This window comes from Taurulus bubalis, assembly GCF_910589615.1.
Source record: "Taurulus bubalis genome assembly, chromosome: 3".
Classification (NCBI taxonomy): Eukaryota; Metazoa; Chordata; class Actinopteri; order Perciformes; family Cottidae; genus Taurulus; species Taurulus bubalis.
The window spans coordinates 36,005,905-36,076,296 of NC_136591.1; the positions used below are offsets into that span (position 1 = coordinate 36,005,905).

The following is a 70,392-nucleotide window of genomic DNA, read 5'->3' on the forward strand; positions in this document are numbered from 1 at the left end:
AAGAGAATCACCGATGTAGGTGAGAAGGCGTTTCTGTTCATCATCAAGCAAGGTGTTGGATGGGGTTGAGGTTCCCAACTGGGAAAACCATGTCTATGAACCTTGCCGTGTGCACATATCATTGTGGCCGCAGAGAGATTTTTTTTAAGTGGCGCCTAAACCGTGAAATACAGTACCAAAACTACATAACAGGCAACTTTTTGTACATCTCTCAAAAGCTTTATCTGACTCTAAAAGGATGCACATCTCAATGTCACATCTGCTGCAAATTATGTATCAATGAAGTCTCTCAGAACTGCCGACGAAATGAAGGGTTGAACCTGTGTCTGAAAACAGTTTTCAGTAAAATAGAAGAGAATTGTCCAGCAGAAGACATCATCGTCCTTGATTCAAATCTAAAGACTCTTTACTTAATCTTTTTCATGTGGTATAACAGTCCGTGGTGTCTCCTCATCTCAATTCAGTAGCCCTCTTGTGCAACCAACACGTGAATGAGCCTGCACTAGCACGCTTTTAATGTGAAAGAGCAGCTGTGCCTTCATGCTGAAAGGAGGCTTTTATTTTGACAAGGCCAGCTGCCTCCATTGAAAGGAGAAGGGGGGCTTGAATGGACCACCGTGGATCGCCACAACACTGTCCAGTTGAAAAATGTGCTTCTAATCCCCTTCCCCTTCTTCTCTCTTCATCGGCATCTCCCTCCTTTCCCAAATGTTCCGCTCTGTCATTTTTCTCATTCATTTGGTTATCGTGTGTTCTCTCTTTTCTCCTTTTTCACACATCCTGCACCTTTTCATTTGGTCTCACCTGCTGTTCACTTGATCTTACTGCCCATGCAACCTATGCCCTTTTCTCCTCGCCATCTCACCTCACTTTTTTTTTCTTCATAAGCACCCTCTTTACCCACTTTTCTTCTTTTCCTTACCTCCTGTCGTCTCCGTCTCCAACCCCCTGTAGCACCGGCCATGACCTCAGCCACTCCCCCCTCCTCTGAAGGCTCCTCTCCTCAGAAAGTATGCAACTCCCAGACGCAGACTGACATCACCAAGCCCCTGCTGGGCTCCACAGGTGGGACTGGAGATGCTGGTGCATATGGAGGAGGAACGGGAGCTGGAGGGCCCAACGCTCTGCGAAGGAGGCGCCGCGTCCTCTCGAAAGACGGACGAAGTAATGTACGCATCGAGCACGTGAGCGGGCGAGGGGCGCTGTACCTCCGCGACCTATGGACGACCTTCCTGGACATGCAGTGGCGCTACAAGTTCTTCCTCTTCTCCGCCACCTTCGCTGGGACCTGGTTCGTGTTCGGAGTGCTTTGGTACCTGGTGGCATTACTGCATGGAGATCTCCTGGGTAAGGAAGACGGAGGGAGGGTGATGGAGAGTTGCCCCTTTTCCATGTCCTCTGGCTGTTGGAAGCACAATACCTTTTTCTGAATGAGTTAACAAGAAAGACACAGTTTTACATTGCAGAAAGAGTGTGAGAAAGATCTGGCAGAACATTGAGAGGGAACAGAATGTTCCTTGATAATTTGTTTACAACCACCAAAACGGTAGACCCTCTATTCTTCCTCTCTTCCTCCAGAGTTTGACCCCCCCTCCAACCATACTCCGTGTGTAATGGAGGTGAAGACCCTGACGGGAGCCTTCCTCTTCTCTCTGGAGTCTCAGACCACAATTGGATACGGTTTCCGGTGCATCACCGAGGAGTGTCCTGGCGCCATCGTGCTGCTCATCTTTCAGCTGGTCATCACCATGGTGATGGAGATCTTCATCACCGGCACTTTCCTTGCGAAGGTAGTCACGTGTAGTTTTTAGTTTGAGGTCTGTTTCACCAAAAACAGGTGATATGTTCTTACTTTGAACTGCCTTTGTTGGATAGTGGACGTTGGGACGCTACGGTGCATTGGTTGGTTCCTCAAATCCCCTCAACTTAACATGTCCTTCCTTTACCCATCCGGTATCACTACAGCTGTCAGTGTTTTCAGCAATCGACCTCTAGGTTAACGGTTATGCTTACAGATTGTCACGATGCAGATTATAACTACTCTTGCCTGTCAAAAGCAAAGTTATCTCCTCACTTATCTTGAACAGAGAAAGAAGAGATCAGAGGCCCCCATGGATGATCACCAAAGTTTATATGTGGAGTGTTTACAGTTCGTAGTAACAGGAATCGTTATATATCCATTTCTACCAACTGCGACATGTTTCCCTCCTCTTGTAGGTCGCTCGTCCCAAGAAGAGAGGCGAGACAGTGAAGTTTAGTCAACACGCCGTTGTTTCAAATCACGAGGGTCGGCCCTGCCTCATGATCCGAGTGGCCAACATGCGCAAAAGCCTGCTGTTAGGATGCCAGGTATGCAGGTCGTTTTTGGGTATGATCCATTCATATTGAAGTGTTGTGCCTCTCATCAGAAGTAAATACAACCTGAGATGCCTAATGTGTTGATGCACCTGATGCCCTGTCTGTCTGTCTTGTATATTTGTAAATGCTTTATTATTGATTCCACCTGCTCTGCACAGCATTTGTTTGGATGCAATCCCATGATGCATGAACCCTCTGACATACAGTGAAGGAAATGACTAGAAAAGCTTTCATGATAACCACTAGCCCTTTTAAAGGGGTTTCTATAATGCCATGCTCAAAGGTGCAGGTATTAAACCTGGGGCCTTTTGGTTACAGGATGCCTTCTGCAACTTCTTGGCTACATATTTTGACTCCATCTTGGCTCCCAGGTGACGGGGAAGTTGCTTCAGACGTCGCTGACCAAGGAGGGCGAGACGGTGCGGCTGGACCAGCGCAATGTGCCTTTCCAGGTGGACACGTCCAGCGACAGCCCCTTCCTCATCATCCCCCTGACTTTCTACCACATCATCGACGACAACAGCCCCCTCAGGGCCTGGGCAGCAAAAGGTAGGCCATGGCTCTATGATGCCATGTTGTGTGGCAGGTCTAATATGGACGTAGTAGTCTCTGTCACGTCACCTATAGGTTTGTGCAGCCTCAAAGTGGGCGACTTCATCTCTGTCGCCAGCTGCTTAGGCTGACGACATAGCCTAAGCAGCCACGCCCTTAAATATATCTAACTTTAAGCCCTAACATAATTTAAATAATTTAAACATGCAAATTATATTTTAAAAAACGTCGTCCATATGGTTGTCATGAATGGGGATGTTAGCTATGGAGACCAAATCCATTATTTAAGTTGTTAACTTGGGCACCTTAACATGGGGGTTGATGAGGATTAACTCAATTTTGAAGTCAGCTTCCAGTGGCCATTTTAAGAACTGCATTTTTTGGCACAGTAAATTTGCTGCTTGGTTTGATACACAAATATCAATAAGAAAACTTCTATTTAACACAATTTGCAGTGTCAAGATTTCAGTAATTGAAAGTGAAAACAATGTGTTGTAGTAAGAAAATTGTATTCTCTATTTTACTACTAATTCATTGGCAAAAGATGTTATATGTTTTATGAAATGTCTTAGAATGAAACAAAACGTTCACATGTCTCTTGAGAATAACTGTATGTACATTCAATATGTACATGTCCGTAGGTGTATTGGTATTTACGGTCATGTGCTGCGTGCTTGGCTGCCTCTAACTGCCCAGAGTTGGGCTGGTTTGGCACCGGAGGAGAAGGTTTCTTTGGCTGGAATGCGTGTGAGAGAGACCGGCAGAGACACCCCTCATTAGAGCACAATGCTGTACAGTCCGGGGTGCTGACACGAAGCCTGCATGGATCCACTTACAGCAGCACAGACCTCTCAGCACTGGAAACCACAAAGGCATCAGTACTGACGGACTCTGATCGCGGCGTTATTTACACTCACACCGCTCATTCACTGTAGACTTCTTATCTCCTCGGCCTCACTTGACACACTTGATGTATGCTATTATCAGTTCCGTCCCATTTCCTTATGTCGTCTATACCTTAACTTAAACGTTTGTTCCCTTATGTTTTGTCTTAGTCATCATTACCTCCCCTTCAGAAGTAATTTCAACTGGAGCCATATTTAAAGGATTAAGTTGCACATAATACTGTGCGTGGTACTACAGTAATCCTTGTTCTAAATGCCTCCTGTAACAGTAGTCAGTGTTGTTCCATCTGGCTTGTTCGTGTTGCATAAATCCAGGCCTTAAAGGCACCCATAACATAAAAAGTGGCATAAAAGCTAACTCACACTAACACCTTATTATTTTGGGACCTTAAACTGCTACCCATGTTGACTTTGACCTGCAGATGTAAGAACACCTTATTGAAGCAAATGTGCTGTATGTGTTACGGACCATGCTGACCTCAATTCTTACTCTCAGTTACAAGCGCTTGAAAGACCTTTAAGATTGAAGATGTGTCAGAGTGTCAAAGTCAACAATTCTCTAGTTGGCCTTTACAACTAAAAACATAATTTATATGACATCTTGAGTAGTAAAACACATTCTATCTTATAAAAAGCATAGTAACATATTTTTGATTTCTTAGAAATGGTAACAAATGGTAACTTAAATGTGACGGAGGCAGTGAGACCTTTTTGTTTCCCTTCTTCAGTCATAACCGGGTAAAAAATGTGATTGCATTTTTTATATAACTCACATGTTTAACATGTTCGGGCTTAAAGTTTGATACATTTAAGGGTGTGGCTGCAGGTGAATATGAATGTAAAGGGCTGTCTGTTTCCATGTTCCCTGCGATTCAGCACACGATAACTACAAATAGATCATGGATGAATGGGTGGCAGTCTCTTACGGACATTTAAAAAAGACTTGGACATACCTATATGATAATAGTCACCACTGAGCACGATTTGTGCTCACTGGTTCTTTGAGCAGAGTATTAAAGTGTCCTGCAAAGCCTGGTTTATTCTTTCAACATGAACTACATTTCAGGGATCTTCTTCTCCGGATCTTCTTCTCCGATAAGAACATTGAAAACTTCCAGCGCAACAGAGTGTGAATCCTTTTGGCATTATGTGACTATGAGTCACTGAATCAGGAGGGAAGGACACTGTGGAGACACTCTATAGGAGAGGCGTCATGGCCGTCCGAACCACTGAGCTGGAATATCAGCACATTCCTCTTAACCATGTCTATACACTGTACCGCACAAGTCTGGTGGGTCAAATGTAAGTGTGTGTGCACACTAAAACACCATCACTGACTCATTCAAAGCATTTTTTTAGTCCTATGACTGAGAGGTGACGAAACTAATTTGTGGCTGAGGACAAAAAAATAAAAAGCTTGTCGGTTGAGAAAAGTGGATAGACTCAAATGCTAATTGCTCAAATCGGCATGCTAACATACTTACAGAGACAATGCTAACATGCTTACAAAGACAATGCTAACATGCTTAGAGAGACAATGCTAACATGCTTACAGAGACAATGCTAACATGCTTACAAAGACAATGCTAACATGCTTACAGAGACAATGCTAACATGCTTACAAAGACAATGCTAACATGCTTACAAAGACAACGCTAACATGCTTACAAAGACAATGCTAACATGCTTACAGAGACAATGCTAACATGCTTTCAGAGACAATGAAAACATGCTTACAGAGACAATGCTAACATGCTTACAGAGACAATGCTAACATGCTGATGTTTAGCAGGTATAATGTTGACTATGTTTACCATCTAAGCTTTTCATTTTAGCGTGCTTATTGTGTAAAAAACGCACAGCTGAGGCTCATACATCACAGTAGAGGATACATGTTGACCTAATATTGCTGTCACATGAATTACAATTCATCCTGAGGGGGACCATGAACGTCTGTGCCATATTTCCCGTTAAGCCATGCAGCAGCAGCATCCCCAGCCATGCAGCTGGTAAAGATCCCTCCATAAATGCAGTTAGAGCCCTTTGCGCCGCCCAATAAGGAGAATCCCTCGACCAAGTTTGGCGCAGGAAGTACGAGCGGTTGCGAAACTTGGTGTTTTTTTTCACTGGTGGGAGCGGTACTGGGTCTGGGTTAGGGTAAGGACTGTTTAGACAGATGACAGAGTCTGAGTCTGCAGAGTGCGGCCTGTTGATGCAGGTGTGTGTTTGTTTGAGTGCATGAGTCTTCTAGTGTGTCCTTTGTGTTATTGGGTTTATGTGTCAATGAATGAGAAGTATATTATTTTTTTATATATGAGACATTTATGATTGGGATGTGTACAACAGGCAGTTTTTACTTTGGGTGTGTGTGTGTTTGTGTGTTTAACTTGCAGGAATGATCTGTAAGTGTGTGTGTGTGTGTGTGTGTGTGTGTGTGTGTGTGTGTGTGTGTGTGTGTGTGTGTGTGTGTGTGTGTGTGTGTGTGTGTTTGTGTGTGAGATCCGGTCAAGTGTTTTTGGAATCAGTCAGTAAGTGGGGAGTTTTTTTGTTTTGGAAATTTCAGGATATGTGTGTGTGTGTGTGTGTGTGTGTGTGTGTGTGTGTCTTTCCTTTACCACATACATGCCTGTCTTTAACTTGAATGAACATGTGACCCAGGCTTGCATTCTTGAAAATCCACTGGGATTTGACCTAAAATCACATCATTGACAATGAGTTGAGACAACTAGAGGAGTTCCATTCAGGCCTAATCAGGTGTGTCGAGACGCTGCTACTTAATATTGCTGCTTTACACACATATATACAATAGATCATATAACTGCATTGAGTATAATGTTAAAGGCTAACCGTTTTTACCGTTTCCCTTTAGCTCTATGATGCTCTTTAGCTTCTTTTTAGCTCATTTTGTATTCTCATCAGTGGTGTTTATAGCTGTACCAGCCAACTGTTCTCAACGGAAAAGCTCTAATAACCCCCCTGTGCTCTATCGGTCCAGCGACAAAGGGCGTTAGCGGAGACCAAAACAAACTAAAAGAAGAATGAATATCGGACTTACTTTTGTCAGGTTGCCGGACACCCAACCCAAAATCAACGGTTTGCTAATATGCTCTCGACAACTCCTTCGTAAATTAATAATTCAGCGTCTTCAGTCTGGTATGCTGCCCCCAGGTGCCCGTCCCCCCAAAAAATGCAACTTTGAATTCCTCTTTCTGTAAAGGTATTAAATTGCAATTTCCAAAGCATATCTATGATTAATGGATTGCCTCCACTCGGCTCTCAATGTGGCGACAGCTTGCAGCTAACGGTGCTAACAGCGGTAACAATGCTGACAGAGCTAACAGCGTTTGCCTGAGGGGTGACAGAAGGTTGGGCGGTACGGCGTAGGTCGGGATGGTATTATCAGCGGTAACTACCGTATGAGCGCAGCGCACAGCGGTGGTGCAGCCCTTGTTTTTTAAGATTGTTGTTTAACCTTGAGTCTCCCCTGTCCTCCAGGTGGCGGCTGGACGGACCCGGACCTGGCTGACTTTGAGCTGCTAGTGATCATGAGCGCCACGGTCGAGCCGACCTCCGCTACCTGTCAGGTCCGAACATCCTACCTCCCGGACGAGATCCTCTGGGGCTACGAGTTCCCCCCCGTCGTCTCCCTGTCTCCCTCGGGGAAATATGTGGCCGATTTTGCCTTCTTTGACAAAGTGGCCAAAACCAAAACCCCACCCCACTTCAAGCAGGCCTTGCCACCGAGCCCGCCATCGCAGGCGTCCTGCCACCACAGAGGCAAGGAGGCTGGGGCGGACCCGGAGAAGATGCGACTGGAGGAGAACTACAGGGGGGAGGGGAAGGGGACAGAAAAGGGGCGCATCAGAGATAGCAGCCCACACAGTGTGCGTATTAGTAATGTCTGAGGGAAGAGAGAGAGAGAGTGACAGAAAGTGGGAACGGAAAGCTGAGGCGAAACTGAGATCAAATAAAAGCAAGGAAGAAATGAAACAAGCTGCTCACAAAAACACCTCCCCCACTTGTACACAAAACCCTCGGCCTACGCACATGAGAGAGAGAGAGACACCTGGAACCACAAGTCTGTGGATTATATAGGCCGACTGAACACATCGGTGTCTGCAGACACTTCCAAGGCAGCAAGTTACAAACCTGATATGTACAAATGTACAGCACAAGTTGTCCGTAGAGGTACTTATATTCTTTTTTCTTTTTTTTGTGGAAAGGACTTGATATACTGTAACTGGAGGATGCTCAAACACGGCAAAATCCTTCGTCGTATCGGGTCATTTCTGTAATTTAGCCCTATAGGGTTGTACTAATAACTAAATCTGATGCCAATAGAAATCAACCTATTTCAAGACTTTTCTAGAAGTGAGCGTCTCTTCCTTGAACCTAGAAGGAATACGAAAAGTGAACTGGTTTTCAGAAATTGAAAAAGTTGATTTCTGTTTCTGTTCTAAGAAAATAAGAACTCAACTGCAGACAAATTAACTTGATAAGATTTATTTTTATCAGTGTAGTTAAACGTCTGAACGTCATGTTAATCACTGAATCACTGTACTTTTTTCTTTCTCTTTTTTTTATTATTAACAAAATACCTGCAAAAGGTGGCGGAAATACTGGAACCTCATTATTTTTTTAATGATGGATTTTAAAGGATTGTATAATATTTTATGTACCCAATAGTCTTTAACAACATCATTACTTGATGCACATGGAAACACTCAGCTCTTTCATACGAATGTCTTTTCTTGTTTATTGGGGAAAATATATTTAGTAATACTACTAAAAGCACTTTAACTTGACATAAACGTGGCATTTCACACAAGGGGAATAACTGAACTAACTCTGATCCTTAATGCACTGTAATAAATGATAAAATATTTGCTTGTGAGCAGGTGTTGTTAAGCCTGCACATGAGTTAAATCGTGTTTGTATGAGCCTTTTTGTGAACCATCTTAAACGTCATGTACACTATGTGTGTGATCATGTACCTCTGTACTGTGTATAAAACATTGTTTTCCTACATTCTTCTTATCTATATGACCTGACATTTAACACATTTGTTCAGTACAGTGCGCCCGTTTTTTAACTGCGGACATTTTCACCCCAACATTCGGTTATGAAGGTGTCTCTGGATTCTGCCAATGTGTTTTCTAATCAACAGCCTTTATGTATTGGATCAGTACATACATTTGAATAAAAATTATATTTTTGTCTTCTTACTCGATATGAAAACGGCGACAGACGCATCAAAATTAAACCAAATTGTGGCGCTTGTTCACGAGGACTATTAAATTCCTTGAGACATCAATGAGACATCTGAAATGTTTTTACTGAAAGATTACTCAGAACTTGTTCTATTCGTACTTTTTTTTGTTTTGTTTGAATGGCCAACGACGCATGTTATTAAAAATCAGTAATATACATCATGGTCTGTTAAAAATGTGTGTTCTTCGTAGAAATGAAATCATTTGCTGCTCCAGACAACCCCAGTGAAAACTATTGAAAATAACTGTTTTAATATTTCAGAATCAATGTCTGCTGAGAGGTTGTGCTTGTTTATACTGTAAAGCCTACTGTCTACTGTATATGGATCACTCACATCGGTCTAACTTTATACGTATACGCACTTTCTAAGTGGCTTTTTTAATAAATGTAGCCTGTCATTTACAACATGTCTATATGTGTGTGCATGAAACACAATTATGCCTGTTTGAGTTGCCCCCATTATCATCTCACCCCACTTGACATGTTAATGATGATTTATGGAGTATTTAATTTGATGAAGCTTTACATTACATTAATTTCACTTGCTTTTAGATTAGGATTCACCAATATTAAGAGGACCAGTAACTAGGTCAATTAAATTATCTATCTATCTATCTATCTATCTATCTATCTATCTATCTATCTATCTATCTATCTATCTATCTATCTATCTATCTGTATTGCAACCTTTATAGTACACTTTTATGTATTGACGTACTGTTTTTGCATTAAAAACCTACAGTCACATTGATAGTTTTCACAATGCATAAAAACCCCAACCAAAACCGAAAGGTAACATGCTCATATCAACACGCACACACACACACACACACACACACACACACACACACACACACACACACACACACACACACACACACACACACACACACACACACACACACACGCACACGGGGAGAAAGGAAATAAAGACATTGTTTTAAACATATAGATATGCTCATACAGCTTCTTTATGTGAGTGGTGGGGGAACAGCAGGGGAAAGAGCAAAGGGAATCATTTAACCGTGACACCAAACATCTGATATCTGCCAGAAAAGCTGCTAGTGCCAGTGGCCCGGCAGCCAACTGTCTGTTTTTGACGTGACCCCTTTGCAGACCAGCGATGACCTTATTGTTTATGTGATGGAATTGCAGAATTGAGAATAAAAAAAAGCTATTACACAGATAGCATAGATTGCTTGTTAAAAATACATAACAAAACAATTTAGTCTCTTAAATAAGGCAGATAAGGCTCATCAATAAATGTTCACAAAATGTTTATTGCATTTGTGGGTTGAATTTAAATGAAACAACGTGTGTGTTACTGCCGTGCCACTTCCGGCCTTTGATGGATTGCACCTGCTAGGACAGCTTAACAGTCATGGTTAGCTGCACCGTAAACAGGAAACTACATTTTGCATGTTTAGTTTCTCAGGAATGTTGAGTAGATGTAAGATGCTTCTTCTTCTGAGCTGTTGGATGATTGCAGGTAAAATTAATAAAAAATGTAGTAATATTTGCATTTTAAATGTTAGAACCAGTTGATCTATTTGCTTGTAATTATTTAGTGGAACATATGCAGTCGGTGTTTTTAAGTTAATGTAGGAAATGTATACATTTTGGGAGTTTTGACAAAGTTGTAAAGTTCTTCTTTGGTCATTACATTAATTAACTTAGCCTTTGTGCTCCTGGTTGGTTTACTGAGATTTTACTGCTTAAAGTGGTCATCAGAATACTGTTGGTGCGTTGCCGCTGCTATGCTTTCACTGCTTAGCATACAAGTGTTTCCTTATAATCTTGATGGTTTAGGAGAACTACAGCTAACTAACAGCTTCTTTGCTAATTCTTTGTTTCTGCTGCAGTCAGCATTTTACATTAATACATTTTATGTCCTGCTAAAAAAACGTAAAAAAACTATTTTATCAGCCAATTTTATTTTCCATCCATGCTCATGACATGTACCGTAGGATGCTTTTTTTTGTCACATCATTGCTTCGTATCACGTTTTAAGGTAATATGCTGTAATGTATTTCTCGACCATTTATTGTTATGTATTGTTTCCTATCAGGGGTTACAGCAAAGGACCCTCCGACGACGCACTACCGGTTGAAAAACAGTTCAATCTGTATGCAGGTTGAAAAACCATCAACGTATAAACAAGTTACGTGGCTTTTTAATGAGAATGCTATTGTTTTAGATAAAAACATCACACCCAAGTACAAAGACAAAGTGATATATGATCCAAATAACCACTCCTTGTGCATCACCAAACTTGCTGAGACAGACAGCGGCATCTATACGTTTTCATTCTTCAATTCTGACTTCAAAACATCAAAGGATGACTACAGACTCATTGTTGAAGGTATGCTTGAAATAATTTCCATGTTCCACGGTGTTTGTGACTGAGAATACGACCAGAGATGCTGAAATACTAAACATTGGGTTAAACAACTGGATTCTACTGGCAAAATATCGTCTATTTCAAAAGAAGATTTCAAAAAGTATTAATATAAAATAATTGTATTTTAAGTAATCCCCTTGCACACACTTTCCCAACACAATTTGATCAGACAGCCATCCTTTTTTCCAATTTAATAATTAATTTAGATTTGTATACTTCCTGGTTTATATGGTTTGCTTTTATCAGTATTTGTGTCATGTTCCCAGATCTATTGTAATGTATCAAATGTGTTTGAGATTTTGCTTTCGATAAAGTTGGGAAAAAAGTTGATAAAATATATAAAAACATTTCACTCGTGTAAACAGGCGTTGTAGTACCAGACACACACACAAGCCAAAGTATGCATTGTGTTGTGAGTTACCTGCCGCCACCAGAGGGCGCCAACACATGGCTTCATGCCGTTTGAATGTATCTGCTTGGACGGGTATTGCAGAAACTGTTCCCAGACCTGTCATACGGATGTCTGGACTGCACTCCAACCTGTCTGCCGGGTCATGCAACGTCTCAGTCAACTGCTCCATCGGGGACGAGTGGGTGTGGTCCGTCTGCAATGGAGAGGGTTGCGGAACATCTCAGAGATCCCTCCGGAAGCTCAACATCAGCATATTCACTGACGACAGATCCATCGTCTGCAGAGGCAACAACAACGCCAGCACCAGTAATGTGTCTGAAAGCACCGAGGCCACGTGTGCGTATTATGTGCCGATTTATTTATTATTGAAATCCAGAAAATGAAGGTTCAGTTCTTTCTTTCTTTCTTGGGATGTGTTTGGGCCGCCACCTCATCGATTTAATAATTCAGCTGTGTTTCCATGTCTTTCCAGGTTTGAGAAATCCTAATCCTGAAAATGAAGAGACGCCGGACCGCCCTAATATTATAGTTATAATAATAGTAATTGTAGCAAGCATTACAGGGTGTGTGTCCCTCTGTGCCTTCACTGTCGTTGCAAAAGGGCTCTTTTCAACACAATATAATCTGCAGCAGGTAAACTGTGTTACATAAACAATATTTAGAATGTGTACAATTAGAGATGGTGCTTTTAAATAAACCTCTTTCAACCAAAACCTTTCTTCAAGATGTGAACTCGAGTTTTAGTTCAATGCTCGCAGCTGTCCTGTCATAGTGTGTGACATTGTTTAAAACTCATTTCACTGCATTATTTATAGGGAGAAACGCCTGCTGCTCAGATAACGCAAAGCCAGCCGGTGGAGGCAAAGCCACGATCTGTGCCCAGAGTCTCCGCCTCCTCCTCCAGTCAAGCTGAGGCCTTTTATGAAAACCTGGACGCTGCACAGCCCAGCCAGACCAGCAGCCCGGCCATCAGCCCAAGAGAGGAGTCGGGGTCCGAGCAAAGTCAGGAAGTGAATACTGTCTACAGCGTTTTATCAACCGTGACTTCCTCTCTGGGTAAGAGCGGCGGCGGCGTAGATACAGAACGACACAAGATGACACAAGAGACATCGACTTCACAGTATGTCACCCTGGAGGAGGAGGAGGACATCAGCACTCTGTACAGTGTGCTGCAAATGCCAAAAAAGTCACAGCACCACCAATAGTCGAAGAGATGGACACAACGATATGCAATTATTGTGTACTGTGTTTTGGTTTTGTGGTGTATGTTTTCTTTCAGTAGAGGAATGACCTCTGTGACCCCAGTCACTGTGCAGTTCCATGACAAATGTCCACAGAGGACCACTAGGGGGCGTCACACTACCCCAACTGAACCTGAACAAGACAAGTGCTCCTTTTTAAGTCTGGAGCTCAGGCTGCTGGAGTTATGTCCCAGGTTGTTATGTCAAGAAGACCCATGAGGCACATTCTCCAAAAGCTGTAGTACTCCCTGACTGATAATATTTTTTATTTTTAAACTCATCACAGTCTTTGACTTCTTTGCTAAAAATAATATCCTGCTTTGCTCAATTCCTGATAGCATTGTGATCCAAAAAATACAAATATCTGCTGAGGCTTCATATCCTTAGCACTCACTAATGCATGTATCCAATGTGTGACTGTTGGTTGATGACATTCATTGAAGTGATACAGATTTCCAATACCTTGACAAAGTATACAAAATAATAAACATTATATTGATACAAAAAACATTATGTTTCACAGGCCAATGAGCTGCAGGACTTTCTGTCAAATTAATGATTTGATCATTTTACAGCAGAACAAAGTCTGGAACTTTATGTCTGATTTTCACAGACTTTTTAATTCTATTATAAAGAAAATGCTTTACTTTCTACATTGTCTTTATTATCTTTTATCTATTGCACTTAATTCCATTTATACTTCTCAGAATATTATTTTTGATCGTATACCAAGGAAACAGATTAGCACTTAGTGTGACTGTGGTGATGAAACCCACAGCAACACACCTCTGATGTGTGGAGAGGAACAGGAAAGGGTTTTCACTCCTGCTGAGAAGTATGATGGCTTCTGACTCTCAAAGTAAACTCACTAGCACAATGTTACAAAACGGTTTAGTTCAGTGTGTCGCGGCAAAAATTAACCTTTCCTGCATTGAGTCTTTTTAAACTGAAATAAAGAATATATATATAAAAAAATGCTTCTCTTTAAAGTATTTATTGTTGCAAGAAGAGGCTCAGTTGCTCAGAGCCACAACGATTCTGTGGAAGTGCGTCATAAAGACAGTTCACAGGGCTGGAGGCTGTTATTGGAACATTCTTGGAAGTACTTATTAGCGAGGTCGCAATACATATAGATACATACATGTATCTTGCAAAGAGGGCGTTGTCAGCGTCCGTACAGCCTCACATGGAACACAACATGTAAACATAAGTCCTTTATTCATCACCAGGAGGAGAGGATGTGCTACTGAGGCAGCTGCTGCATAAACCACAAGTCTCACAATGCAGGCCTTGATAGTTTTCTCAAAAACAAACTTATTTACAAATGTTTAGTTTGTTGGATTTCCTTCATTTACCCTTTTTGTCTGTTTATCAAAGTCACGAGAACAGATTCTTTTGCAAAGCATACGAGCATGTGGGCTGTTTGTCTTTGTTGTTGGAGTTACTGTCACTGTGTGTGACAGAATACTTCAGGACCAAGTCCATGCTAATACTCTGAACATACTATACTACTACAACTATAGTACCACAGGAAATGTATCCACCAGAGGGGAGTTATTGACATATTCCTGATGTTGCACATTATGAATTGAATTATGTGGAAAATTCTCCCTCCATCTTCTCCACTTCGTCTCACACAATTGAGGTAACTACATTGCAGCTGTATTTAAAAATAGTCTGAGCCCTGACGAGACTATTTCCTCTTTTGATATGTGTTGTAAAAGTATTTCACATAGTGTTGTGTTTATTTGTATTGCACAAAATAACCAAAAAGCAAAAAGCAATCATTAGCTGATTTGCAAGTGTTGTTCTGACAATATTATTATTCTTAATTTAATTTGCTTGTCTGACTGTTCAGTTGTGATAAAACAGACATCCCTTAATGCCCGACGTCCTCCTGCAGTTGCTGTTGTGTAACATTTTGCTGTTGGAGTTAAATATAGGGCTCTGATGCTTACACAAATATGATGCTTATCATTCAGAAAATTAAATGGGTTACATATTACGATTAAATTGAACTAAAATATAATTCATATATTATGGTGTGCTGCAGCAAACTTAATGTTTCTGTAATTCACTTGTGTTTCTCATAGAGTCATTCTGAAAAGCTAGAACACCTTCCTGGTCTTAACGCATAGTAACATTTAAATAATTCATCATTACCAAGACAAAACAATTTATTTTTTAGCTACACTGGCACACTGCAAAGTTATTCCATACTAAAACTATGATGATATATAACTCAACTTACATTTTATTCATATGGAAAAACCCATAAAGTCACAACTAACACTATTAGCAGGTCTACAGCTGAGAGAAGGCTTTGGCTCTCTTCACGTCCACTTCCCTTAATCACACTATCTTTGCTTGAGCTCAGTCACTTCCTGTGGTTGAAGTCGTGACAACCTGAGAACAGAAGTTCGCCATAAAGTTGAATATACAAATTCTTTGATGCGATAAGGCCGACAATTTTGTAATTCAAGCTGAAGAACAAACATATTTTCATTTCTTATGTTGTCCCAGTTTGGTGAGAAAGACCAAGGATTACAAAGTGAGTATGCCACCTGAGTTTCATCTGCATCTTTAATATAATGTATAATGTATAATGTATGTAGTTAGTTTATTCATTTGAAAGGAAAACCTTCGACTTCATGCAGCTGCCTTTACAGAAACATCAATCATTATTGACTCTTTACTGATATCATATATGTAGAAAAGAGATTGAAATATGTTTCCGTTAGCAGACAATTTAAATTGAATGATCTTCTGCCTTATGAGCATTAAAATATGTTGTGTTCAGTCTGGTTGTTTGAGCTTTGTGTAAAAGGGAAAGAAGCAGACGCTGTGAACTCAGAAGCAGAAGTTAACACTTCAGATCCAATTTATTTATGATATGCGCCTTCTTTTTCTCTGCATTTCCTGATTTCTCACATTTGCTTCATACTTTTCTCCCTTTCTCTTCACACAAAGTAAAATCATTTCTCAGAAGCAGAGTGACAGACTGAGAGTGGAAGTGAGGATGGGACTCACTTTAGTTTGTGTGCTGGGGCTTTTCTGTGAGTACTTTATCTGTTTAAATCATATTTTTATAGAAAAAACCTGTTAAATACCTGAAGTTAATAGTTTCTGTCAGTTTGATGATGAATGATGAAGTTTCTAACTTTATTTCAGTGATGAATATACTCCTCTACTGTGGACACGCTCAAGGTTTTATACAACTTTCTTTATTTTTATATGTTCACTCAAGACAATTCTCCACCTGTTGTCACTCTTTAACAAGTTATAATTATGTGCCCTGTTTAGTTCATTTATGATGAATTAAAAAAAGAAAACACATTTCACTCTTTGTGTTTGTTTCTAGATGTTTTGTTGTCCATTGAGCCAAACTGGTCCACTTTCTTTACTGGAGAGTCTGTTACCTTCAAATGTGACGTACGGAAAGGAAGACATGCTGGCTGGTATTACTCACTCAGGAGGGATGGTCATACATTTCACTCCAACAGCCCAAATAAGAGATTTACACAACCTCTAACTCCAGAAAACAGTGGTGCATATCAGTGTGTTGCGGCTGACATGAACTCTCCAGATGTTATAATAGAAAGTAACAGAGTCTCTCTAACTGTATCAGGTAAGTGAACAGAGACAAACCATCCTGTATTGTACCTCTTTTAATAAATGAATATAGGACAACAAATTCTAGAAATGAGTCAGTGATTAATTAGTGATAACATGAATGCGTCAAACAGGGCATTCATGTGGCGCCTCCTTCAGGGGAAATGTACTCATTACTTGTGAACCTGTCATTTATTACAGGAAGAGTGACTTTGACATCTTCTTCTGTCTCCAACTTAATGTTAAATTATAATTATGTTAAAACATAAATCACTGATACCTTGTAACATTGTTCATTTAATTAAACTGATTTACTAAAACAAGGAACTAACTGTGTTACAGACAACGATGTGAAACTCCTGCTGCCTCCGTGTTAGAAGGAGAATCAGTGTTACGTTAATTTAACCAACAACTTCAGTGGTTAATAAGTGAAACATAAACCTGGGTTCTGTTGATTTCCTTCAGTTTACTTTACCTTAATAATATACACAGATTCACAAGTGAATAAATACTTTCTGTTTTGTTTTATCAATAAATTGTTAAATAACATTTATTTGAATTACTAGAATAAAATATCAAACTAGAATAATTCACAGGCACAATAATTACTAATGTGTTTTTGTTCTACATTTAAACAGAACGACCAAAGCCATATCTGGGAAAATACTCTCTAGGGGACTTGTGTTCCTGACCTGCTTTGTGACATCACCAATAATATTGTGTTATTTATTTTTATTACTCAACAAACTAGAATAATTCACAAGCACAATAACAACCACTGTTATGTTTTTGTTCTCCATTAAAATAGAACAACCAACGGCCCGACTCAGCAAAGACTCTCCAGTAGGGGGCAGTGTGACCCTGGCCTGCTTTGTGACATCATCATCATCATCATCATTATCATCTGGTTGGAAATACTTCTGGTACAGAGGCCAGAAAACCTCTGAACCCATTAACACTGAAGATGATGTTCTCCATCTAAATGGACAAATTGATGACTCACGAGGAGGAGGAGGGGGAAGAGGAGAAGGAGGAGGAGTCTACTGGTGCAGAGGAGGAAGAGGAGACCCAGTTTACTACTCAGAGTACAGCGATCCAGTCGGTAAAAAACTAACCTGGCTAGTTGATATGCAATACAAAATGCATAAATAATGCATAGAGTATCTGTGATTAAAGATTTAGACTAACACAAACATACTTTGTTTTTCTAACTTTTCTATTTGGGGCCTGATGATCATGAACAGTCACAAACAGAGCTGTTGTGACTCTGCAGCCCGACTGGCCTGAGATTTACTCTGGAGAAACGATCACTCTCACATGTGACATAAAGGATGGAGGAGACGCTGAGTGGGACTATCTATGGAGAACACCCAGCTCACACAGACCTCAAAACCCAAGTGGCTCCATGATTAGAACATCACACAGTGGAGACTACTGGTGTAGAGGCAGACTGAAATATGAACGCTTTTTAACAGAATGGAGTGATGCTTTCACAATCAAACCCAGTAAGTCATAAGTTGTCATTTACTAAATGTTACCAGAATAATTGTAATGTTAATATATTTAAAGACAGTGTAGCTTCACACCTGTATTACACATCTGGAGACAGAACACATGATGTAGGTTACAAGCGGTGCATGTAATCCACTGATGACTCATCATAACATGTCTTCCCAACAGATAAACCTCAGCCTGTCCTCACTGTGTCTCCATCATGGCTGAGTCCTGGAGACTCAGTAACTCTGACCTGCAGTGTTGAACATCCATCTGCAGGATGGAGGTTCTTCTGGTACAGAGGCAAGAAAAACTCTGAACCCATGAACAAAAGAGATTATGTTCTCCTCCAAAATGGACAAATCCGTGTCTCACGAGGAGGAGTCTACTGGTGCAGAGGAGGAAGAGGAGGAAGAGGAGACCCAGTTTACTACTCAGAGTACAGCGATCCAGTTGGTAAAGAACTAAATTGGCTTGTTGATATGAAATACAAAATGCATAAATAATACATAGAGTATTTGTGAATAAAGATTAAGACTAACACAAACAAACTTTGTTTTTCTAACTTTTCTCTTTGGGGCCTGATGATCATGAACAGTCACATACAGAGCTGTTGTGACTCTGCAGCCCGACTGGCCTGAGATTTACTCTGGAGAGACGATCACTCTCACATGTGACATAAAGGATGGAGGAGACGCTGAGTGGGAGTATCTATGGAGAACACCCAGCTCACACAGACCTCAAAACCAAAGTGGCTCCATGATTAGAACGTCACACAGAGGAGACTACTGGTGTAGAGGCAGACTGAAATATGAACGCTTTTCAACAGAATGGAGTGATGCTTTCACATTAACATTATCTCCCTGTAATTCATTCTTTTATTTTGCTGAATGTATACATAATAATTGTAATGTTAGTTTGATTCATATATTTAGAGACAGTGTACCTTCACACCTGTATTACACATCTGGAGACAGAACACATAATGTAGGTTACAAGCGGTGCATGTAATCCACTGATGACTCATCATAACATGTCTTCCCAACAGATAAACCTCAGCCTTATCTCACTGTGTCTCCATCATGGCTGAGTCCTGGAGACTCAGTAACTCTGACCTGCAGTGTTGAACATACATCTGCAGGATGGAGGTTCTTCTGGTACAGAGGCAAGAAAAACTCTGAACCCATGAACAAAAGAGATTATGTTCTCCTCCAAAATGGACAAATCCGTGTCTCACGAGGAGGAGTCTACTGGTGCAGAGGAGGAAGAGGAGGAAGAGGAGGAAGAGGAGACCCAGTTTACTACTCAGAGTACAGCAATCCAGTCGGTAAATAACTATGGCTTGTTGATATGCAATACAAAATTCATGAATAAAACATAGAGTATCTGTGATTAAAGATTTAGACTAACACAAACAAACTTTGTTTTTCTAACTTTTCTCTTTGGGGCCTGATGATCATGAACAGACCCATACAGAGCTGTTGTGACTCTGCAGCCCGACTGGCCTGAGATTTACTCTGGAGAGACGATCACTCTCACATGTGACATAAAGGATGGAGGAGACGCTGAGTGGGACTATCTATGGAGAACACCCAGCTCACACAGACCTCGATACCTAAGTGGCTCCATGATTAGACCATCATACAGTGGAGACTACTGGTGTAGAGGCAGACTGAAAGATGAAAGCTCTTCAACAGAATGGAGTGATGCTTTCACATTAAAAGTATCTCCCTGTGAGTAATTATTTTGCTAAATGTAAACAGAATATATTTAATGTTAGTTTGGTTAATATATTTAAAGACAGTGTAGCTTCACACCTGTATTACACATCTGGAGACAGAACACATGATGTAGGTTACAAGCGGTGCATGTAATCCACTGATGACTCTCATAACATGTCTTCCCAACAGATAAACCTCAGCCTGTCCTCACTGTGTCTCCATCATGGCTGAGTCCTGGAGACTCAGTAACTCTGACCTGCAGTGTTGAACCTCCATCTGCAGGATGGAGGTTCTTCTGGTATCAGGCTGTTCCCAAACTGTCAGCCTCCTACAGCTCTGCGCTGCTACCTGGTAGCACCAATGGGACTGAACAGGATTCCTACATTGTTCATGGACAGACACACACAGCAGGATATGTGTGCAGAGCTGCAAGAGGAGATCCAGTGTTTTACTCTCAGTATAGTGAACCTACGTTCATCTGGTCTGGAGGTAGGTTTGTTCAGACTTTTCCTTTCTTGCACAGTGGAATAAATGTAATTATTGTGTTGACATTTTCCCTCAAACAGCATCAAATGTTGTGTTTGTCTCCTCGTGTGTTCTTCAGATTCTCATTCAGCAGCGTCTCTCTCAGTGAGTCCTGACAGAATGCAGTACTTCAGCAAAGAGTCACTGTCACTGAGCTGTGAGGGAAACTCTACTGAGTGGAGAGTGAGCAGGTTTTCTGAATCTGACCGCCTGACATACTGTTCTGTCTGGGGAACAAAGACTGGATCTACATGCAACATGGACCGTTACTGGACTAGTGGAGTGTACTGGTGTGAGTCTGAAACAGGACAGTTCAGCAATGCAGCCAACATCACTATACAACGTGAGTTTATTACAAAAACATATTTCAACATTATATTATAAAGTGTTGACATTTATAGGTGACTTGTATTAACCAAACTTATTTCATAATGAGTTAAACTTAATATCTCTTTTAACAAACAATTCAACAATCTTAGTTTATGTCATCTTTGTGACTATAGACATCCACCATGCATATTAAACCAGGAGCAGCTGGAGAGTTATCTGGCTCCAGCTTGGCTCCAGTTTTTTAGACCATTCTGTAGCACACTGCCACTAAATTGACATTGGCTCAAAACATATTGAGCATTATTTATAGCTGTAAATGTAAATGTAAGTACATTTCCAAAGGGACATCATTTTCAAAATGCCAGATATTCACTCAGCTACTTCATGAGTCAGTATAAGAAATACAAAACTATGAAATGTTTTCTCATCATTGTACGTCAGCTTGTTCAACCAGATGATGTTTTTGAGTCAAACTTCCTGTTCTTTGATCTTTTTACAGGTGGTGATGTCATCCTGGTGAGCTCTGTCCATCCTGTGACTGAGGGACATTCTGTCTCTCTTAGCTGCAGGTTGAGGACAGAAAAGATTCTTTATAATGTGGACTTCTATAAAAATGGCAAACTCATCCCAAATCATACCAGCGGGGAGCTGTTTATCTCTGAAGTTACAAAGTCAGATGAAGGTTTTTATAAATGTGAAGGAAGTGATTCACCACAAGGTTTGAAGAGTTTGACGTCACCACAGAGTTGGTTGTCAGTAAAATGTGAGTATGATTAAAAACTGCATTAGAAGTTGGTTTAAACTATTTGTTTATGTAAGACAATATAGTTTATACATTTCCGTATTCATAAAAATACAAACTTCACATAACCAGCAGTGAAAGATAGACGGTTTGTGATCAAGGGTTTATGAGTCTATGTGTTCTGATACTTGTGAATCTATTGATGATTTATGTGTATTTGTGTGTATATTCTGAAGATGCTGCAGCAAGCTCTCCATTTCCCGTGCTGTTGGTTGTTGGTCTGGTTTGTGGAGTTTCACTGATTATTCTCCTGCTGCTGTTTCTGTGTTGCTACAGAAAGTCAAAAAGTGAGTTATTTTCCTTCTGAAATCAGATTGATTACCCTCTAAGAAGTCAGACTCACATATATAATCACATGTTCTGGAAATTGAACACTTTGCATTATAAAACCATGTAACAGCAAAAGCCTTTTTCTTGCAGAGTCCCGCCTCATGAGGTTGGTACAACACTCTCTTCTCTCATTCTGAACATAACAGCAGTACTTTACACGTTCCTCATTAAATACACTGTATTTACTTCATGTTCTGGGTCCACCAGGTCTCAGAGCACCAATCAGAGCCCAGCTACAGACCACATGACCAACCAGGTTGAAACTCAAAACAATGCATATGCCTTTCCTCACCATGGTCAGCTTTAATCCTGATTCATTTAATTATGTATTATTAACTTAAAACCTGTCATCTCTGCTTATCTCTGGTTGAAATGACTGATATGACCTCTTTTTGATTTTCACGGCTCTGTAGATGATTCTCGTCTCTATGAAACCATCAGAGGCGCTGAAGAACGTGCACATGGTACAGTATATACTGTGTTTATCACAGAGCTGTTAGAAACACTAGAATAAGATGATTGAGGTTAAATACACAATATCTTAAAAACAATAAAAAACAATCTTTATTTCAGATGAATCCATGCTCACATATTCTGTGATTGAGCTTAGGAACATTACTAAGAAGGGTGAGTGATTTATTTTGATGGTGAGAGTTACATGCAATAGTTGAGATGTTTTTATAGGTCTTAAAGTCCAGGATTGACTCGTCATGCACTCATCTTATCTTTGTGACAGGGAAGAAAAATGAACCAGACGAGAGCGCTGTTTACTCGGATGTGAAGATGCCTTCAGCTGCAGGTACAGGCAAGTACAACAGACCCTCCTAAAGTCTTTGTTTGGTATTTTCATACTCACCCAGTGTCAATGTTAACTATAGTAAAATCCTATAAGCGCTACATAACAGATTTTAGACTTGTAATGTTCTGTTTTTTTATTTTACTATCTGACACTACTATGCAGACATAAAATAATTATAACTGCATGCCACATTTCATTTATCTGTATTCATCCATCCATCGATATATAACTGAAAATGTGTCTTTCGTTTTAGACGGCAATGTGCTGTACGCCAAGGTTAACCCTCGCATGAAAAAGAAGAAGGATGAAGGTAAGTAAAGTCTTCATCATCCAGCTGCTTCACAGTAATGTGAGTTCTGTGTCCATCCAAAACAAACATATTTTAAATAAGAAATAAATAGTTTTAATATATTCTGAAACCATTGTGGTCAATTCCTCCTTCAACTATCATTATAACCTATTCGGCCTAATATTGTAATATATTTTCTTGTTTGTTTTTTTGTATCAGTACAATTGTTTTTAACTGGGGCATAAACATTATAAAAATGCATCTTTCCATTCATAGGGAGATCAAGAGCTGCAGCAGCAGATGAAACTCTTTATTCTGAACTCAAGCCAGGAGCATCTCATGGTAATAATGTAACGTTGATAAAACAATTTATTTTACATATAGTCAATAGTCCAGTAGAGTAAAATGTCATGAAGCACCTTTCAGTCCATTTAAATAACCGTTACTCTTTATATTCTTTTGTTTTCTTCCAGATCAATAAAGACATCTGCATATGGAGAAAATCGGTCAACATGAAAAATGAAAAAAAAAAGTAGCTACTGTATATTCGCTGCTTTTTTAAATGTAACCCTTGTGGGCAGCTTTGCTATCTGAATAGCAGATGGTCTATTGTACAGTTAATCTATTAGAAGATGATTCAAAATAAATCATCAAATAGCTTTAATCTTCTGTATTTTTAAAAGTTTGGTTGACCTTTAAATGTGTAAATAACCTTTATTTTTTAACATGCTGTCAGCAGTGTCTTTAACTGCTTTTACTTGTTGTTCTTTACACATGCGGTTTAATTTCTCTCATAATCTTCCCACTGATTTTGCCGACCCAGTTGAGTCATGCTTTTGGGGACAGAAATAATGAAGAAAAGTATAACTTTGAACCATCAGTTAAATTGCTTTGATCTAAAAACCTATGTAATTGTAAACAAAGCCCTCTTTGGGACAAGAAATCCTTTTAAGTGGATGAATAATGTGTTTTACATCATGGGGTGGACAGCAGATGGCAGCAGTGAGCAGCAGGACGCTGAGGAACACAAGTTCAACCTGCAGTATAACAATAAGATTCAGGTAGAAAATGAGTTCAGGAGGAGTCTTAGTAACCTTCCACATGTTGTCTCCCTTGAACTACAGCTGAAAACACCTACAGTGTTGTATGTTGCACTTGTTAAGTATTTCAACTAAACAGGCTGCATTGTATCTTCAGGGCAATTCCTCATCCTCATTGTACAGCCACAGTTTGCTCAGATTGTTAATATAATTGTCTGACAACGTTATGGAAAAAAAACCTACAGAGAAAAGTATTTTTAATTGTTTTGCCTTTCACTTGATCCGGTCTGTTTATCGTTACGTCTCATTGTTGCAGAGAGAGGAGAGCCGGGCGTAGCTTTGTGTTATTGAAAAGATGTCATGCATGGATGAATATTTTGCTGATTTCGACCATGTGGACGTACGATGACGGGGCCGAATTGGTCGTTACATTACATCCAGCGCTCACGCTCAATACTGGACCCCCTCCAAAAAGTGTTGTGCCCTTTAGTGACCTGGACAAAGTAACATCAACCTCGGCGTCTGATACCGACGCACTCAGCTTTCAGCGTCTGATTCTTTTCATCCATCTGTCTATCATGAATGGATTGAAGGAGTTATAGTTGTGTTATCTATTTGTGCTTTGCGTACTTCTCTCTCTATAGATCCCAGATACCGTGCGTGTAACACATCAGCTCTGGTTTAAATTCATCACGGCAGCAACATATTTTTAAATGTGTGAAGAGGAACTCGTTCACTTGTGCCAACATGTTCTGTCTCGGCAAAAAAATAATCTAATGGGCCGAAACACATAGATGTGATTTTACATTGATGGTACTGTGGGACCAGGAAGAAGAAACTAATATTGTTCTCCATCTAACAGGGAAAATGTGTTTTACTTTAGTTACGGCTATAATCTGATATCAGAGGTTTTTAACTTTGCTGTTTTACAAACATTAGTGTGGTGATGTATATGAACCATGTGGGGAAAGAGCTCTGTGCATTCAATTGAAATATTCCAAGTATCTGTTCAATAAATGCTTAAAGACATTTAATTGTTTCACATCTCATTTATTTTCTCTAAAGGAGATTGAAAAGGTTCATTTACACAATAACAACTGCAGGAGTTAAACATCTGTGTCTGTATTACACAAATATGATGCCGCCAGACACCAAATGCAGCTGTGATGCGTGCTGATTTACTGTTTACTCAATATTTTTATTTATAGGGAACTTGAGACAAGACTCAAGTTTATCTACACTTGCATCGCCTGAGCAGGAAGTGACCATGTCAAAGTAAAACGAGAAGGAAAGAGGCCGTGGCTATTCTTAGAATAACAATCTGTAGATGACATATGAGCTCATATTCATAAGAGGTGTAACAACCTTTCTCCTCCAGTTTTCTGTCAGTCCTCCTCGTGTGCGTTCAAGCTTTAGAAATGCTTTCCATCCGATGACAAAGTTGGACGTGACGATGGGAGACGCTTTGCTCTGTGTGCTGCTGTTATTCTGTGAGTACCTCACTGACTTCCTCCGCCTGAGTGCTACACAAAGTGTTTGCAGTGCGAGTATCAGAGGAGGTTGGAACAGAGCAGGTGTTTTTTTATCAACCTTGATGAGGACTTTGTGACACTGTTTCATCATTGTTTGATTTTATATTCGTACTGTGACGACTTTATGTATCTTACATATTTTTCGCTGATAAGCTGCTTTAAAGAGGCACACTGTGTTAATAATGTTGCTTGATATGCAATAACGACTTGACTGCTGCCATTTGTGAAACGTTCAGCTTCTTTTTGATAGTTATGTCGGTTTGAAAATGTCTGATGAAGTGTCAATCTTTATTTTAGTGCTGAACACACTCCTCCACTGTGGACACGCTGAAGGTGATTACACAAACTTCCTTGTTCTTCTATTTGGTTCACTGCGGATGAATCTACGCTCATTGAGTCACTCTTTACCGCGTCATCGTTCACGATTAAGGCTGTGACTAACAAGTGCTTCAGGAGTTTGAACTTAAATATCCTTCATACTAAACTTCTTTATTTTTATTGATTGAGTTAAACTCAGTAACTATATTACACAGTTAATTATGTTATCCTTTTATCCTATATGTTTTAAAAAGTAGCTTTTAGGTATGTTTTTTGAAGTGTTTTGAAAATCAATGTAATAACTGTGCTGGATCCAAACATTGCAGCACTAACTAGACTAGACTTCACATTACAGAAGAACATGTTTTCACTCTCTGAAATCACTTCCCAACAGATAAACCCAAACCTGTCCTCACTGTGTCTCCATCATGGCTGAGTCCTGGAGACTCAGTAACTCTGACCTGCAGTGTTGAACATCCATCTGCAGGATGGAGGTTCTTCTGGTATCAGGCTGTTCCCAACCTGTCAGACTCCTACAGCTCTGAGCTGCTACCTGGTAGCACCAATGGGACTGAACAGGATTCCTACATTGTTCATGGACAGACGCACACAGCAGGATATGTGTGCAGAGCTGCAAGAGGAGATCCAGTGTTTTACTCTCGGTATAGTGAACCTAAGTTCATCTGGTCTGGAGGTCAGTATGTCCTTTCTTTAATTAAAATGTGTTTCTTTCTTCCCTTCTGGCGCAACCATTAGGCTGCATTTTCATCACATTTTTAGATGTCATTTGTTCTTGCAGCAGAAATAATTTGAACCTGCAAACATAGCAGGCGCAACAAGCTTAGTTAAAGGACCCTTTACTTTGTGGCAAGAAAGGCTTAATGCCAGACAACAAAGAAAAGATTTAGACCTAAAAATGTATTTTAAAAGACACTAAAAAAGAACAAGCCCCTGTGCTGTTATCATCCCTGCTTGTTTTAACACCTTAATATGTTTGTTTTTCATACAGATTTTCATGTAGCATCCGTCAAAGTGAGTCCTGACAGAGTGCAACACTTTCCCTCGGAGTCCGTCTCTCTGAGCTGTGGGGGAACCTCTGCTGAGTGGAGAGTGATGAGGGTTTCTGCTGCAGGCCATCGGGCAAACTGCTCTGCCTGGGGAACAGTGAGTGGACCCACATGCAACATCCACAGACGCATAAACAACACAGCAGTGTACTGGTGTGAGTCGGGATCAGGACAATTCAGCAACGCAGTCAACGTTTCTCTACGAGGTAATCACATGATTATTTAAAGGGCCAGTGTCTAGCATTTATCTATTATCAAAAAATAAATATATTAAGTTTGTTTTCTTTATTGTATATTTACCTGTTTTCCTTACCTTTGAATGAGCCCAATACACACACACACACACACACACACACACACACACACACACACACACACACACACACACACACACACGTATATACAGTATATATATCATGTATGTTTCTCCAGTAGGCCCCTAGAGGGCGTTACATCAGGTATTCTTCTGCTTTTGGCCACTGAAGAGGACATTAATCATGTTTTATAGAACAAAGGGGCATCTTTGAAGGCACTTTTGCTGAGTTCATTTTCAAACTCTAGTAAGGGGGTTTGGGAAAATGCACAAGTAAAAAGCAGAATCTAAGTACTACTTGATTATTCTTTGACCTTTGACAGATAGCGATATTATCCTGGTGAGCCCTGTCCATCCTGTGACGGAGGGACATACTGTTACACTTGGCTGTGAATTGAAAAGAGGAACATTCACGTCCAATATACATTTCTATCGAAACGATGATCTCATCCAAAATAATACCAGAAGGGAGCTGAGAATATCTGCAGTGTCAAAGTCAGACAAAGGCCTCTACAGGTGTGCACACTCAGGAAAAGTGTCATCACAGAGTTGGATGGCAGTAAAATGTGAGTATTATTAAAACAGTTTCTTCTAGAATTTACTGAATGTCTAGTCTTGTGCATTCTACCAATGAGTGTTTACACACACACACACACACACACACACACACACACACACACACACACACACACACACACACACACACACACACACACACACACACACACACACACACACACACCGTGTCCTCTTGTCTTCTATTTAGCTTTTACTAAAAGTGACCTGTCATATTTGTGTAAGCACCCTGGATTTTTTTTTTCTAACAGCGATTTCCGGGAATGAAAACCCTTCCTTTCTTCTGTCATTGATCATTGGGTTGATTTGTGGAATTTTACTGAGTATACTCCTGCTTCTGTTGTGCTGCTACAGAAAGTCAAAGGGTGAGACCTTTTCTTTGATGGATCTGATCTGAATCCGAAATGCATCCGTTTCCAATACAACGCAATGTATATATCAGTTAGAAATACTAGACTATAATGATTTAACTTGATTGGTTATAACTGGCAATCCCCTCACTAAATTGAAATGTACATTTCAGATGCAGATGGACCCAGCGATGTCACATACTCTTCAATACAGCTTAAAAACATAAGAACAAAGGGTGAGTATCCAAGATACAATATACAATGCTATAGTAAACATGCATTTTTGTCAGTCAGTAATGTATAAGTAGAAAACAGACTTTTTCATTGATTATTTAGTGTTGAACGTGAGAAATGTGATTACAATTCCACAAACCACCACCAGGAGTCAGAAACATACCACACTGACGTCGGGGCTATTCAACTTTGTTTCATACAGTAATTTATGTGCTGTAGTGTTCCAGATTAGAAATATACTTTTATAGAATACAATCGATCACATTTTTCTGTGATACTATTTTCACTTTTTCACTCCCCTAAAAGTGATGAACATGAATACATTAGATAATTAATTGATTCTAATTAAACTTGTAATGTATTATCCCTGTCTTGTTTTATGTATGTTTACACTACTGTCTACTGTAGATGCATTACTGAAGAAAACACTGTTCATATATCAAATACTTATGTAAAGACTCTGCTGTGTGGTTGTTTGTCCTTCACCTACATGATGTGTGTCAGTAACATATTTAATGTGATCATCTTCTCTCCATTCATAGGAAAATCCTCTCCTGCTGAAATGGAAGGAACGGTTTATTCTGAAGTCAAAGTAGGAACAGCTCTTGGTCATAATGCTGCCATGTAGTGTGCACGTTGACAATTATGTCTTTTTACTATAAGCAGCTACATCTTAAGTACTTTTGTCTCTGCTTGTTTTTTCTCTCTCCAAGTGCATTACTCTGCAGATATAATGAACTTCCCACTGTCTTTGTTTCTCGTTTTTTACATATATTGATACTGTTTGTGATTTTGCTTTGAACATCTGGCTCTTTGACCATTTTCTAGAGCAATTTACTTTTCTTTTTTGCAGCAAGCCACAAGTTTTGTTTTTAAATGCTTTTATGTCATTTTCATGTAATTACTCCACACCATTTTCTGCCTCACAGTTACCAAACAGCTGCACACATGTACAGTGAAGACATTAAACCAGAACATGTGTGTGAAAAAAGTATGTTATTAGAATGTTTGCTTCCTTCAGTGTCCAAATATAACATTGGTTGTACGTGTGCAAAGTTGAATCCTGAATCCCAATTTGATACTAGTACTAATGATAAACAGTATGCATGTATACTCTTTATAGTACACAGCAGTTTTTTTTAAAATTCTTTTACCTGCTTGAATTTCTTTTGTGGGAGTTTTCCTATTTCAGTTTGAGGGTCTAAGGACAAATATGTAGTTTTGTATGTTGCACAGATTTAAAAACGTTTGTAATTCTGGAATATTAAATGAATTGACTTGCCCTCCACAATGAGACAGCTCCTCCTTTTTATTTGTGCATTGCATCAACATCACACTTTAAAATCCATGATATGGATTTGGGAACCAGCTGCAGTTTATTCGATGTTCCCAATAATATCATATTTACATTGCTGTGTTCTATTTCTGTTTAATTAGATTAGAACATGACCAGGTCAAATACTTTACAAGCAAACAATAATTACACAAAAAGACAAGGACGTGGTTTCTCATGTTGTTATCCATTCCACTGGTTCTGTCCATGCAGATGTTTTATTGACCTGGAAGAAAACAAATGATTGAAAAGCTCTTATTTACTGTCAGTGTTGTGTTTGACCATTGGTGTTTCCTGGTAGTAATAAAAAAGAAATACAAAGTCTGATGTACTTGTCTGTACCTGCAGCTGTTCCCATCGTCACATTGGAGTAAACGCTCTCCTCTGGTTCATTATTCTTTCCTGTTAGAAGGAGCAGATGAATCATGAAAAGACCATTTTCTCTCCTTTATTTAAACACTGCTGGTCGACAAAAGCATCTCAACTATTGCATTTTATTTTCATGACATAAAATATAAGTACTCACTCTGGCAATCAATATATTTAAGCTCAACCACAGAATCTGTGTCATCCTAGATGTACAGTATACTTTTTTTTAATTCAAGGGATTGTCAATCAGTCACTTCATCATCTTATTCTAGTATTTCTAACGGCCCTGTTTTAAACACACAGTATATACTGTACCATGTTCAGCTTCTTCAGAGCATCTCATTGTTTCATAGACACAAGAATCACCTACAGAGACATGGAAATCAAGACAAGGTCATATCACATAATTTCAACCACATTATATGAATTATGTAATCTTCTTAAAACAATAAATAGAAATATCAGGTTTAAAGTTATTTATACATTATTAAATGAATCAGGATAAAAGCTGACCATGGAGAAGAGCGGCATATGTATTGTTTTGAGTTTCAACCTGGTTGGTCATGTGGTCTGTAGCTGGGCTCTGATTGGTGCTCTGAGACCTGGTGGACCCAGAACATGAAGTAAATACAGTGTATTTAATGAGGAACGTGTAAAGTACTGCTGTTATGTTCAGAATGAGAGAAGAGAGTGTTGTACCAACCTCATGAGGCGGGACTCTGCAAGAAAAAGGCTTTTGCTGTTACATGGTTTTATAATGCAAAGTGTTCAATTTCCAGAACATGTGATTATATATGTGAGTCTGACTTCTTAGAGGGTAATCAATCTGATTTCAGAAGGAAAATAACTCACTTTTTGACTTTCTATAGCAACACAGAAACAGCAGCAGGAGAATAATCAGTGAAACTCCACAAACCAGACCAACAACCAACAGCACGGGAAATGGAGAGCTTGCTGCAGCATCTTCAGAATATACACACAAATACACATAAATCATCAATAGATACACAGGTATCAGAACACATACACACAAATACAAATACACATATGGTCATGTCAAGTTTCATGTCAAGTTTGTATTTTTATGAATACGGAAATGTATAAACTATATTGTCTTTCACAAATAAATAGTTTAAACCAACTTCTAATACGGTATGGAATCATACTCACATTTTACTGACAACCAACTCTGTGGTGACGTCAAACTCTTCAAATCTTGTGGTGAATCACTTCCTTCACATTTATAAAAACCTTCATCTGACTTTGTAACTTCAGAGATAAACAGCTCCCCGCTGGTATGATTTGGGATGAGTTTGCCATTTTTATAGAAGTCCACATTATAAAGAATCTTTTCTGTCCTCAACCTGCAGCTAAGAGTGACAGAATGTCCCTCAGTCACAGGATAGACAGAGCTCACCAGGATGACATCACCGTCTATAATAAGGTCAAAGAATAGGAAGTTTGACTCAAAAACATCATCTGGTTGAACAAGCTGACGTACAATGATGAGAAAACATTTCATAGTTTTGTATTTGTTATACAAATTAATAAAGTAGCTGAGTGAATACCTGGCATTTCAATTATGAAAAACATGGCCCTTTGGAAATGTACTTGTTACATTTATAGCTATAATGACTGCTAAATATATTGGGAGCCAATTTCAGTTTAGTGGTAGTGTGTTACAGAATGGTCTAAAAAGGGCAAAAACTGGAGAAGCCAAGCTGGAGCCAGATACCTCTCCTTCTACTACTGGTTTAACAAACATTGTGAATGTCTATAGTCATAAAGATGACACAAACTAAAGCTTGTTGAATTGTTTGGTAGCATTTTATAATAACTACACACTATTTAGCATTAGTAAAGCATGAGTAAACACTTAATTCATCATTCATAAAGCATTGTTCCAACATGAACACTCATTAGTAACTCATTGGTATGTGTTACAGTTACCAGGATTGGTACCTAGTAGGCAGATGATACGACCCTGCAAACAGGACACACAAATGACACAACGCACTTTTACAGTTGGTCACTGCTCCTCGTTTCACAGAATGAGCATTTATTTAGGCTACTATCTATGCTTTACAAAGCATTAATACATTACATTGGAAGGCCAGCAGTGCCTCAAAGCTAACAGAAAAGGGAAATTGACACAACACAAGTGATAAAGAACATTCATATGATGGTGAAGGGGGGGGGGGGGGGGGCGATGCCCGTCAGTGCCACGAGTGTTCCATAGTTTGTTGGCAAATACATAGTTGATTATGCTAGCTAGCAAGCTCGTCACTGGTCCAGAGATAGGCACCGGCACGCGCCACCTCAGTTGTAAGTTGACCAATCCAGGTGAAAGCTAGATACTCATAATCAATAATATGTATGTGCCAGGAAACTATAAAACATACTCAACACTAGTGCCACTGACGGGCATCACCTCACATCACCGGATCCCACGGTGATGACGCAAGCTAGCTAGCTAGCCATAGCTAGCATAATCATAACTATGTATGTGCCAACAAACTATGGAACACTCGAGCCACTGATGGCCATCGCCCCCTATCACCATCATATTAATGTTCTTTATCACTTTGTTATCTGTCTATTCCCCTTTTCTGTTGAGAAGATAAATGAGACTTGTGTTAGCTTTGAGGCACTGCTGGCCTTCCAATGTCATTCATTAATGCTTTTTATAATACGGGTAGATCAAATCAAGCATTCTGATTGGTTGAGAGTGAGTCACGAGGTGTAGTTTATTCAGCCATAAAGTACTGTACAGCCTGTTTACATTTAGAGCGTTCCATATCAGTGCGCACTTAAAAACAACAGGTAGATTTAAATTGCGCCACCGTTAGTTGTCATTTCAAGCTTGACAGTTACCAAACATGTTGGTGTAAACTTTGATATTGTAACGTCCGCAGTAACGACCCGCAGACGTTGGTTTCCTTAACTTGCAGGTGTATTGCTTGAGTGTTCACAGTATTGCAACGGGGCTCTTAGCTAACAGTAACGTTAGCTCAAACGGAACAGCTAACAAGCTCACTTAGCATCCCCCACACTAGCATAACGAACGACAACACAACGTCACTTCCTCCCTAAAATGAGATGAGGAATGAAAAGGGTTTGACCACAAAATCGTGATAATTTCTAGTGAGAGATAATTACGTCGGTCATTTCCCGACGCGAGGCAAGTTCTCTAAACATCATGGAGGAGAAAAATGACGGAGAAAAGACGGACAGAAGCAGCGAGAGCACTTCTTTACATCGGTGGCTGCGTGTCATCCTCCACCTGCTTCCAACCGACCTGGTCAGTAAAGGCAGTCAGTTTTATAGTCCCGTATGTGCGTCCCGCGTCGCATAGCAACCGCCATACACGTACGGGACTATTTTCTCTGTTGCTGAAATGCGATACACAACGTTTGGTGGCTACAACTATTTTGTGCTGAAAGGGAGCTTACTATTACTATTTATAAAGTCGCAGGTACCCGTATTATAAAAGCAATAAGGTACTCGAGGCAGTACTGTGTCTACAATAATGTACAGTTCAAGGGTTTGCCTAACAACTCCCTTGAACAGTACATTATTGCACGACACAGTACTGCCTCTCGTACCTTATTGCTTAAGTAAAGCATAGATATTCCTCACTTTAGATGAGGTCACAGAACATACTTAAGCTAGCAAGCTCGTCACTGGACCTGAATTAATCATGAATTGCAGTATCGAAACATGTTTCTATTTTTTAAGTGTATATCTAAATCATTATATGTATAAATAAACGTATGAATAAATGACATTTAAATATTTGTATTTCTTATTTACTAACAATTTATAAATTATCTTATTAATCCTCTATAATTCCTTAATACTTCATTTACAAATGGGGAACCCATCATTTATAAAGTATGAAAACCCAATCATGAAACACATAATATATTTATAACTGTATTTATGAATTGCATACTACCGAGTTACTATTGAGTATTCATGTTGGAACAATGTTTTATAAATGATGAATTACGTGTTTATTCATGCTTTTCTAATGCTAAATAGTGTGTAGTTATTATAAAGTGCTACCAAATAAGTTTGGTTAATGATCACCTATAAATGTCAACACTTTATATGTTGAAATACGTTTTTGTAAAATATCTTAAATAAAAACTCACGTTGTATAGTGATGTTGGCTGCATTGCTGAACTGTCCTGTTTCAGACTCACACCAGTACACTCCACTAGTCCAGTAACGGTCCATGTTGCATGTAGATCCAGTCTTTGTTCCCCAGACAGAACAGTATGTCAGGCGGTCAGATTTAGAAAACCTGCTCACTCTCCACTCAGTAGAGTTTCCCTCACAGCTCAGTGACAGTGACTCTTTGCTGAAGTACTGCATTCTGTCAGGACTCACTGAGAGAGACGCTGCTGAATGAGAATCTGAAGAACACACGAGGAGACAAACAAAGCACAACAAATTAAGATTGAAAAGAGCAAAACAAAAATATTTCTGTTTAATATGATTTTAGTCTTTTTAATTGTTTGTGAATAAAAAAAGGATCAAAAAGAAAAATGAATCAAGAGAAGTAATACAATATATTCCCAACTGAAATAACTTTTATTTTTAAACCTTTGAAAACATTACAATTTATAAATAAATGAAAAAAGTAATGGTATTTGCCTCACAAGATTGGATAATGGATTTCCAAAGTCAAATGTTTGGAATTAATGTAAACAACTAATTGTGTGTGAAAATGAAACAGAGGGTCAAGAGACTCATTCATGTTCAAATGTAGTCGAATCCAGCAGAAGAATCATCCAACAACATTATTCTGTTCTAGAGAGAAGTTTGGAAAACTCAATGTTTGATGCTGTTTGAGAGAAAATGTCAACACAATAATTACATTTATTCCACTGTGCAAGAAAGGAAAAGTCTGAACAAACCTACCTCCAGACCAGATGAACGTAGGTTCACTATCCAGAGAGTAAAACACTGGATCTCCTCTTGCAGCTCTGCACACATATCCTGCTGTGTGCGTCTGTCCATGAACAATGTAGGAATCCTGTTCAGTCCCATTGGTGCTACCAGGTAGCAGCTCAGAGCTGTAGGAGTCTGACAGTTTGGGAACAGCCTGATACCAGAAGAACCTCCATCCTGCAGATGGAGGTTCAACACTGCAGGTCAGAGTTACTGAGTCTCCAGGACTCAGCCATGATGGAGACACAGTGAGGACAGGCTGAGGCTTATCTGTTGGGAAGACATGTTATGATGAGTCATCAGTAAAGTAAATTAAACTGAAGGAAATCAACAGAACCCATTTTAATGTTTCACTTATTAACCACTGAAGTTGTTGGTTAAATTTACGCAACACTGCTTCTCCTTCAAACAAGGAGGAAGTAGGAGTTTCACATCGTTGTCTGTGACACAGTTAGTTCCTTGTTTTAGGAAATCAGTTTAATTAACAATGTTACAAGGTATCAGTGATTTATGTTTTTAATATAATTATAATGTAACATTAAGTTGGAGACAGAAGATGTCAAAGTCACTCTTCCTGTAATAAATGACAGGTTCACTAAGTAATGAGTACATTTCCCCTGAAGGAGGCGCCACACTCACCTGCCCTGTTTGATGCATTCATGTTATCTAATTAATCACTGACTCATTTCTAAAAGGGATCACATATTGGATGGTTTGTCTTATTATGTACATTTATTTATGTAAACAGTCTCTCCATATTTCTTTGTTTTTATTTTAATGATCAAGATTATGTGATAATTAGTCCTTTACTCAAAGTTCAGGATTACACGGTTATACAGCTGCATAAACAGCATCAGTGTCAAACTTTAAGGTTTATGAATCTTACACAAGTTAACATTCATACATTATATTATATTAGCACTTTGTTAAACAGGTTTATTTTATTAACATGACTCATAAATAAACAAGTGCTTTTAGTGAACTTGGTCATGATTGTAACACTCTGTTCACTTACCTGATACAGTTATAGAGATTTTATTACTTTCTAGTCTCTGAGATGCAAGTATGAAATCTCCAACACACTGATATTCACCACTGTGCCCTGGAGTTAGAGACGGTGATGTCATTCTCTTATTTAGCCAGCTGGAGAGAAACGTCTGACCATTCCCAATGATTGAGTAACGCCAGAGACTGTGTTTTCTGTCACATATGAAGGTAACAGACTCTCCAGTAAAGAAAGTGGACCAGTTTGGCTCAACGGACAGCAAAACATCTAGACACAAACACAAAGTACTTTTTTCATATATACTTTTCTATTCAGTCTGTACATTAATATTCTACTGTTTTACTGCTTATTTATATTTATTTATATTACTTGTTTCTATTTTATTATTCTTTTATTCACTTGTGAGCAATGCTGCTGTGATCCTGTAATTTCCCCACTGAGGGACTAATAAAGGACTATCTTATCTTATCTTATCTTAAAGAGTGAAATGTGTTTTTTTTGTTGTATTCATCATAAACTAACTCAACAGGACACATACATACAGCGTGTTAAAGAGTGACAACAGGTGGAGAATTGTCTTGTGAATATATTTTAAAGTTGTATAAAAACCTTGAGCGTGTCCACAGTGGAGGAGTATATTCATCACTGAAATAAAGTTAGAAACTTCATCATTGATCTTCAAATTGAAACCATTAACTTTGGGTATTTAAAAAGTTTTCTCTATATAACTATGATTTAAACAGATAAAGTACTCACAGAAAAGCCCCAGCACACAAACTAAAGTGAGTCCCATCCTCACATCCACTCTCAGTCTGTCACTCTGCTTCTGAGAAATTATTTTACTTTGTGTGAAGAGAAAGGGAGAAAAGTATGAAGCAAATGTGAGAAATCAGGAAATGCAGAGAAAAAGAAGACGCATTTCATGAATATATTGGATCTGAAGTTTTAACTTCTGCTTCTGAGTTCACAGCGTCTGCTTCCTTCCCTTTTACACAAAGCTCAAACAACCAGACTGAACACAACATATTTTAATGCTCATAAAGCAGGAGACCATTCAATTTAAATTGTCTGATAATGGAGAGATATTTCAATCTCTTTTCTACGTATATAATTATTGATGTAATAAACTAACTATCTACATACATCATGCATTATACTAAAGATGCAGATGAAACTCAGGTGGCATACTTACTTTGTAATCCATGGTCTTTCTCACAATATATGAAATTAAAATATGTTTGCTCTACAGTTTGAATTACAAAATTATCGGCCTATCGCATCACAGAATGTGAACATGTCTTCCCTTTATTGTGAAATTCTGGTCTCACATTGTCACGACTTCACCCACAGGAAGTGACTCTGCTCAAGTAAGCTAAAGTGAGTCCCATCCTCACATCCACTCTCACTCTGGTCCTCTGCTTCTGAAAGGCTTTTGTAGCTTTTACACTTTGAGCAAAGTTTGAAACTGCAGCATTGGATTGGACGTTTTCTCCACCTTCTTTTTCTTCTTCCTTCCCTTTGACTCAAAGCTCACTCAACTAGACTTGTTTGACCACAGCACACTTTTAGCACATATCTCAGAAAAAGGACCGGTGAATAAAGCATCCCATAAACAAACCTACTTGTGACACTTAGCGTTGCATTTTATGTAATATAATATTTTATATTCCCACTGATGTTGCAACCGCCCGTATGTGCGTTGTGTACACATCTTTGTATGCATGCACTGTGCATCCTGTATGTGTCTCTAACGCTCTCCACAGTAAATGTGATAAGAAGGAAATGTGGTCCAAACTTAGAGGTGGAGTCGTGTTGTCTGAAAAAAAGCTGGCAATCATCCAACTATAGTGTATAGGAAAGGTGTCTTAAATCCCTGAGTTGGTAACACTCTCTCTTCTTAACTTGAACTCCATGATTCTTGTTTCATTTACTTTATTTCACCATCTATTGAAGGCCGATCCTGTCTCTGAGCACCAATCAAGGTTCTGCTACAGACAACCACAATAATACACAACAGCAGCATCGTCTTTTTTAAATGTATGTATTTTATATATAAAATAAAACATTAAGGAAATTAGGTGTAGAATACTGAATATCAAATGCATGTTTATATATCCGACAGGGAAATGGGGAGGGGAAAAAAAACTGAAAATTATCACAAATCCACAGTACCTGGAGCACATTGGACAATGTACTATATACTATATATGTGTGATGTTCATTGACATTAACTTTCTGCGCCATCAAACAACAAAAAGTGTACACCTGTTAACTTAAAGTTGAGTTCAACATGTTCAAAAGCCTGCGTGAGAGTTTATTCTGCAGCAGGACATGCAGCTTTGTGAATGTTGTGGTTTGTATTTAAGTGTTACATTTTTATACAACAGCAAAACATATCTGCCAATAATAAGTCTATCTTTTTAAAACATCCATTGTTGTTTTGAAAATGTAATAATGTGAAGACCTTTCACCAAGTAAAACTGAATATTAAAGCCATATGATGTTTTTCCTTAAATTATATGATAATAGGTTAACTGTACAAAATACTGTCTCATAGAAGGAAATAAGAAGTTCACATAATAATTCGACAAAAAGGCAAGGATGTGTTTTTTCATGTTTTCCATTCCACTGGTTCTGTCCATGCAGATGTTTTATTGACCTAGAAGAAATCAAATGGAAAAGAGATTTAAGGTGATTTAGAAGTTACAGGTGTCTAATGACATTTTACTCATGAATCGCTGATTATTGTGTAATACAGGTATCTATTATGTTGCCAACACATTTTTGTGAGACATATATTAATATTCAGATTTATATACATTTTTATTGGATCACACCTGTCTGTAAAGCAGCATGCTGTAGAGGAAACAGACAAACTTAAACATATCCAAACTGTTTCAAATGCTCCTATTTACTGTCAGTGTTGTATTTGACCGTTATTTTACTACCACCAGTATTTGCCTGGTGGTAGTAATAAAGAAAAACACTCAAAGTCGCAGTACAAAGTCTGGTGTACTTGTCTGTACCTGCAGCTGTTCCCATCGTCACATTGGAGTAAACGCTCTCCTCTGGTTCATTATTCTCTCCTGTTAGAAGGAGCAGATGAATGCATGAAAAGACCATTTTCTCTCCTTTATTTAAACACTGCTGGTCGACAAAAGCATCTCAACTATTGCATGTTATTCACTTGACATAAAACAAAAGTACTCACTCTGGCAATCATTGTCACTTCATCATCTTATTCTAGTATTTCTAAAAGCTCTGTGATAAACACACAGTATATACTGTACCATGTTCAGGTTTTTCGGAGCCTTTGATTGTTTCATAGAGACAAGAATCACCTACAGAACCGTGAAAATCAAAACAAGGTCATATCAGTCATTTCAACCACATTATATGAATTATGTAATCTTCTTAAACAGATAACCAGAAATGTCAGGTTTAAAGTTAATTATACATTATGAAATCAATCAGGATTAAAGCTGACCATGGAGAAGAGAGGCATATTCTTTTTCTTGAGTTTCAACCTGGTTGGTCATGTGGTCTGTAGCTGGGCTCTGATTGGTGCTCTGAGACCTGGTGGAGCCAGAACATGAAGTAAATACAGTGTATTTAATGAGGAACGTGTAAAGTACTGCTGTTATGTTCAGAATGAGAGAAGAGAGTGTTGTACCAACCTCATGAGGTGGGACTCTGCAAGAAAAAGGCTTTTGCTGTTACATGGTTTTATAATGCAAAGTGTTCAATTTCCAGAACATGTGATTATATATGTGAGTCTGACTTCTTAGAGGGTAATCAATCTGATTTCAGAAGGAAAATAACTCACTTTTTGACTTTCTATAGCAACACAGAAACAGCAGCAGGAGAATAATCAGTGAAACTCCACAAACCAGACCAACAACCAACAGCACGGGAAATGGAGAGCTTGCTGCAGCATCTTCAGAATATACACACAAATACACATAAATCATCAATAGATTCACAAGTATCAGAACACATGCACACAAATACAAATACACTCATATAAACCCTAGATCACAAACCATCTATCTTTCACTGCTGGTTATGTGAAGTTTGTATTTTTATGAATACGGAAATGTATAAAATACATTGTCTTACATAAACAAATAGTTTAAACCAATTTCTAATACAGTTTTGAATCATACTCACATTTTACTGACAACCAACTCTGTGGTGACGTCAAACTCTTCAAACCTTGTGGTGAATCACTTCCTTCACATTTATAAAAACCTTCATCTGACTTTGTAACCTCAGAGATAAACAGCTCCCCGCTGGCATGATTTGGGATGAGTTTGCCATCTTTATAGAAATCCACATTATAAAGAATCTTTTCTGTCATCAACCTGCAGCCAAGAGTGACAGAATGTCCCTCAGTCACAGGATGGACAGAGCTCACCAGGATGACATCACCACCTGTAAAAAGATCAAAAACATCAGCTGGTTGAACAAGCTGACGAATGACATAATGGTCTTAATAGGGCAAAAACTAGAGGAGCCAAGCTCGAGCCATTTAACTCTACAGCTACTCCTGGTTTAACAAACATGTTGGATGCCTATAGTCACAAAGATGACACAAACTAACTCAACGAATCGCCACCTTAACGTGGTGGAGGAGTTTGAGTTGGCTCAGTGATCCTGGGAGCTATGTTGTCCGGGGCATCAGCCCCTGGTATGGTGTCCCAAGGCAAACAGGTCTTGGGCCAGAGCCCAGACTAAGAGCGGTACAAAAAACCCTGATGTATGGCGGCCCACGGGCTTTAGCTACCTCGCCCATACCAGGGAAACCGGGGTCCCCTCCTGCCGACTCCATAGTTCTGGAGGAGGGTGATTGGGAGAAACAGCTTGCCCGATCTGAACCCGTGTGGTGTCTCGCTATAGGACTTCTGTGCGAGCCACGGTTTGTCCATAACAAACACCATGTTTGAACATAAGGTGGCTCATAAGTGTACCTGGTACCAGAACACTGAGGCTGGAGATCAATGATTAGCTTTGTAATCATATCATCTGATCTGTGGCCGTATGTTTTGGACACTCGGTTAAAGAGAGGAGCTTAGCTGCCAACTGAGCACCACCTGGTGGTGTGTAGAGCAAAAATTTAAGTCGCTTTGGATAAAAGCGTCAGTGAATTGTAATGTAAAAGGAAGCACTTCGGGCCTGGTTGGCCCAGGGGTCTTCTGAAGCAGCTGAGAGTTACCGTCAGGCCAGAAGGGCTGTAGCTGCGGTGGTCGCTGATGCTAAAACTTCGGCATGGGGGGAGGCCATGGAGAAGGACTTTCGGCTGGACTCGAGAAGGTTCTGGGGTGGATGAGATCCTCCCTGAGTTGCTGAAGGCACTGGACATTGTTGGCTTGTCTTGGCTGACAGGCCTTTTCAATGTCGCATGGGGGTTGGGAACAGTGATGCACTGGCAGACCGGGAGGGGTGGGGAAGAGACCGGAGAGTGTCCTCGAATTCGGGGTATCACACTCATCAGCCTCATGAGAAAGCTCATGCCAGGGCCGAAATGAGATTCCTCCATAGAGGGGCCGGGCTCAGCCTTAGTGGTGTTAAGGAGCTCGGACATCAGGAGGGAACTCTCAGTTGAGGTGCTACTGCTTCGTGTCGAAAAGAGTCAGCTGAGGTGGTTCAGGCGTCTAATCAGGACGCCTCCTGGATGCCTTCCCCTGTGTATTTAGTCTGTGTCGTCCATGTGCCTGTTGCAGGATTGTCTTTCTCTAGTCCGTGTCTCACCCGGATGTGTGCATCGCCTTCGAGCGTTTGTTTCTAGAATACGTTTGTGTTGTTACTTTTGTAAATGAAAGAACATTTTGGATTTTGCCTTATCTGGACTCCTGTCGTCTCCTCCTGCACTTGGGTTTTTTGCTCTTCACACCCGAACGTGACAATAATAGAATGTTGAAATACATTTTTGTAAAATATCTTTTAAATGAATTAAAACTCACTCTGTCTCGTGATGTTGGCTGCATTGCTGAACTGTCCTGTTTCAGACTCACACCAGTACACTCCACTAGTCCAGTAACGGTCCATGTTGCATGTAGATCCAGTCTTTGTTCCCCAGACAGAACAGTATGTCAGGCGGTCAGATTCAGAAAACCTGCTCACTCTCCACTCAGTAGAGTTTCCCTCACAGCTCAGTGACAGTGACTCTTTGCTGAAGTACTGCATTCTGTCAGGACTCACTGAGAGAGACGCTGCTGAATGAGAATCTGAAGAACACACGAGGAGACAAACAAAGCACAAACAATTAAGATTAAAAAGGGCAATATAGAAATAATCCTGTTTATTCTGCTTTTTAATCTTTTAATTGTTGGTGAAAAAAAAGAAAAGGATCAAAAAGAAAAATGAATCAAGAGATGAAATACAAAAGTAAAACATTTTCCCAGCTGAAATAACATTTATTTTTAACCCTTTGAAAACATTTAAAGTATCTAGTAGTAAAAAAATGTAATGTAGTTCAAGTTTTTAATTAATGCGAACAACAAATTGTGTGTGAAGATGAAAAAAGGGTCTAGAGATTCACTAATGTTAAAATGTAGTCCAATCCAGCAGAAGAATCATCCAACAACATTATTCTGTTTTAGAGAGACATTTGATGCTGTTTGAGGGAAAATGTCACCACAATAATTACATTTCTTTCTCTGTGCAATAAAGGCAAAGTCTGAACAAACCTACCTCCAGACCAGACAAACGTAGGTTCACTATCCAGAGAGTAAAACACTGGATCTCCTCTTGCAGCTCTGCACACATATCCTGCTGTGTGCGTCTGTCCATGAACAATGTAGGAATCCTGTTCAGTCCCATTGGTGCTACCAGGTAGCAGCTCAGAGCTGTAGGAGTCTGACAGTTTGGGAACAGCCTGATACCAGAAGAACCTCCATCCTGCAGATGGATGTTCAACACTGCAGGTCAGAGTTACTGAGTCTCCAGGACTCAGCCATGATGGAGACACAGTGAGGACAGGCTGAGGTTTATCTGTTGGGAAGACATGTTATGATGAGTCATCAGTGGATTACATGCACCGCTTGTAACCTACATCATGTGTTCTGTCTCCAGATGTGTAATACAGGTGTGACTGGTGTACACTGTCTTTAAATATATTAACCAAACTAACAGTTACAATATTCAGCTTACTTCCAGAAAAATAAAACAATGACTCACTAGAAGATAATTTGATTGTGAAAGCATCACTCCATTCTGTTAAAGAGCTTTCATCTTTCAGTCTGCCTCTACACCAGTAGTCTCCACTGTATGATGGTCTAATCATGGAGACACTTAGGTATCGAGGTCTGTGTGAGCTGGGTGTTCTCCATAGATAGTCCCACTCAGTGTCTCCTCCATCCTTTATGTCACATGTGAGAGTGATCGTCTCTCCAGAGTAAATCTCAGGCCAGTCGGGCTGCAGAGTCACAACAGCTCTGTTTGTGACTGTTCATGATCATCAGGCCCCAAATAGAAAAGTTAGAAAAACAAAGTTTGTATGTGTTAGTCTTAATCTTTGATCAGAAATACTCTATGTATTATTTATGCATTTTGTATTGAATATCAACTAGCCAGGTTAGTTCTTTACCGACTGGATCGCTGTACTCTGAGTAGTAAACTGGATCTCCTCTTCCTCCTCTGCACCAGTAGACTCCTCCTCCTCCTCCTCCTCCTCCTTCTCCTCCTCCTCCTTGTGAGACACGGATTTGTCCATTTAGATGGAGAACACCATCTTCAGTGTTAATGGGTTCAGAGGTTTTCTTGCCTCTGTACCAGAAGCTTTTCCAACCAGATGATGATGATGGAAATGTCACAAAGCAGGTCAGGGTCACACTGCCCCCTACTGGAGAGTCTTTGCCGAGTCGGGCCGTTGGTCGTTCTGTTTTAATGGAGAACAAAAACATAACAGTGGTTGTTATTGTGCTCGTGAATTATTCCAGTTCGTTCAGTATTTCAAATAAATAATATTATACAGTATTCTTGGTGGTGCGACAATTTATTGATAAAACAATGCAGAAAGTATTTAATCACTTGTGAATCTGTGTATATTATTAAGGTAAAGTAAACTGAAGGAAATCACAATGTTTATGTTTCACTTATTAACCACTGAAGTTGTTGGTTAAATGCACTTAACACTAATTCTCCTTCAAACAAGGAGGAAGCAGGAGTTTTTAGGCAACATCTTTTTAATATAATTATAATTTAACATTAAGTTGGAGACAGAAGAAGATGTCAAAGTCACTCTTCCTGTAATAAATGACAGGTTCACTAAGTAATGAGTACATTTCCCCTGAAGGAGGCGCCACACTCAACTGCCCTGTTTGATGCATTAATGTTATCACTAATTAATCACTGACTCATTTCTCAAAAGGGATCAAATATTGGATTTTGGTATTTATTATTATGTAAATGTATTAATGTAAACAGCTGAACCTTCCTATGACTTTTCTTTCTTTTTGGATGAAGATTATGTGATAATTGGTCCTTTACTCAAAGCTCAGAATTACACGGTTATTCAGCTGCCTAACAGCATCAGTGATCCCACTTTAAGGTTTCTGAATCTTGCATTAGTTAACATGTATACATTATCACTACATTATATTAGTACTTTGTCCAACAGGTTTAATATATCAACAAAACTCTGTTCACTTACCTGATACAATTAGAGAGATGCTATTACTTTCTATTATAACATCTGGAGAGTTCTTGTGAGCCGCAACACACTGATATTGACGACCACTGTTTTCTAGAGTGAGAGGTTGTGTAAATCTCTTATGTGGGCTGTTGGGGGGAAATGTATAACCATCCCTTCTGATTGAGTAATGCCAGTCAGGGTTTTCTCCTTCCTCCATGTCACATATGAAGGTAACAGTCTCTCCAGTAAAGAAATTGGACCAGTTTGGCTCAATGGACAGCAAAATATCTAGAAACAAACACAAAGAGTGACATTTGTTTTATTTTTTGTATTCATCATCAATGAACTAAACAGGACACATACATATAACGTGTTAAAGAGTGACAACAGGTGGAGAATTGTCTTGAGTGAATATATAAAAAGAAATAAAGTTGTATAAAAACCTTGAGCATGTCCACAGTAGAGGAGTATATTCATCACTGAAATACAGTTAGAAACTTCATCATTCGTCATCAAACTGACAGAAGCTATTCACCTCTGGCATTTAAAAGGCTTTCTCTATAAAACTATGATTTAAACAGAAAGTACTCACAGAAAAGCCCCAGCACACAAACTAAAGTGAGTCCCATCCTCACATCCACACTCACTCTGGTCCTCTGCTTCTGAAAGGCTTTTGTAGCTTTGCACTGTGCATCTCCACAGTAAATGTGATAAGAAGGAAATGTGGTCCAAACTTAGAGGAGGAGTCGTGTTGTCTGAAGGAAAACACACACTTCCTCTGGTATCCGGTTGATATCAGAGAAAGTTGGAAGAAGCTGCACAATGATGCAGCTTTTTTAATTTAAAATTATTAGGATCCACTCTTTGCCACAGCTCTCCTTCACAATAAAAGCTGCATCATCCAACTATAGTGGAAAAGGTGTCTCAAATCACTGAGTTGTCTTTAATTTTCATACAACAGCAAAATATGATTTAGCAATAATAAAAGTCCACCTTTTTAAAAGATCCATTGTTGTTTTGAAACTGTCCGTTTTCAACCCGTATTCTAGTGATTAATACACTTCTCTTAAGGACATGCTGATGGTGATTACACAATTTCAGTTTTTCTATTTATTCACTAAAGATATTTAGTGAATATGGTGGTTTCACATTTTAACATCGATCAACAGCTTCAGTGAATACAGGACTCTATATGCAAAGACTTTAAGAATTAAGTTATATATTTACATTGCTGTGATCTATTCCTCTTTAATTAGATTGAAACATGACCAGGTCAAATACTTGTGGAAATACAAATACAACATGTGGAAAGTACTCAGCTTAAGGACACTTAACTGTAGTGTAGTAAGTATTTTAAAGTGGAGCATGTGGAAATGTATTCCCAGTAATCTTATCTAATAATATTGTTTTTGCAAAATAAATGTCAGTCAGAAACACTGATGGCAGCGTAGTGCTGGAAGTTTATTGATGCATAAAAAGGTAAAACATAACAAAACAAACTAAATCCATGCAGGTGAAACTAAAATACATGCAGCACCTGTCAAACTATTTTTTTAAATACAGAGAGAAACTTGAATAAGTTGTCCAAAAACCAGCTTCCATTCAAAGTTGTCTACAAAAAAATGGCTGTCCAAAAGAGAGATAAAAAACATTATTTGCAGTCAATGCTCAATCCCAACATTTGATTTATTATATGTAATAATAACCTGTCACAAAGTAAAACTGAATATTTAAGCCATATGATGTATTTTCTTTGAACGATGTGCTAATAGGTTAACTGAAAAGAATACTGTCTCATGGAAGGAAAGAAGAAGTTTACACAATAATTACACAAAAAGAAAAGGAAGTGGTTTTTCATGTTGTCATCCAGTCCACTGGTTCCGTCCATGCAGATGTTTTATTGACCTGGAAGAAAACAAATGGAAAAGAGATTTAAGGTTATTTAAGAATTACAGATGCCTTATGACATTTTACTCATGTCGCTGATTATTGTGTATTACAGTGACCTATTGTGTTGGCAATGGATTTTTGTGATATCAGAATATCATATACTAATATCAGAAGGAAAAGATCTCACCTTTTGACTTTCTGTAGCAACACAGAAACAGCAGCAGGAGAATAATCAGTGAAACTCCACAAACCAGACCAACAACCAACAGCACGGGAAATGGAGAGCTTGCTGCAGCATCTTCAGAAAATACACACAAATACACACACGTCATCAATAGATACACAAGTATCAGAACACATAAACATACAAAATGGATGACACTTTAATATGAAAACTACTTACGTTTAATTCTCAGTTTTATCGATTCAGATTCGTTGTTGTCAAATTTACACATGTAAGAGCTCCCATCTGACTTCAGAGAAATGCTTGTTGTGTTTGGAGGGTTTGTGTCCATTTCAATAAGTGATCCGTCTCTGTAGAAGACAGCATTCTTCTGCTTTCTCTTATTTCGATGTCTACAGTGAAGAGTCACTGATTCTCCTTCAAACACGGAGGCAGCAGGAGTTTCTAGGACCACGTCTCTGTCTGTAACACAGTTAGTTCCTTGTTTTAGTAAATCAGTTTAATTAACAATGTTTCAAGGTTTCAGTGATTTATGTTTTAACATAATTATAATTTAACATTAATTGGAGACAGAAGAAAATGTTAAAGTCACTCTTCATGTAATAAATGACAGGTTCACTAAGTAATGAGTACATTTCCCCTGAAGGAGGCGCCAATGAATCTCACGCTAGTTAACATTTATACATTATCACTACATTGTATTATATTAGCACTTTGTCAAACAGGTTTATTTTATCAACATGGCTCATAAATAAACATGTGCTTTTAGTGAACTTCATGATGGTAAAACTCTGTTCACTTACCTGATACAGTTAGAGAGATGCTATTACTTTCTATTATAACATCTGGAGAGTTCTTGTGAGCTGCAACACACTGATATTGACGACCACTGTTTTCTGGAGTTAGAGGTTGTGTAAATCTCCTTTTTGGGCTGTTGGGAGGAAATGTATGACCATCCCTCCTGAGTGAGTAATACCAGTTATCATGTCTTCCTTTCCGTATGTCACATATGAAGGTAACATTCTCTCCAGTAAAGAAAGTGGACCAGTTTGGCTCAATGGACAGCAAAACATCTAGAAACAAACACAAAGAGTGAAATGTGTTTTCTTTTTTTAATTCATCATAAATGAACTAAACAGGACACATAAATATAATGTGTTAAAGAGTGACAACAGGTGGAGAATTGTCTTGAGTGAATATATAAAAAGAAAGAAAGTTGTATAAAAACCTTGAGCGTGTCCACAGTAGAGGAGTATATTCATCACTGAAATAAAGTTAGAAACTTCATCATTCATCATCAAACTCACAGAAACTGTTAACTTCAGGTATTTAAAAGGTTTTCTCTATAAAACTATGATTTAAACAGATACAGTACTCACAGAAAAGCCCCAGCACACAAACTAAAGTGAGTCCCATCCTCACATCCACTCTCACTCTGGTCCTCTGCTTCTGAAAGGCTTTTGTAGCTTTTACACTTTGAGCAAAGTTTGAAACTGCAGCATTGGATTAGACGTTTTCTCCACCTTCTTCTTCTTCCTTCCTTCCTTTGACTCAAAGGTCACTCAACTAGACTGGTTTGACCACAGCACACTTTTAGCAGAAGGCCGGTGAATAAAGCATCCCATAAACACACCTACTTTTTATCCCTGTATGTCATATTCTATATTCCCACTGCTGTTGCAACCGCCTGTATTGTGATGTGCGTTGTGTACATATCTTTGTATGCATGCACTGTGCATCCTGTATGTGTCTCTAACGCTCTCCACAGTAAATGTGATAAGAAGGAAATGTGGTCCAAACTTAGAGGTGGAGTCGTGTTGTCTGAAGGAAAACATACACTTCCTCTGGTATCCGGTTGATATCAGAGGAAGTTGAAGGAAGCTGCACAATGATGCAGTTTTCTTATTTAAAATGATTTGGATCCACTCTTTACCACATCTCTCCTGGCAATCATCCAACTATAGTGTATAGGAAAGGTGTCTTAAATCCCTGAGTTGGTAACACTCTCTCTTCTCAACTTGAACTCCATGATTCTTGTTTCATTTACTTTATTTCACCATCTATTGAAGGCCGATCCCGTCTCTGAGCACCAATCAAGGCTCTGCTACAGACACCCACAATAATACACAACAGCAGCCTCGTCTTTTTTAAATGTATGCATGTTATATGTAAAATAAAACATGAAATAAATTAGGTGTAGAATACTGAATATCAAATGCATGTTTATATATCCGACGGGGAAATGGAGAGGGGAAAAAAACTGAAACTTATCACAAATCCACAGTACCTGGAGCACATTGGTCAACATCACAAACAAAACATTGCTTTTAATACTATATATGTGTGATGTTCATTTTCATCAACGTTCTGCGCCATCAAACAACAAAAAGTATTCACCTGTCGACTTAACGTTATTTTAAAAGAGGAAAGGAGGTCAAAATTGACAAAAGCCTGAGTGTGATAGCTTATTCTGCAGCAGGATCTTGTTGAATGTTGTGGTTTGTATTTAAGTCTTTAATTTTTATACAACAGCAAAACACATTTGCCAATAAAAAAGTTCACCTTTTTTAAACATCCATTGTTGTTTTGAAACTGTCAGTTTGATGTTTGATAAAATATCAGCCTGTATTCGAGTGAGTAATACACTTCTCAAGTATGCATATGCTGATGTGATTACACAATTTCTGTTTTTCTATTTATTCACTAAAGATATTTCATTTTATGAATGTAATGTGGAAATGTGTTCCTAGTAATCTTATCTAATAATAGTCAGAAACACTGCTGGTAGCTTTGTGCTGGAAGTTTATTGATGCATAAAAAGGTCAAACATACAAAATAAACTAAATCCATGCATCCGTCAAACTATTTATAAAGACAGAGAGAAACTTGAATACGTTGTCGAAAAACCAGCCTCCATTCAAAGCCGTCTACAAAAAATGGCTGTACCAAAAGACAGAAAAATAACATTATATGCAGTAAACACTCAATCCTAACATTTCATTTATTATATGTAATAATGTGAAGACCTGTCACAAAGAAAAACTGAATATTAAAGCCATATGATACATTTTCTTTAAAGTATATGCTAATAGGTGAACTGTACAAAATACTGTCTCATAGAAGGAAATAAGAAGTTCACACAATAATTTAATAAAAAGACAAGGACGTGGTTTTTCATGTTGTCATTCATTCCACTGGTTCTGTCCATGCAGATGTTTTATTGACCTGGAAGAAAAGATTATCCAAAAAAAAATCGTATTTACTGTCAGTGTTGTGTTTGCCCATTGGTGTCTCCTGGTGGTAGTAATAAAGAAATACACTCAAAGTCGTTGTACCAAGTCTGTTGTACTTGTCTGTACCTGCAGCTGTTCCCATCGTCACATTGGAGTAAACGCTCTCCTCTGGTTCATTATTCTCTCCTGTTAGAAGGAGCAGATGAATGCATGAAAAGACCATTTTCTCTCCTTTATTCAAACACTGCTGGTCGACAAAAGCATCTCAACTATTGCATGTTATTCACTTGACATAAAACAAAAGCACTCACTCTGGAAATCAATATCTATATAAATCAATATTTTTCTTTTCATATTTTAAGAGATTGCCAATCAGTCACTTCATCATCTTATTATAGTATTTCTAAAAGCTCTGTGATAAACACACAGTATATACTGTACCATGTTCAGCTTCTTCAGAGCCTCTCATTGTTTCATAGACACAATAATCACCTACAGAGCCGTGAAAATCAAGACAAGGTCATATCAGTCATTTCAACCACATTATATGAATTATGTAATCTTCTTAAACAGATAACTAAAAATGGAAAGGGTTCAAGTTAATTATACATTATTAAATTAATCAGGATGAAAGCTGACCATGGAGAAGAGCGGCATATGTATTGTTTTGAGTTTCAACCTGGTTGGTCATGTGGTCTGTAGCTGGGCTCTGATTGGTGCTCTGAGACCTGGTGGACCCAGAACATGAAGTAAATACAGTGTATTTAATGAGGAACGTGTAAAGTACTGCTGTTATGTTCAGAATGAGAGAAGAGAGTGTTGTACCAACCTCATGAGGCGGGACTCTGCAAGAAAAAGGCTTTTGCTGTTACATGGTTTTATAATGCAAATTGTTCTATTGTTACAGCAGAACATGTCATTATATCTGTGAGTCTGACTTCTTAGAGTGTAATAAATAATATCAGAAGGAAAAGATCTCACCTTTTGACTTTCTGTAGCAACACAGAAACAGCAGCAGGAGAATAATCAGTGAAACTCCACAAACCAGACCAACAACCAACAGCACGGGAAATGGAGAGCTTGCTGCAGCATCTTCAGAATATACACACAAATACACATAAATCATCAATAGATTCACAAGTATCAGAACACATGCACACAAATACAAATACACTCATATAAACCCTTGATCATAAACCGTCTATCTTTCACTGCTGGTCATGTCAAGTTTGTATTTTTATGAATACGGAAATGTATAAAACTATATTGTCTTACATAAACAAATAGTTTAAACCAACTTCTAATACAGTTATAACTTTTCTACCTCAGACTGTAGATTATACAAAAATATACAGTTTTAATCATACTCACATTTTACTGACAACCAACTCTGTGGTGACGTCAAACTCTTCAAACCTTGTGGTGAATCACTTCCTTCACATTTATAAAAACCTTCATCTGACTTTGTAACCTCAGAGATAAACAGCTCCCCGCTGGCATGATTTGGGATGAGTTTGCCATCTTTATAGAAGTCCACATTATAAAGAATCTTTTCTGTCCTCAACCTGCAGCTGAGAGAGACAGAATGTCCCTCAGTCACAGGATGGACAGAGCTCACCAGGATGACATCACAAATATGACAAGTCACTGTTAGTAAAAGCTAAATAGAAGACAAGAAGTCACGGTGTGGGCCACATGTTCAAAGGCAGATCAGTTAATATGTGGCCGTAACATGTAAGTCAGACATAAATATATGCACACATAGATATGCAAGAGCATAGTATACACTAGTGCCTGTAAACACTCATTGGTAGACTGCACAGATTCGTGAACGATGACGCGGTAAAGAGTGACTCAATGAGCGTAGATTCATCCGCAGTGAACCAAATAGAAGAACAAGGAAGTTTGTGTAATCACCTTCAGCGTGTCCACAGTGGAGGAGTGTGTTCAGCACTAAAATAAAGATTGACACTTCATCAGACATTTTCAAACCGACATAACTGTCAAAAAGAAGCTGAACGTTTCACAAATGGCAGCAGTCAAGTCGTTATTGCATATCAAGCAACATTATTAACACAGTGTGCCTCTTTAAAGCAGCTTATCAGCAACAAATATGTAAGATACATAAAGTCGTCACAGTACGAATATAAAATTAAATCATGATGAAACCTCTTATGAATATGAGCTCATATGTCATCTACAGATTGTTATTCTAAGAATAGCCACTGTCTCTTTCCTTCTCGTTTTACTTTGACATGGTCACTTCCTGCTCAGGCGATGCAAGTGTAGATAAACTTGAGTCTTGTCTTAAGTTTCCTATAAATAAAAATATTGAGTAAACAGTAAATCAGCACGCATCACAGCTGCATTTGGTGTCTGGCGGCATCATATTTGTGTAATACAGACACAGATGTTTAACTCCTGCAGTTGTTATTGTGTAAATGAACCTTTTCAATCTCCTTTAGAGAAAATAAATGAGATATGAAACAATTAAATGTCTTTAAGCGTTTATTGAACAGATACTTGGAATATTTCAATTGAATGCACAGAGCTCTTTCCCCACATGGTTCATATACATCACCACACCAATGTTTGTAAAACAGCAAAGTTAAAAACCTCTGATATCAGATTATAGCCGTAACTAAAGAAAAAAACATTTTCCCTGTTAGATGGAGAACAATATTAGTTTCTTCTTCCTGGTCCCACAGTACCATCAATGTAAAATCACATCTAAATGTTTCGGCCCATTAGATTATTTTTTTGCCGAGACAGAACATGTTGGCACAAGTGAACGAGTTCCTCTTCACACATTTAAAAATATGTTGCTGCCGTGATGAATTTAAACCAGAGCTGATGTGTTACACGCACGGCATCTGTGATCTGTAGAGAGAGAAGTACGCAAAGCACAAATAGATAACACAACTATAACTCCTTCAATCCATTCATGATAGATAGATGGATGAAAAGAATCAGACGCTGAAAGCTGAGTGCGTCGGTATCAGACGCCGAGGTTGATGCTACTTTGTCCAGGTCACTAAAGGGCACAACACTTTTTGGAGGGGGTCCAGTATTGAGCGTGAGCGCTGGATGTAATGTAACGACCAATTCGGCCCCGTCATCGTACGTCCACATGGTCGAAATCAGCAAAATATTCAGCCATGCATGACATCTTTTCAATAACACAAAGCTACGCCCGGCTCTCCTCTCTCTGCAACAATGAGACGTAACGATAAACAGCAACTGGGTCGGCAAAATCTAAATTAATGAGAGAAATTAAACCGCATATGTAAAAGAACCAAAGGTAGAAGCAGTTAAAGACACTGCTGACAGCATATTTGAAAAACGGTTACTGACAGATTTAAAGGTCAACCAAACTTTTAAAAATACAGAAGATTAAAGCCATTTGATGATTTATTTTTGAATCATCTTCTAATAGATTAACTGTACAAAAGACCGTCTGCTATTCAGATAGCAAAGCTGCCCACAAGGGTTACATAAAAAAAAAGCTGCAAATATACAGTAGATACTTTTTTTTCATTTTTCATGTTGACTGTTTTTCTCCATATGCAGATGTCTTTATTGATCTGGAAGAAAACAAAAGAATATATAGAGTAACTGTTATTTAAAATGGACTGAAAGGTGCTTCATGACATTTTACTCTACTGGACTATTGACTATATGTAAAATAAATTGTGTCATCATCGGTGCATTATTACCATGAGATGTTCCTGGTTTGAGTTCAGAATAAAGAGTTTCATCTGCTGCTGCAGATCTTGATCTCCCTATGAATGGAAAGATGCATTTTCATAATGTTTATGCCCCAGTTAAAACAATTGTACTGATACAAAAAAAACACGAGAAAATAGATTACAATATTAGGCCGAATAGGTTATAATGATAGTTGAAGTAGGAATTGACCGCAACGGTTTCAGAATATGTTAAAACTATTTATTTTTTATTTAAAATGTGTTTGTTTTGGATGGACACAGAACTCACATTACTGTGAAGCAGCTGGATGATGAAGACTTTACTTACCTTCATCCTTCTTCTTTTTCGTGCGAGGGTTAACCTTGGCGTACAGCACATTGTCGTCTAAAACGAAAGACACATTTTCAGTTATATATCGATGGATGGATGAATACAGATAAATGAAATGTGCCATGCAGTTATGTTTATTTTATGGCTGCATAGTAGTGTCAGATATTAAGATATGTTGTACTTGCCTGTACCTGCAGCTGAAGGCATCTTCACATCCGAGTAAACAGCGCTCTCGTCTGGTTCATTTTTCTTCCCTGTCACAAAGATAAGATGAGTGCATGACGAGTCAATCCTGGACTTTAAGACCTATAAAAACATCACAACTGTTGCATTTAACTCTCACCATCAAAATCAATCACTCACCCTTCTGAGTCATGTTCCTCAGCTCAATCACAGAATATGGAAGAATGGATTCATCTGAAATAAAGATTTGTTTTTATTGTATTTAAGATATTGTGTATTTAACCTCAATCATCTTATTCTAGTGTTTCTAACAGCTCTGTGATAAACACAGTATACACTGCACCATGTGCACGTTCTTCAGCGCCTCTGATTGTTTCATAGAGACGAGAATCATCTTCAGAGCCGTGAAAATCAAAAAGAGGTCATATCAGTCATTTCAACCACATTATATGAATTATGTAATCCTTTAAACAGATAACCAGAAAGGACAGGTTTTAAGTTAATAATACATAATTAAATGAATCAGGATTAAAGCTGACCATGGTGAGGAAAGGCATATGCATTGTTTTGAGTTTCAACCTGGTTGGTCATGTGGTCTGTAGCTGGGCTCTGATTGGTGCTCTGAGACCTGGTGGACCCAGAACATGAAGTAAATACAGTGTTTTTAATGAGGAACGTGTAAAGTACTGCTGTTATGTTCAGAATGAGAGAAGAGAGTGTTGTACCAACCTCATGAGGCGCGACTCTGCAAGAAAAAGGCTTTTGCTGTTACATAGTTTTATAATGCAAAGTGTTCAATTTCCAGAACATGTGATTATATATGTGAGTCTGACTTCTTTGAGGGTAATCAATCTGATTTCAGAAGGAAAATAACTCACTTTTTGACTTTCTATAGCAATACAGAAACAGCAGCAGGAGAATAATCAGTGAAACTCCACAAACCAGACCAACAACAAACAGCACGGTTGCTGAATGAGAATCTGAAGAACACATGAGGAGACAAACACAACGTTTGATGCTGTTTGAGGGAAAACGTCACCACAATAATTACATTTCTTTCTCTGTGCAAGAAAGGAAAAGTCTGAACAAACCTACCTCTAGACCAGACAAATGAAGGTTCACTATACAGAGAGTAAAACACTGGATCTCCTCTTGCAGCTCTGCACACATATCCTGCCGTGTGCATCTGTCCATGAACAATGTAGAAATCCTGTTCAGTCCCATTGGTGCTACCAGGTAGCAGCTCAGAGCTGTAGGAGTCTGACAGTTTGGGAACAGCCTGATACCAGAAGAACCTCCATCCTGCAGATGGATGTTCAACACTGCAGGTCAGAGTTACTGAGTCTCCAGGACTCAGCCATGATGGAGACACAGTGAGGACAGGCTGAGGTTTATCTGTTGGGAAGACATGTTATGATGAGTCATCAGTGGATTACATGCACCGCTTGTAACCTACATCATGTTTTCTGTCTCCAGATGTGTAATACAGGTGTGAAGCTACACTGTCTCTAAATATATGAATCAAACTAACATTACAATTATTATGTATACATTCAGCAAAATAAAAGAATGAATTACAGGGAGATAATGTTAATGTGAAAGCATCACTCCATTCTGTTGAAAAGCGTTCATATTTCAGTCTGCCTCTACACCAGTAGTCTCCACTGTGTGATGTTCTAATCATGGAGCCACTTTGGCTTTGAGGTCTGTGTGAGCTGGGTGTTCTCCATAGATACTCCCACTCAGCGTCTCCTCCATCCTTTATGTCACATGTGAGAGTGATCGTCTCTCCAGAGTAAATCTCAGGCCAGTCGGGCTGCAGAGTCACAACAGCTCTGTTTGTGACTGTTCATGATCATCAGGCCCCAAAGAGAAAAGTTAGAAAAACAAAGTATGTTTGTGTTAGTCTAAATCTTTAATCACAGATACTCTATGCATTATTTATGCATGTTGTATTGCATATCAACTAGCCAGGTTAGTTTTTTACCGACTGGATCGCTGTACTCTGAGTAGTAAACTGGGTCTCCTCTTCCTCCTCTGCACCAGTGGACTCCTCCTCCTCCTCCTTCTTGTGAGTCACCAATTTGTCCACTTAGGGAGAGAAAAGCATCTGTTGTGTTCATGGGTTCATGGGTTTTCTTGCCTCTGTACCAGAAGTATTTCCAACCAGATGATGATGATGGTGATGTCACAGAGCAGAACAGGAACACACTTCCCCCTAAAGAGTATTTGCCCAGATACGCCTTTGGTCGTTCTGTTTAAATGTAGAACAAAAACACATTAGTAATTATTGTGCCTGTGAATTATTCTAGTTTGATGAGTAATTCAAATAAATAATATTTAACAATTTATTGATAAAACAAAGCAGTAAGTATTTATTCACTTCTGAATCTGTGTATATTATTAAGGTAAAGTAAACTGAAGGAAATCAACAGAACCCATGTATATGTTTCACTTATTAACCACTGAAGTTGTTGGTTAAATTAACTAACACTGATTTAATGAACAATGCTACAAGGCATCAGTGATTTATGTTTTTAACATAATTATAATGTAACATTAAGTTGGAGACAGAAGAAGATGTTAAAGTCACTCTTCCTGTAATAAATGACAGGTTCACAAGTAATGAGTACATTTCCCCTGAAGGAGGCGCCACATGAATGCCCTGTTTGATACATTAATGTAATCACTAATTAATCACTGACTGATTTCTAGAATGTGTTGTCCTATATTCATTTATTAAAAGGGGTACAATACTGCATAGTTATAGTTATTATTATTATCATTATTATTATTATTATTATTATTATTATGTAAACATCTCGTACGTCTGAACCGTCCATCTTGTTCATATCTTTATGGTCCTTTACTCAAAGCTCAGGATTACACGGTTATACAGATGCATAAACAGCATCAGTGGTCACACTGTAAAGTTCACGAATATTACACTAGTTAACATTTATTACATTATAATATATTAGCACTTTGTCAAACAGGTTTATTTTATCAACAACAGTAAATCAGTTTAATTAACAATGTTTCAAGGTTTCAGTGATTTATGTTTTAACATAATTATAATTTAACATTAATTGGAGACAGAAGAAAATGTTAAAGTCACTCTTCATGTAATAAATGACAGGTTCACGAAGTAATGAGTACATTTCCCCTGAAGGAGGCGCCAATGAATCTCACGCTAGTTAACATTTATACATTATCACTACATTGTATTATATTAGCACTTTGTCAAACAGGTTTATTTTATCAACATGGCTCATAAATAAACAAGTGCTTTTAGTGAACTTCATGATGGTAAAACTCTGTTCACTTACCTGATACAGTTAGAGAGATGCTATTACTTTCTATTATAACATCTGGAGAGTTCTTGTGAGTCGCAACACACTGATATTGACAACCACTGTTTTCTGGAGTTAGAGGTTGTGTAAATCTCCTTTTTGGGCTGTTGGAGTGAAATGTATGACCATCCCTCCTGAGTGAGTAATACCAGTCATCATGTCTTCCTTTCCGTACGTCACATTTGAAGGTAACATTCTCTCCAGTATAGAAAGTGGACCAGTTTGGCTCAATGGACAACAAAATATCTAAAAACAAACGCAAAGAGTGAAATGTGTTTTCTTGTTTGGATTAAATAAATATGTTATATATATAAATAAATTAACTAAACAGGACACATAAATATAACGTGTTAAAGAGTGACAACAAGTGGAGAATTGTCTTGAGTGAATATATAAAAAGAAAGAAAGTTGTATAAAACCTTGAGCGTGTCCACAGTAGAGGAGTATATTCATCACTGAAATGAAGTTAGAAACTTCATCATTCATCATCAAACTGACAGAAACTATTAACTTCAGGTATTTAACAGGTTTTCTCTATAAAAATATGATTTAAACAGATAAAGTACTCACAGAAAAGCCCCAGCACACAAACTAAAGTGAGTCCCATCTTCACTTCCACTCTCACTCTGTCACTCTGCTTCTGAGAAATGATTTTACTTTGTGTGAAGAGAAAGGGAGAAACGTATGAAGCAAATGTGAGAAATCATGGAAATGCAGAGAAAAAGAAGACACATTTCATTTAAATTGTTTGATAAAGGAAACATATTTCAATCTCTTTTCTACATATATGATATCAGTAAAGAGTCAGTCATGATTGATGTTTCTGTAAAGGCAGCTGCATGAAGTCGAAGGTTTTCCTTTCAAATTAATAAACTAACTACATACATTATACATTGTACATTATATTAAAAATGCAGATGAAACTCAGGTGGCATACTCACTTTGTAATCCTTGGTCTTTCTCACCAAACTGGGACAATATAAGAAATGAAAATATGTTTGTTCTTCAGCTTGAATTACAAAATTTTCGGCCTTATCGCATCACAGAATTTGTACATCTTTTTTACTTCACGATTGCATTTAGTACCAAGTTGTCACGACTTCACCCACAGGAAGTGACTGAGCTCAAGCAAAGATAGTGTGATTAACGGAAGTGGACGTGAAGAGAGCCAAAGCCTTCTCTCAGCTATAGACCTGCTAATAGTGTTAGTTGTGACTTCATGGGTTTTTCATAGAGAATACAATTATAGTTGAGTTATATATCTTCATAGTTTTAGTATTGAATAACTTTGCAGTGTGCCAGTGTAGCTAAAAAGAGAAAAATAAATGATTTTGTCTTGGTAAAGATGTAACCCATTTCATTTTCTGAATGATAAGCATCATATTTGTGTAAGCATCAGAGCCCTATATTTAACTCCAACAGCAAAATGTTACACAACAGCAACTGCAGGAGGATGTCGAGCATTATGGGATGTCTGTTTTATCACAACTGAACAGTCAGACATGCAAATTAAATTAAGATTAATAATGTTGTCAGAACAACACTTTCAACTCAGCTAATGTTTTTATTTTTGGTTGTCTGTTTTTTGTTATATTGTGCGATACATATAAACACAAACTTTTACAACACATATCAAAAGAGGAAATAGTCCAAATCAGTGCTCAGACTATTTTTAAATACAGCTGCAGTTATCTCAATTGTGTGAGACGAAGTGGAGAAGATGGAGGGAGAATTTTCCCACACAATTTAGTTCATAATCTGCAACATCAGGAATATATCAATAACTCGTAATCAATCACCTTAAATTATGCAGTTTCTCTATTTCTGACTGCCACTGAACATATTCTATTTCTAAGTAAATTATATGATCTTATATTTAGATTTAAATTTCTAATCTGACTTTGTTTGAGTTAAGATTTGAATATCTAGTGCTGTGTGACAGAATTCAACTTTCTTCACCAGAAATGTGTCCCGAAAAATAAGTTCAACCATCTCAAAGTCTGTGTTTACTTTGTTATTGTCATCATTGGTGGTTATTTGCATCAAAACACACAAATCAATTGCTGCTTTGATTAAATATGTATTATAAGCAACTTAGAGCTAGTGTTTGGATGGGAAACAGGTCATGATTCCCTCTATTGTATATTTCTGTTAAAATATATCCTTCAAATAATGTTTCTATTCAAGTTTCTTGCCCAAAAATATGTTATGTTTTTTTCTCTGATGACTCTGCAGTGGTCGGGTGTATTATGTTATACCAGTCGGTTGTGGCCAGCGCTCTGTACTTCGCCATTGTCTGCTGAGGAAGCAGCCTTGGAGCCGGTGACACCAACAGACTTAACAAAGAGGCTAAGAAGGCCGGCTCCATCATCGGCTGCAAACAGGATTATCCAGAACAGGTGGTGCAGAGGAGGACGCTGAAGACATTATTGTCCATGTTGGACAACCTGGACCACCCTCTCCTCCGCCTACTGCAGGGACAGCGGAGCACTTTCTCCAAAAGACTCATCCAGCTCTGCTGTCCCAAGGCAATTAGACTTTACAGAAAGTCACCTCTGGCCAGATCCTCTGTAGATCGATTGATCATTGTACATGTTCATATTTATCTACACTTCACGCACTACATATACTTAGACATATATACTTTTCATTTTTGCACTTCCCTATTGTTTGTTTATTTACACTTAAAACATATTGTTTTGCTGTACATATCTTTCATCCCAGCTATTTTTATGTTTATTATTGTATATATCTTTTATCTTTCATCCCTGTTGTTTTTATATTACATTTTTTGGTTTGTAAGTTGCTGCTACCCCGACACCAAATTTCCCCTTGGGGATTAATAAAGTATATTTTCATTAATTCAGCAACTCCAACAACAAAGGCAAACACCCCACATGCTCGTATCTTTGTAAGATACATGTATGTATCTATATGTCTTGTGACCTCGCTAATAAGTACTCCTTTGTTTTTAAATGCCAAAGCAGAATGTTCCAATAACAGCCTCCAGCCCTGTGAACTGTCTTTATGACGCACTTCCACAGAATCGTTGTGGCTCTGAGCAACTGAGCCTCTTCTTGCAACAATAAATACTTTAAAGAGAAGTTTAGTTTTCTTGATATTCGTAATTTCATCTTAAAAAGACTCAACGTGATACATTTAAGGTACATTTTTGCCGCGACACACTGAACTAAACCGTTTTGTAACATTGTGCTAGTGAGTTTACTTTGAGAGTCAGAAGCCATCATACTTCTCAGCAGGAGTGAAAACCCTTTCCTGTTCCTCTCCACACATCAGAGGTGTGTTGCTGTGGGTTTCATCACCACAGTCACACTAAGTGCTAATCTGTTTGCGAGATGTACGATAAAAATGTTTTAATTCTGAGAAGTGGAAAAGTGCAATAGATAAAAGATAATACAGATAATTTAGAAAGTACAACTTTTTTTATAATAGATTAAGTAGCATGTGAAAATCGGACATACAAGTTCTTGACTTTGTTCTGCTGTAAAATGATCAACTCAATCAAATTGACATAAAGTCCTGCAGCTCATTGGCCTGTGAAACATAATGTTTTTGTATCAATATAATGTTTATTATGTTGTATATATTTTTCAAGGTATTGGAAATCTGTATCACTTCAATGAATGTCATCAACCAACAGTCACACATTGGATACATGCATTAGTGGTTTGAATCCTACTTGAAGGACCGACAATACTTTGTGTCGGTAGCTAATTACACATCAGAGCTGACTAGGATGACATGTGGTGTTCCCTAAGGTTCAATACTGGGGCCTCTTCTGTTCAACATCTACATGCTTCCACTGGCTCAGATTATGAAAAACAACAAAGTGAGTTATCACAATTATGCGGATGACACTTGTATGGGACTATAGACCTCAACCTGAACAGCCACATCAAGACAATTACTAAATCAGCCGACTATCACCTGAAGAATATATCAAGGGTTAGAGGACTTATGTCTCAACAGGATTTGGAGAAACTTGTCCATGCATTTATCGTCTGGGACGGGTCTACTTTCTGTTCCAAGAGTCAGAACTAAACATGGAGAAGCAGCGTTCAGCTTTTCTGCTCCACACATCTGGAACAAGGTCCCTGAAAGCTGCAGGTCTGCTGAGACCCTCAGCTCCTTTAAGTCCACATTGAAGACTTTTCTGTTTGCTGTTGCCTTTAATTGAACCAGATTCAATTACTGCATCTCACTACTGCATTTTATTTCTTAAACTGCACTGCAACTTTTATTCAATTTTTATTTTTTATTTAGCTTTTTGACTGTTTTAATGTTTTCTTAACTGTTTTAAATCCTGTTTTCTCTGCATTATGTTTTGATGCTTCTATTGGTTTTATGTGAAGCACTTTGAATCGCCTTGTTGTTGAAATGTGATATACAAATTAACTTGCCTTGCCTTGCCTAGTGAGTGCTAAGGATATGAAGCCTCAGCAGATAATTGTATTTTTGGGATCACACTGCTACCAGGAATTGAGCAAAGCAGGATATTATTTTTAGCAAAGAAGTCAAAGAATGTGATGAGTTTAAAAATAAAAAAATATTATCAGTCAGGGAGTACTACAGCTTTTGGAGAATGTGTCTCATGGGTCTTCTTGACATAACAACCTGGGACATAACTCCAGCAGCCTGAGCTCCAGACTTAAAAAGGAGCACTTGTCTTGTTCAGGTTCAATTGGGGTAGTGTGACACCCCCTAGTGGTCCTCTGTGGACATTTGTCATGTAACTGCACAGTGACTGGGGTCACACAGGTCATTCCTCTACTGAAAGAAAACATACACCACAAAACCAAAACACAATACAAAATAATTGCCTAATCCATAAAGGCATGAATGTCCATATCATCATTCAGGCTTCTTTCACTTGTTGTGTCCATCTCTTCGACTATTGGTGGTGTTGTGACTTTTTTGGCATTTGCAGCACACTGTACAGAGTGCTGATGTCCTCCTCCTCCTCCAGGGTGGCATACTGTGAAGTCGATGTCTCTTGTGTCGTTCTGTATCTACGCCGTCGCAGCTTACCCAGAGAGGAAGTCACGGTTGATAAAACGCTGTAGACAGTATTCACTTCCTGACTTTGCTCGGACCCCGACTCCTCTCTTGGGCTGATGGTCTGGCTGATGGTCCCGTTGAGTTGAGTCATGCTTTTGGGGACAGAAATAATGAAGAAACGTATAACTTTGAACCGTCAGGTAAATTGCTTTGATCTAAAAACCTATGCAATTATAAACAAAGCTCTCTTTGGGACAATACATCCCTTTTAAGTGTATCAATAATGTGTTTTACATCCTGGGGTGGACACTAAATGGCAGCAGTAGGCAGCAGGATGCTGAGGAACACAAGTTCAACCTGCATCACAACAATAAGATTACAACCTGAGACACAGCAGAGCGGACAGCATCATCACTCATAGAACACGTTTTTCCAACGGCTTCCTCCCTGCCACATTCAGACTGATGGCAAAACAAAACTATTGAAATATTTGTAACGATAACCCAACATTACCTCACTTCACTTATCATGTGCAATATGTGATATAGCATTATCTGTGAAATAGGATCATGTGTCATATACATTATGATAAAGGTGCATTATTCTAAATGTGCAATGTCCCCACATAACTCTCCCTCTTCTCATACTATCTCAACGACCGCACCAACCGGGTAACTTGGAGAGGATCTGTGTCTGAACCTCGTCCTCTCACTACTGGGGTCCCTCAGGGCTCCGTCCTGGGTCCTCTCCTCTTCTCTCTGTACACCAACTCTCTCGGCTCTGTCATTCGCTCGCATGGCTTCTCCTACCATAGCTATGCTGATGACACCCAACTGATCCTCTCGTTTCCACAATCTGAAACACAGGTAGCAGCACGAATCTCTGCCTGTCTGACTGACATCTCTCAGTGGATGTCCGCACGCCACCTGAAAATTAACCCTGACAAAACTGAACTACTTTTCCTTCCAGGAAAAGGCTCTCCCACCCACGACCTCACTATTACCTTCAACAACTCAGTGTTGGCACCAACCCCGACTGCCAGGAACCTCGGTGTGACACTCAGCTCTCCCTGACTGCCAACATCACCGCAGCAACACGTTCCTGTAGGTTCATGCTGTACAACATCAGGGGAATACGTCCCCTTCTCACCCAGAAGGCGGTACGGGTTCTCGTCCAGGTTCTGATCATCTAGCGCCTTGACTACTGTAACTCCCTCCTGGCAGGTCTACCTGCTATTGCCATCCGGCCTCTGCATATTCGGTCGCAAACTAAAATCATATCTTTTTCGACTACACCTTGAATAAGGAAGGTAGCGCCGTAGTAGCACTTTAGTAGCACTTAAATAGCACTTACTGATAGCACTTTGTGATGTAACTTTATTGAAGAAATTGTACTTTTCTTGATTCTTGTTGTTCTGAGTTTGTACTCACGGTTGAATTGCACTTATTGTAAGTCGCTTTGGATAAAAGTGTCAGCTAAATGAAATGTAATGCAATGTAATAACTTTGTGTGCCATCTTCATTTACTCTTAACCAGTAACATATATAGTCCCATTATGGTCCATGTTGCATGTAGATCCAGTCTTTGTTCCCCAGACAGAACAGTATGCCAAATCTCACAAGTGTTGACTTTATTATAACACCAAAATTATTCAAATAGCCCTTGTGGTTGCAGAGATAAACTTGTTTTAGTATGGGGATGCACAGAAGTTCAGGATGAGTCTTAGTAACCTTCCACATTTTGTCTCCCTTGAATTCCACCCAAAAAAACTAGTGTTGTATGTTGCACTTGTTATGTATTAAACTAAACTAGCAGCATTGCCACGCACTGAGCTTTCAGCGTCTTATCATGAAATAATTGTTTTGAAATTGTCAGTTTGATGTCTGATAAAGTATCAAGCCAGCGAGCCAGCGGGACACGGGTGGAATATGACCTTGATTACACTAGGAAATCGGAATACGTTCCCCAAAACCTCACAACCACAAAATAACTAAACAGTCAAATAAGTCACCCAGCAACACGAGATCCGACCGTGCCACACGGCCCGGTTCTCGAGAGAGGGACTGCCTGGGTTATTTTAGGATTTCGGTTCGGATGCTATCGAACTACCAACAATTGATAAATGAATGACAAACTCGTACAAGAGGATTTAATACTTATTAAACCCGCTCTCTGCCCGTAAACGCCCAGCGGTGTCTAGCAGTCAGAGGTCAACCAGTCACCGTAACTCTCTCTCTCTCTCTAGTTCATTGCAACAAATATGTGGCTGTTATGTAAGTGTGTCCTGTATCTTTATCAGTATGTGAAGCCGTGATGGATTAACCTCATGCTTACCTCGGGGGCTGTCGGGACGCCGACGTGGAGCTCTGCCTCTGGCTCTTTGATGGCTCGGTGCCAAGAATTGAGGAAATCAAAGAAATGGGCTACGAACGCGCGGACTTGATTTAAACTCTGATATCACTCAATAATTATTTCACCAAAGATAGAAAAGGATTCACCAGTTACAAATGCAACTTCAATAGTACTTAGAAGAAAACTGAGAGGATAGGGGAACTGAGGCTCGACTGAAAGTACGGAGAAACCTAAAGCTTTACCTACACCAAAGTATCGCTACCTCTGATCACCTAACTCGCTCGAACGCGACTGCCCAAAAACTTCTTATTCTCTTCCAAATTTCAACTCGGACATCCCTTAATTTTAGAGGGGCTGAAGCACTGAGCTTTCTTACACCCCCGCTCTTTCCTGTGTTACTTCTCCTTTTCTCACCTGCAGTTTTATCAGCCTGGTTTCCGCTCATCCTCTCAGTCCTCACACATACACATGTTACAAATCAACTTTTTATCATCACTTTAATACAAAGGTCGTTGAAGAGTCACCATAGTTTAATTTTCTAATCATATTTAACTTTTGCCAAGCATTGATTATATGTCAAGAGTATCTCCCCAGTATACCGTACTCTTATGCAAAATTGGATCATGGTCTCACCCAGACCCTCTCCTCGTTGACCCGGAGCATCACTAGATTATAGCATTATATATCATATTAAGGAAAATAAAACAATTAAGAAAAATAAAACAAATACCCATCGCTTTTACCCTGTAAAGAGAATCAAACCTTTCTGGTCACGAGAACACACGTTCCTGTGACCTTTTAACCTAAACGTCTAATTTATAGCCCTCTGACCCCTGTGAGGATCCGGTAGGTCAGCTTCTCCGCCGCCTGGTTCCCTAACGAGTCAAATCAGACCTGCCACGTTGTGCAACGTCTCAACATTGCACATCTCAACGGCCTGTTCTCTGTCGACTGTTAAGAGTATAGGGGCCCATACACGACTTCTGCTTTACGTTTGTCTCAGGCTGAGGCCTGCTCACCGCAGGGCTGTGTCCGGGCTTTAGGTTTGTGTTCTCTGATACCATATAAGGACCCTTTTTGGTGTTGAAGCTGGTAGTCAGGGCTCCACGTTGATCAGATTCACATCAAAATGACAGGTTGTCCAACACTGTGATCTATTCCTATTTAATTAGATTAGAACATGACCAGTTCAAATACTTTACAAGCAAACAGTAATTACATAAAAAGATATGGGCGTGGTTTTTCATGTTGTTATCCATTCCACTGGTTCTGTCCATGCAGATGTTTTATTGACCTGGAAGAAGAAGACAAATATTGAAAAGCTCTTATTTACTGTCAGTGTTGTGTTTGCCCATTGGTGTCTCCTGGTGGTAGTAATAAAGAAAAACACTCAAAGTCGCAGTACAAAGTCTGTTGTACTTGTCTGTACCTGCAGCTGTTCCCATCGTCACATTGGAGTAAACGCTCTCCTCTGGTTCATTATTCTCTCCTGTTAGAAGGAGCAGATGAATGCATGAAAAGACCATATTCTCTCCTTTATTCAAACACTGCTGGTCGACAAAAGCATCTCAACTATTGCATGTTATTCTCTTGACATAAAACAAAAGCACTCACTCTGGCAATCAATATAAATCAATATTTTTCTTTTTATATTTTAAGAGATTGTCAATCAGTCACTTCATCATCTTATTTTATTAGTTATATCATCTCTGTGATAAACACACAATATATACTGTACCATGTTCAGCTTCTTCAGAGCATCTCATTGTTTCATAGACACAATAATCACCTACAGAGCCGTGACAATCAAGACAAGGTCATATCAGACATTTCAACCACATTGTATGAAGTATGTAATCTTCTTAAACAGACAACCAGAAATGGTAAGGGTCAAAGTTAATTATGAATTATTTAATTAATCAGGATGAAAGCTGACCATGGAGAAGAGCGGCATACGTATTGTTTTGAGTTTCAACCTGGTTGGTCATGTGGTCTGTAGCTGGGCTCTGATTGGTGCTCTGAGACCTGGTGGACCCAGAACATGAAGTAAATACAGTGTATTTAATGAGGAACGTGTAAAGTACTGCTGTTATGTTCAGAATGAGAGAAGAGAGTGTTGTACCAACCTCATGAGGCGGGACTCTGCAAGAAAAAGGCTTTTGCTGTTACATGGTTTTATAATGTAAATTGTTCTATTGTTACAGCAGAACATGTCATTATATCTGTGAGTCTGACTTCTTAGAGTGTAATAAATAATATCAGAAGGAAAAGATCTCACCTTTTGACTTTCTGTAGCAATACAGAAACAGCAGCAGGAGAATAATCAGTGAAACTCCACAAACCAGACCAACAACCAACAGCACGGGAAATGGAGAGCTTGCTGCAGCATCTTCAGAATATACACACAAATACACATAAATCATCAATAGATACACAGGTATGTCTTGCAAAAACAAATAGTTTAAACCAACTTCTAATTCAGTTATAACTTTTCTACCTCAGACTGTAACACAGATTACAAAAGATATTCAGTTTTGAATCATACTCACATTTTACTGACAACCAACTCTGTGGTGACGTCAAACTCTTCAAACCTTGTGGTGAATCACTTCCTTCACATTTATAAAAACCTTCATCTGACTTTGTAACTTCAGAGATAAACAGCTCCCCGCTGGCATGATTTGGGATGAGTTTGTCATTTTTATAGAAGTCCACATTATAAAGAATCTTTTCTGTCCTCAACCTGCAGCTAAGAGAGACAGAATGTCCCTCAGTCACATGATGGACAGAGCTCACCAGGATGACATCACCACCTGTAAAAAGATCAAAGAACAGGAAGTTTGACTCAAACACATCATCTGGTTGAACAAGCTGACGTACAATGATGAGAAAACATTTCATAGTTTTTTATTTTTTATACTGACTCATAAAGTAACTGAGTGAATATCTGGCATTTTGAAAAATATGTCCCTTTGGAAATGTACTTGTTACATTTACAGCTATAAATAATGTTCAATATGTTTTGAGCTTATGTAAATTCAGTGGCAGTGTGTTACAGAATGGTTTAAAAAGGGTAAAAACTGGAGCCAAGCTGGAGCCAGATCGTCCTGGTTTGATATGATGTCTATAGTCATAAAGATGACACAAACTAGCTTGTTGAATTGTTTGTTAAAAGAGAGATTCAGTTAAACTCATTATGAAAATAAGTTTGGTTAATACAAGTCACCTATAAATGTCAACACTTTATAATAGAATGTTGAAATTTGTTTTTGTAATAAACTCACTCTGTATAGTGATGTTGGCTGCATTGCTGAACTGTCTTGTTTCAGACTCACACCAGTACACTCCACTAGTCCAGTAACGGTCCATGTTGCATGTAGATCCAGTCTTTGTTCCCCAGACAGAACAGTATGACAGGCGGTCAGATTCAGAAAACCTGCTCACTCTCCACTCAGTAGAGTTTCCCTCACAGCTCAGTGACAGTGACTCTTTGCTGAAGTACTGCATTCTGTCAGGACTCACTGAGAGAAACGCTGCTGAATGAGAATCTGAAGAACACAGAAGGAAACTTAACTAATACTTAACTAGTAGAAACTACCTGAATAAATCATGACATGCAGAATTAAAATACGTTTATAAAGTGCATATCTAAATTATTATATGAATAAATACATGCATGAATAAATTAAATTTAAATAATTGTGTCATCATTTACAAACACTTTTTTAAATGATCTTATTAATCATCTATAAATCCTTAATACTTCATTTACAAATGGGGAATCCATCATTTATAAAGTATGAAAACCCAATCATGAAACGCAGAATGGTCAAGCTTATTAATCAAGAATAAAACATTTATAACTGTGTTTATGAGTTGCATACTAATGAGTTACTATTGAGTGTTCATGTTAGAATAATGGTTTATAAATGATGAATTGAGTGTTTATTCATGCTTTACTAATGCTAAATAGTGTGTAGTTATAATAAAAGTATAGTTGCATTTTGGAGGGAATTGATTGATGTAAAAGTAACAGAGTGAACCTTTATGTAAAAGCAGCAATATCAAACTATTCCTAATACCATATTACATCTAAAACCTGTTTAAAGGTTTGGGGGAAAGAGAGAAGGAAACAATTAGTCTGAACAAACCTACCTCCAGACCAGATGAACGTAGGTTCACTATACTGAGAGTAAAACACTGGATCTCCTCTTGCAGCTCTGCACACATATCCTGCTGTGTGCGTCTGTCCATGAACAATGTAGGAATCCTGTTCAGTCCCATTGGTGCTACCAGGTAGCAGCTCAGAGCTGTAGGAGGCTGACAGGTTGGGAACAGCCTGATACCAGAAGAACCTCCATCCTGCAGATGGATGTTCAACACTGCAGGTCAGAGTTACTGAGTCTCCAGGACTCAGCCATGATGGAGACACAGTGAGGACAGGCTGAGGTTTATCTGTTGGGAAGACATGTTATGATGAGTCATCAGTGGATTACATGCACCGCTTGTAACCTACATCATGTGTTCTGTCTCCAGATGTGTAATACAGGTGTGAAGCTACACTGTCTTTAAATATATTAACCAAACTAACATTAAATATATTTTGTTAACATTTAATGAATGACAACTTTTAACTTACTGGGTTTTAATGTGAAAGCATCACTCCATTCTGTTGAAGAGCTTTCATATTTCAGTCTGCCTCTACACCAGTAGTCTCCACTGTGTGATGGTCTAATCATGGAGCCACTTGGGTTTTGAGGTCTGTGTCTGCTGGGTGTTCTCCATAGATACTCCCACTCAGGTCAGGTCAGGGTCACACTGTTCCCTACTGGAGAGTCTTTGCTCAGTCGGGACTTTGGTCGTTCTGTTTTAATGTAGAACAAAAACACAACAGTGGTTGTGCTTGTGAATCTAACACTGATTAATTAAAGTGAGTACAAACATACTTATAACAATGGATGACACTTTACACACACTCTTGTTTTTGTTTTAACTTTAAGTGTCTCAAAGCTCATTCAGATAAGTCATCACTCCGCTTCACTCTAACAATGCTACTACATGTCTGCAGCTCCTTAATATGAAAACTACTTACGTTTAATTCTCAGTTTTATCGGTTCAGATTCTTCGTCGTCAAATTTACACATGTAAGAGCTCCCATCTGACTTTAGAGAAATGCTCGTTTCATCTGTGTTTGGAGGGTTTGTGTCCATTTCAATAAGTGATCCGTCTCTGTAGAAGACAGCATTCTTCTGCTTTCTCTTATTTCGATGTCTACAGTGAAGAGTCACTGATTCTCCTTCAAACACGGAGGCAGCAGGAGTTTCTAGGACCACGTCTCTGTCTGTAACACCGTTAGTTCCTTGTTT

The 70,392-nt window shown here is 38.8% G+C and overlaps 1 protein-coding gene and 2 long non-coding RNA genes across 3 annotated transcripts; 1 reads left to right on the plus strand and 2 right to left on the minus strand.

Annotated features, from left to right (window-relative positions):
- Positions 1 to 962: 962 nt before the first annotated feature.
- Positions 963 to 7,720, plus strand: kcnj10a (potassium inwardly rectifying channel subfamily J member 10a; the record flags this gene model as incomplete). The annotated part of the gene is made up of 5 exons (XM_079215360.1): positions 963 to 1,347; positions 1,579 to 1,790; positions 2,218 to 2,349; positions 2,730 to 2,907; positions 7,311 to 7,720. The coding sequence occupies 5 exons, from the start codon at positions 963 to 965 to the stop codon at positions 7,718 to 7,720; spliced, it is 1,317 nt and encodes a 438-aa protein (XP_079071486.1).
- Positions 7,721 to 29,846: 22,126 nt separating this feature from the next.
- On the minus strand, positions 29,847 to 30,818 carry LOC306733442. The gene is made up of 4 exons (XR_013770946.1): positions 30,688 to 30,818; positions 30,490 to 30,540; positions 30,148 to 30,207; positions 29,847 to 30,031 (listed from the first exon to the last, which is right to left on the minus strand). It is a non-coding gene; the product is annotated as an uncharacterized lncRNA (long non-coding RNA).
- A 22,739-nt stretch (positions 30,819 to 53,557) lies between these two features.
- Positions 53,558 to 54,175, minus strand: LOC306734725. Its single transcript, XR_013770972.1, has 3 exons — positions 54,117 to 54,175; positions 53,798 to 53,863; positions 53,558 to 53,665 (listed from the first exon to the last, which is right to left on the minus strand). It is a non-coding gene; the product is annotated as an uncharacterized lncRNA (long non-coding RNA).
- Between the last annotated feature and the right edge of the window lie 16,217 nt (positions 54,176 to 70,392).